The 55,090-nt window shown below is 45.0% G+C and overlaps 1 protein-coding gene across 1 annotated transcript; it reads left to right on the top strand.

Moving 5' to 3' along the window:
* Positions 1–32,177: 32,177 nt before the first annotated feature.
* Positions 32,178–39,612, top strand: VAX1 (ventral anterior homeobox 1; the record flags this gene model as incomplete). Its single annotated transcript, XM_083441147.1, has 3 exons — positions 32,178–32,418; positions 34,358–34,545; positions 38,722–39,612. 3 exons carry the CDS (start codon positions 32,178–32,180, stop codon positions 39,238–39,240), a joined length of 948 nt encoding a protein of 315 aa, XP_083297273.1. The 3' UTR covers positions 39,241–39,612.
* Positions 39,613–55,090: the final 15,478 nt, after the last annotated feature.

Here is a 55,090-nt window from a genome sequence, read left to right as displayed (position 1 = left end):
GAGAGTGAAGCTCACATTCCAGAAACTATCACAATTAACATCACTTGGAATTAGCAGCATTCATTGCTTTCTCTGATCAGTCTAAGATTCCCTAGCTTTAATTTGGTTTTACACAGCTAGTGTGTTAAAGGAGCACAATAGCACATAAGGATGTTTGTGTGTAGATTCATCTTACTCTCTGGAGGGGTGTGGGCTTTATTAAAAAAAGAATGGGCCCCTTTGCTTGTGCCATATGCGTAACAAACCAATTCAACTGCCCTGTAATATTTCCAGTCTATGGCAATAATGGATGTATTATTCAAAAGCCTATTCCATCCCATTGCTGCATAAATAAATAAATCCATACGCAAATTCATATTTAAATGCATATTTGTCTCCTGGATATATGCATTTCTGAATATATTTGATCCTAAAATGCACATGCTTAAGATGTTTTGGCATGTTTCTCGAGCTGAAAAGCAAATTGCAAAATCCAAGGAAGTACAAAATCTTATGGGCTGTATTCGAAGCCATGTATTAGTCCAGGAGGTATGAATTCAATTACAGTGGTACCTCGGGTTACATACACTTCAGGTTACAGACTCTGCTAACCCAGAAATATTACCTCGGGTTAAGAACTTTGCTTCAGGATGAGAACAGAAATTGTGTGGCAGCGGCGCAGCAGCAGCGGGAGGCCCCATTAGCTAAAGTGGTGCTTCAGGTTAAGAACAGTTTCAGGTTAAGAACGGACCTCCAGAATGAATTAAGTACGTAATCAGAGGTACCACTGTAGTTTGCTTCTGGGTAGACAAATATAGGATTTACTATAACTGTGTTTAGGATACAAAAGAAGACACTTTTAGAAAAGGGAATTTCAGCCATTATAGTGCACCATGCAGTCTACAGTTGTATGTCCATTCAGAAGTAAACACCACAGTATTCAATTGGGCTTACTCTCAAGAAAGGGTGCACAGAATTGTTGCTCCCCACATCACCACCATTGTCCATTAGGGCAAATGGGGCACTGCCCTCAACCAGCCCCTGCCTGCCTACCTTCTTAAAGGTAAAGGGTAAAGGTAAAGGGACCCCTGGCCATTAAGTCTAGTCGTAAACGACTCTGGGGTTGCTGCGCTCCTCTCACTCTACTGGCCGAGGGAGCCGACATTTGTCTGCAGACAGTTTTTCCGGGTCATGTGGGCAGCATGACAAAGCCGCTTCTGGCAAACCAGAGCAGCGCACAAAAATGCCATTTACCTTCCCACTGGAGCGGTACCTATTTATCTACTTGCACTTTGACGTGCTTTTGAACTGCTAGGTTGACAGGAGCAGGGACTGAGCAATGGGAGCTCACCCCGTCGTGAGGATTCGAACCACCAACCTTCTGATCGGCAAGCCCTAGGCTCTTTGGTTTAGACCACAGCGCCACCCGCATCCCAACCTACCTTCTTACAACCAGCCCAAAGGGAGGCACTGCCTGTCAGTTTCCTCCTCCTCATTCTCAATGCTGTCCCTTGTAGAACTCAGCAGGGGATGGAGACACATGAGTTGGCTCCACCTGTTGTTCACTCTGGCCCCACCCATCATTGACTGTGGCCCCACCCACTGGCAGCCACCCTGCCTTGCTCTCTACCAGCTCAAATGGGCACCATCCACCACTGCTGCTATGCATTGCTTACAGAATATCACTGCCACCCTTTGCTTAAGTGAATACGTTATAAATAAATAAATGACTAGACTGAATCTAATGTTTATGATCATGGGCAAGGCCTATAAGGAAAGGATCCCTCTGAAGTCTGGGAATCCAGTTTTCTGCCTCCCCAAGCTAACCAGTTGTGCAGATTCCATCAGGACTAGCTAGAGGTGTTTCAATTAGTCCCTTTGTTTATGGTGTTTAAAGCTAGAGTGTTGCTGATCTCATTGTTCTTATTTGTATCACGTTTGTCTCAGCTGGAGGGATATTGTGCAAGGCAAGTTGGAGTCCAATCTAGGAAGGAAAATGTTCAGAAGTGTTGAGAAAAAGCTCCAATTTTTCAAACAGCATGCAGATCACTCCTCCACTCATATTATTAAATTCTAATTATAGCCTGTTGATCCCCAAGACGGTGCTTGTTGGTAAATCCATATATACTGTTTCTCAAAGCTTGCATGTTCCATTTCTTAACCTGTTGACGCTTAGTTAAAAGAAAAAGAAAAAAGCAAGCATTGCATATATATGTGAAGACAGGCTCAGGTTAGATATATGACTTTATTGTAATGTGTACTGAGTTAGTGAGAAATTCTGGTACTAGAATATATAGATCATTGCAGGCAGTACCAGTCCCCGACTTTGGGAAGCCTCTTGGACAAGATGCTCTTAGTGGAGCACCTGTCTGGCTGCTTCCACTATCCACTGAGTTGCCCTCTCCCTTTGGGCTCAATTCACACAACTGCCTAGAGAAGAAAAGGCAAGACAAGTGGAGGGTGCTTGGGGAAGGGCCATAGCTCAGTAGTAAAGCATCTGCTCCCCCAGGTTCAATCTCCATCATCTCCAGATAGGGCTGGGAATGTCCCCAGTCTGAAACCCTGGAGAACTGCAGCCACACATTGTGGACAACCTTGGTGGCGTAGGGCAGCTCCCTGTGTTCCTGTGCTGCCCTGTCTCCTCGTTCTTGTCCCTGCTTGGTTGCCCACACAGAGACGGCAGGTCAAAAGCCAATGACAACGAGGAGGAGAACAGAGTCAGGAGGTCCCAGGGCTTGGCAGTGGGCCCCCTGTGGGGCTGTGGACCTCATCAGAAGCCCAGGGATGCCACTGTCAGGAGCTCCTCCTACACTCGAGTAGGACCCTGGTAGAGACACATGCCCGACTGGCATGTTCTCTCCCTCCTGATCATTCGTTTGGGAGCTTCAAAAGCTTTCTTCAACCCAAACATCACAACGATGGATGCCAACAGCCATCAGCACACTTAGGGATCCACAGAGTCTTTGCAGCTTGTATAACAGACCTCAGCAACTCAGCATTTTGGCTAATCTGCTTTATTTACATATAAACACACACGGAGCACTGCAATATGGCTCCCTCGCTAGCATCAGACAGCAAAGAGAAAAAGAACAAAGGACAATAGTCCCACTTCATGGAACACAGTAACACAAACACCCTGTCTCAGTCACTTTCCACTCTGTGGAGTCAAAACATAGACCGTCATGTGATAGACAACAATCCCATGACTGCAATCATGGAGCAGGAATTCTAACAGCCACCATTCCTCATAGGCTTATGGAAATGATGTTTTAATCACCTGTGAGGGTGGAAGTGTCTCCTCATTACTTTCCTCTCCCCTCCAAAGCTGGTGATGCAAGGGTAGTAGAGGAAATCAAGGCACTTCTGCTCCTATTGCAGCTGGTTAAAGGAGATAGCCAAGACATCTCTGCTTTCACAACCTCCTTCCTTGTACCCTGAGTCCACAGTCAAGTTGCAGCAGCCAGACAAAATCATCTTGTGCTGCCCATCAGGATGCTGCGTTGCATAATAACTGAAGAGATGGTAATTGTTGTAAATTTAAGACCTGGTGCTTGAGCTCACTTTTATCCTCCCCCCTCATTCCTTATTCCTTGTGTGTCATGTCCTTTCTTGTGTGAACACTCTACAACCAGGACATCAAAAACAAAACAGCAACAACATAGTCATGCAAACCACACCTTCTGAAAATCCCACCTTGACACAACTGCTAAAAGTGCAGAGGAGCCCTGTCCACTTTTCCTACCTGGGAACCCTCCACCCCAGTTAAGAACTTTACTCTGCATCTCAAAAAAAAAACGGGACAGTAACAGGAAACTCCTGATTCCATCCAGAAACAATTAGGTGCAGTGCCAACCTTAGTACACTCTCCACTCAATTGCTGAACTCTTTTTTATCTGAAAGAAAGGCATTGTGGTGGGTAGGTGGATTCTCCAAGCAAAATCCCACATCTGTAAGAAAGCAGCTCTTTTGAGCCTCATGGACCTAGCTCAGTCAGTAAAGCATGAGACACTTAATCTCAGGGTTCTGGGTTCTAGCCCCACATTGGATGAAAGATTCCTGTATTGTAGGGGGTTGGACTAGATGACCCTGGTGGTCCTTTGCAACTCTATAATTATATGATTCTATGATGAAAGCCGTGAAAATTTATGCCACAATAAATCTTGTAAGATTTTAAGGTCCACAGGCTTCTTTGCTGTTGACCCTGGTATAAATTAGCTCTTAGCCATACAGTTCAATGAGTAGTTTTGACGAAGTCCTTATCTCTTCTTTAGCAAATCTGTAGTGGATCTTTGTTGTGATTAATTATAGAAACTTTGTGCCCTTTGAAAGTACATACTGTATCGCAGAAATAATTAATTGTGCCACAAGAGGGCGCCTGATCACTTTGAAGATTGTCAGGATGGAAAGAACTTGGTCCTCCTAGTTGACCATGTCAAGCGGGATGCGTAGAAAGTGCAATCAATACAGCAGTTACGATTTCATTTAGGCCATGTTAATTATATAATCTAAATTGTTAATTAGATAGTTAACATCTAAGAGATAGACTAGTTGCATTTAATGAACCATATTTCTATCTTAGTCCTGTACCTGAAAAAAGAGAGGACAAGAAGCAGAACATGGCAGCATATCTCCACTCTGGAACAAAGGGTCAGGGATGCTGGTGCCCTGCAGATGCTGCTGCCCCAGGCGACAGCTCCCATCAGCCTAACAATTTTTATACTGGCTTGGCCTGATAGGAGTTGGAACTCCTCAACATCTGGAAGGCCACAGCCTCCTCATCACTGTCTTAACAGGAACACTCCTGTTCAGGGTTCAAGTCATCAACATTCATGTCTTCCTCCAGAATATAAACTGCAGGGGACTCCATTCGCTTTCCTCCCTCTCTTTCCCGATTCTTCCTTTTCGAAGCTCAGTGCTGATAACACCAAGGTCACAGGTTGGATCCCCATATTCCTGCATTGCAAGGTTGGATCCCTGCATATTCCTGCATTGCAAGGGGTTGGACTAGGTGACCCTAAGGGTCCCCTTCCAGCTCTGCCATTCTATGATTCTATGAAATGGTTACTCCACATACACCAAGGATGCCAATTCTCTTGTTTAGCACTGACTCTGTTTTGGCTCTATTTCTTTCAGCACCAGGGCACTAGGAAACTGAGTGATCTGATTTGCCCACCTTCTAGGGTTGTTGTAAAGATCCCTGAGATAAGATATGTGGAGGGTTATGAACATTTTAAATGTGTGGTATAAAATGTTATTGTTGTTATACGAAATGGCTAACTATTGTTAAGTTAAAGAGGTCTGCAACCCTAAGCGTTCTTACTTGAGTGTTAGTCCCATTGAAATCAGGATTGGACTTAGTGTAAAGCCACAATCCAATAAAGAGTTAAGTGCACTTAAGCCCATTGATGTCGATGGACATAAGTGCACTTGGCTATCATTTGGATTATGACCTAAATGTATTTTGCCAGAGAGAGAAACAGTGGAAAGACTCTGTATGAAACACTGAGCTTTTGGCTATTTCATATTCATGAACCAAGTCAAGCATTCACGCATTTCAATAAAGCCAGATTCCAAATGGACACCCTTTTGCAGAGCTTATTAAATTTGTTTCTTTCATCAATTCATACCTTGAAAGTCTGAACTGAATGCATCATCAATTTATACTTTGAAAGTAGGTTAAAGCAACAGACATTTTAGAAACAATAGCCAGTAACGGTCTTTTAAAAATTGTGTGGCTGAATACTGAACGAGCCCAGGTTATCTGTGTTTAAAAGGAAAGCTTAAAGAAATGATCATTCACATTGAACTTGAAATTTTGAATGGAGCTGATGGATGCATCACATTCTTGAACTGCAACCCTCAAATATGCTGTAGTTGCTCTCTTTCATTGCAGTTCATTAAGAAATTTCAATAAAGGGTGGCACAAACTATGACAAAAGTTATTACCTCGTACTTCATTTGGTGCAAAAACATGTACAATTTCAGAACTCATAAGGGATTTCCAAGTCCCTATTTACAGAAGAGTGAACTCAGCCCCACCTACATGGCAATCCCAGTTCTCAAGGAGGTCATAAAATTGTGTGGTGCCAACAAAGGGAATTTTGCAAAAGACACCAAGAATAGCTCGAGGTCCAGCCAATGTGTCAGTTCGGAGACAGTTTTCATTTGTGAACCCTATCAGCCTCTGATATATTATGTGTTCTTTGTATCATTTTTAAAACCGTAGAATAGAAAGCAATCCTAAAACAGATTGTACAGTGTGCTCTAGCAACCGTAGATTTTACATTTGTAGTATTAGATAGGGTGAAACGTTTAGTCAAGGGCTGGGGAAACTGTGGCCCTTCAGATGCCGGACTCCAGCTTCCATCAGGACCACCTGACATAGCCAATGTTCATGGGTGGTGGGAGCTGCAGTTTCACAGCTCGAAGATAGCAGGTCTCACTTCCCTGGTTTACCTAAGACTGCAATCCTATACCCATTGAACTCAGTGAAACTCCCTTCTGAGGATTGCACTGCCAGCAACACTATACATATAAACAATGGGTGGGACTACATGCGGCTCCTTATTCACTGCCTATTTATGTAAAATGCCCGGGAAATTCGCCCCATAGCAATTCTTTAACACCAGCATGTTTGCAGCCAGGAGGGCTGTTCTTTTCCCTGACCCGAAAGACAGGCCTCTGCTGCAGCTGCCGATGACCCTCGAGGCAGCTTCTTTCTCGCGCTTCTGCTCTCCCTCAGTCGGTGCAGACGCTCGAGCGTTGCTGCGGAGAGATGCGGGGACGGAGCGTGCGCCGGTGTGTCCTGTGGGTTGAAGAAGCGGCGTCCTGGACTATCTTTCCGTGGGGGGGAGAGACTTCGCAGAGGCCCACCACGTGCGTGGCGATGCTGGCTCCGGCGCTTCAAAAGGGCAGAGAGCGAATTTCATTTTTGCAACTGTTCTTTTTCGAGCTGGTGTTTCGACCCTAGACGAGAAGGGTGGGCGCCAGGGGGGGAGTATAACCAGCAGAAATGGGGTTCGGTGTTTATTTCCCCCTTGGCGATTATTAAGATCCTGCTAGGGTTTCGGAACTGAAGACAGCAGTGACCCGGGCTTGATGCCCCCACAACTTTTTAAAAATACCACCTTAGTCACTAGTTCTGACAGCTACCGGGGAGGGGCACGTTTGGACTAAAATTGGTGGCGACAGCGGGTAGGGCTGAATTCAGTCGACGCCCCCCACCCCCCAGCTAGTTCTGGGAAGTGCGGGGAAGCAGAACTGGTTAATGCAGAATCGCGCAGGTATCTGCGTGTGGGACTTGGTTTGTCGGTACAGTATATTATATCAGAATCGTAGAGTTGGTAGGGGTCCCAGGGACATCTAGTCCAACCCCTACAATGTAGGAATCTTTGCCCAACGTGGGTCTCGAACCCACAACCCTAAGATTAAGAGTCTCATGCCGACTAAGTATGATACCTGATTCGGAGGCTTTGAGATGGATGGATTTATCCCGCCAGCCAATTAAACTTTACCAGGAAGGCTTACATTTATTTATAGTGCATTGGCGAACCCATTCTGTATGAGGCGATCGGAAAGCTGCTTCCGGGCTGTTTTAGCATCTGATCGTTCATTCACACGTGCAAATTCCTGCGTTTGTCATGAATTGTCCGTATGCGAAACCTGCGTGCACGCACCGAGGCCAACGCGGTCGACTAGATTTCTAGCCAAAGGTGAGCTTTTCTCCATGCTGGCCCCATACAATGTTTCTTAATTTTCTTCCACCGGCGACAGACGAAAGTGGAGCCAGCCTTGATGAGTTTACACCAGAAGAGAGGTCGAGAAAACAATACAAAATTCACAGAGCAGGAAGTTTTATATCTTGGGGGCGGGGGCGGGTTAGGCGCTCTGTCTCCAAGTTCCTTACAAAGTTCCTTGTTTCCTGTGCTAACTTGGAAGTGGAAGGGGAGTTTCTTAGTTACTCAAGTGAGACAAAGATCGTCTGCACATGCTCAGTGGCTCACCTCATCTTTCTTTAGATGGGTGTCGGTGGTGAGAGCTGGCTCTGGGCGCTGAGTCCCGTGGAACCGAGCCAAGTTTAGGAATTCCGTCTGAGCTGGAGGAGGAATCCCCACTTAGGGCAAAAGGAACTGGGGCCCGGAAGAGTGTCTGCTGAGCAGAAGAGCTGCTAAGCCGGGTGACTCCTGGGCGCCTAAGCAGCGCCGCCCTCGCCCAAATTCGACGGAGGCGTTTCTCTCTCAGCGCAGATAAGGAGATGCTACGCCTCTTCAGCGGGGGATACGGGGGTGGAATAGGGGCTAGCAATAATAATACTTTGCTATGTGTATGCCGCCCATCTGACTGGGTTGTCCAAGCCACTCTGGGCGGCTTCCAAGAAATTATAAAAAACCACAGTAAAAACAAAGATTAATTTATTTGACTTTGCCAAAGCGGGCATTTTTGACTGCTTTGCAGTTCCTTATTTCGTAAAAATAATATTCATGGTGGAGCAGGCCTGCTAGCCCAGGCAGCTAACCAAAGCCTCCATGGGCAGAGGCAGTGTATCTCTGCATGGCGGTGGCGCTGCATTGCAGGAGAAGGCCCATCCTCATGCTTGGGAGCCCTGCCTGGTCGCTGCTGAGTGCTGAGCCAGGCAGACCTGCTCAGCCTGAGGAAGTAGGTGGAAAGAGTCTTCTTGTTGGGTTTGCGGGTTGCGATGGGATTCTGAAAAAAGACACAAGCAACGGTCTCGTAAGGCTTTTGGAAAGGTGTGTGTGAAAGAGAAGGGGGGAGGGATTCCCGGGGTTGTGTTTCCTAACCAATATTTTATTAAAGGTCATAGTTTCTTCGACGGCGAGCCTCCTGCGCCCATAGTTCCAGGAATAACGTAGCTGCGCGGGGAAAAGGCGAGATGCGAAAGGAAAGGAGTGGATCATTTCAAAGACAACTTGCTCAAAAGAGAAAGCGTGTACAGAAGTCACCATCGCCCTTAGCATCATGGCACACGGTACGAAGGTAGGGCATTCATTTGCTAAGGCTGCAGTCCTAACCCAATTCACCTGCGAGGAAGCTCCCTTGAATTCAATAGGACTCTCTTCTGAGTAGAGCTAGTTTGGATACAGTGGCTCCGTTTTATCCTACGCTGTTAGCAGTTAGATGTTTATATAATAATCATTCAAAATAATCCACCCGAGATTAGCGCCTGTATTATAGTAGATATTGAATGCTGCAACAGATATAAAATTCAGAAACGGTGTATATCAGAAAGGTGTGGAAGGAACACTCAAAACGTTTAGCACGGATTTATTTTTTATTTTTTAAAAAACAAACTTTTCATAACTTTCCTTGTGTCCACACAGAGATACAAAAATCCCATATGGGGACCTTATTCTTCTCCCAAAATAGACCCCCCCAAAAAAAGTGGGGCGTAGATACTAATAAGGAATGATCCTGCAATTTTTTCATTCCTCGATTCAAAGACATACAGGACAATAGACGAACAAAAAAATACCACTTGCGGTTAAAAATAAATATAGAGGCTATCTTAATTTTTTAAAAAACAAAACCTGAGGGCCTGTGTAAAAAATATGAAGGAGCTGTCAAGGAAGTGGGTGCAAAGGCAGAGGACAAGTGTTGCAACAAACGCTTCCGACCAAGTCCCATTAAAATAAAAATCAATACCTCCTACTTCCGAGTAAACATGGTTAGGACTGCGCTGTGGGAAACGGAAGGAAACACTGCCTTGATGCAATGTACGGGGAAAGTAAGGAGCTAAAACAGTAGAAAACCAGGATAATGCGACACTGATAGAAATAAAAACCTGAAAATGGGTCTATAGCTCTGAAGATGGGTGGAGAGACAGCACGAAAGAGCGGTGGGCGACTACCAAAGCGCCGCGCGTGAGCCACAGTTATGCGTGAACTCGGAGGGTGCGAAAGCAGACGTGGCGGCGTGGGGTGGAAGGAAGAGAGCGCGTTTGCTGCCTTTCTCCGACGTGGGTGGTGCCGCCGCCCCCTTCCACCTGGGGGAAAGTGTGGCTTGGGGGCATCCAGTACCCCGGAGCAGGTCTCTATGTGGCTGACTCTATGTACCTGCCCATGATCCCTTCCCTCGCACCCGCGCGCAATCCGGTTCGCTCCAGTTCGCGCAACGCGTCGCCTTTCCGTCGAACAGTCCTCTCGGGCGGGAGGGCTCCGTCTAGTGCTCATTCCCGCGGCCCAGCAACGCTGCCTGCGGCGAGGAAGGCGCTCGGACCTCTAAACCAGGATATTGACGACTGAAGAAGAGGAAGGTGATTCGCGACGGGGTGGGCTGCGACCGATCGAGCCCCCCTTCCCCCAATAGTTACACGCACCCCGCTCTCCTGGGAGAAACTGACCGAAGGCTTGCAATCCTATCCGCTTACCTGGGAGTAAGCCCCACTGAATTCAGTTGGGTTTACTTCTGAGTAGTGATGTATAAGATTGCCTTGGAAGAAACAGACGCCCGACCTCGTCAAGTTCCACAGCTACTCCCACCAGGCGATTAAAGAAAAATGCCACACTTTGGGACAGGAGCCTAGGCGACTGGTGCCTGCCTGCCTGCCTGCCCCCCTCCCCAGACACGAGGCATGGAAAAACACCCGGGAGGAACAATCCGGAGAAGGCCAGGGGTCAGTGGATAATGGACAGCATGCCGAAGATCCCGGGCACTTCCAGACTTGAACCCTAGAGAGCTGGTCTCAGTGTAGACAAAACTGCGCTGGGTGGAACAGTGTTTCTACTCAGCAGAAGGCTGAGGCTCTATGTAGCTCTGTGGTCTGTCTCTGGATTCGTTGAAGTCTGTAGTATCTTGGGTTTCCAAGCATCCGAGGACTCGCCACGGGGGGAGGAAGAAGAGAGGTGGCGGGGGGAGGAGTGGGATGGGGGAAGTTTGATTTCTTATTAAAGTGAGATTTCATTTCAAAGGCTTGTTCTTTTTTTCCACTACTCTCTGTGTGTGTGTTTTAAACTTTTCTTTCCAAGGCAACGTGCTGTCGAAAGAGAAGGGAAGAGACGCTGCTTTTGACAACTCCAGCTCTGTGCCCTTTACGCCCTAAAGTTTATGGTATCTCCCAGTTGTTGTTTTTTTATTAAAAAATGTTTGACTCAAGAAAATCACCATTTTATAGTTCAAATCGAGAAAAATAAATACAGTAAATGGACAAAAGTACAAAGAGTCACAAAATGTTTAGGGGTATGTGTACCCCTGCGTACCCCCAGAAAAAGCACCGGTATCGCCTACAGTTAATGCAAATAGGCGTGGGAGACTGAAGGAATTCTTCTTCTTTGGCGATCACTCGTAGCCGAGTAAGGTTGTCTTCCATGAACACAGACTTAACAGTGAGTCCATTATATTAAGCTCCTGAGCCATACAAATCTGTTGGGAATTTTATTTTATTTTTTAAGAGGACTATGTAAGGGAATAACACAACACACACGTAACTCCCAAGTCCCATTGAACTTGATATGGCTTACTTCTGAAAAGACACGTTCACGCTGTGAACCCAACATTTTATTTAAAAATCAAGGTAGAGTGAGGTTTGGGACTGTACTAGGTGAAGGATCACGGGCTCCCATATAAGCCAGCCCGAGATCGACCCTCAAAGCCTGTGGTTTGACTCGCAGTTCAGAACCATCCGATTGGCGCTGAGACCAGAGATAGGATCTTATCGGTGTTGGCCCCTTATCTTCGGAATTGCCAGAGGTGAAGATCCCTAGGATCTCCTCAGTGCTGGCTTTCAAGCAGATTACAAAATTTATTATTATTCCACTCAACATTTTATAGATGGCTGTATTCGGTTTCGTGTATTAGTTGCAAATTGGTGGGTTTTGTTTGCTTGATCTGTGCTATTCATTCATTAAGCTCTGCAAGCTTCCTTGTGAGAATTTTGCTGTAAAAGGAGGGATATAAACGGACAAACAAATTAAGATGGATGTAGGCTTCTAGAAGGGCAGTTTTCAAGCCCAAGCCCGCCCTGATTTTCCCATAAGTAAGTCGCACTGATTTCAATGGGACTTACTTCTCGGTAAATAGAATGCTCGCTAAGTAGAACACAGCCGGATCCTGATCCAGATTTGTACAACCATGAAGTGTGGCTTGAGATTGCGGAGACGAAAGCGCAGTCCTGATTTGATCCACAAGTGAATTTGATTTTCCGGAATTTCTTCCCATCGGTTTGTATCCTGCCTGTGACTCAGGTCACCTTTTGACCGTTCTGAAACCTTGGGCAGAAATCCCAGACCCCAGTAGAATATAGATACATATACTTCTAGGGTCTGACTCTGCTGCACTTGTTATGGGAGCTAAAACTAATTTTTATGTGACAAAAGTTGTGCTTCAAGACCCGGGGTCCTAATCCCCGCCCCCCAACAATTCTGTCTTCTTGTTGGTATTCTGTAAACATTTAGGAGACCAGAACAGCAACGACGCCAAGCGCAGAGGTGTCTGTACAAAGCCTTGTGGAGGGTAAGAGATTTGAGCGAACAAGGCGGAGAGCTAGCAGAAGCGCGCGCCTCACTTGACGGCAGTTCGCAGCCGCGATAGCAATAATGGCTGCTTACAGCCTACTTCTGAAAGTTCAGATAACGGTTCAAACACGGAAGTTTACACGCACAGGCACACACACACACAGGCAGCTTGTTCTCTTTCACAGAGAAATAGAAAAGTATCTGGGTGTGTTTCTCAATACCATATGTTGTTCGCTAAAAACAGGGAATAGTTCCGCTGAAACCTTTAAAGATTAACACATTTATGATGGCCAAGAGTGCCAACTTGAATAAAATATTGGGGGGGGGGGGTAAGCTCTGTTCCGCATAATTGATTACATGATGTGGTGTGCACACACCATTTGAATGACAATGCCCATCAACTGGGGGGGCAGCCCCTTCAAATGTTTTATTGGGGGGAGCAAAGACCCCTCTGTCCATAGGAGTTGGCTCCTATGATGATGGTAGAAGTTCTTCTGAGAACTTCGTCAATGGTCCACTTTATTGTGTGCAAGAACAGCGTTAGAATTTGATTCCAGTTGCTTACATCAGCATTGTCCTTCCATCTCTCCCTCTCTCTCTCTCTCTCTCTCTCTCTCTCTCTCTCTCTTTGTATGTGTAGCCTTCTTCACCCTCTTTTTATGTCTGGGCTCAGCCTTACCCTGTCTGTTTGGGTCAGTTTCAGTTTGTAGTATTAACTGATGGGACCTCAGATTTTGGGAAGCCCACCTTCCCTGGATAAAGGCAGCTGGAAGAAGCTGAGTCTAGTGGGGGGATGGGGAAGCTGTGGTCATGCAGAAGTTGTTGGACTTTAAGGCTACGTACGCATTACTACTTAAAATCCAGTGAGGTCATTTCCTCTGCTGCATTTCAGGTTGCTTTCTTATGTTGCTGTACAGACCGGGGGGCAGGGATCTCTTCACTCAATGCACAGCACCCGTTTTGTTTCCCTTTGCCAAACTCCAGTTCACTGAAACTGTCATTTGGGCATGCACTGTTTTCTGGGCATGTGCAACAGCTGTCTTCAGTGTACACACCTCACCTTAACTGCAGCTTCTGCTTTGGATGGAAGCTGAGGGACAGAGCATCCAGCAGAAGCATTTCTCAAGATGCTACAGGACACAGGTGGCTTGTGGTTGACATCGTGTGTACTTGACTTCAAATACCTTTGGTGTGAGCACACTGGAGTCAGAGTTTGACAGCCAGGAAGTGCCATGTGCAGCCTGCTTCCACTTAGTTGTGGCTGTTTTACACATAGAATCCAGAGAGTCTTTACCTCAAATAACTTGGTCACCATTAAATCAATTTAACAAATGTTTGGACACTTAGAGGGAGAAGTAAACTGAAAAGCAAAAAAGTAGTAAAAACATCTTTTGTTTGTTCATGCTACTCAAGCATTTGCATGCATGCATATAATGATTTATATGGTAGATATATTTTGTTTGTTCTTGAGTATCCATACCTGAATACCTGAATGTCTTATTAATGTAAGACATGGTCCCAAGGGTGGGTTTCTGTTTATCACTGGAGAACTGTGATACAGTCAGCAATGACTCACAGACCAAGAGAGAGAAAAGGCATTCCAAATATAACATTATTTCCAGAGCTTATGTTTCACCTAACATCCCTTTTAGCATAGCCATTAAATGGAGGCAGTTCGTGTAATTGGTCAGCTGCAAGCCACTGAGTAATGGAACACAAAGCCATAAATTGTCCAGTGATGTACATGCATGAATCATCACAAGGTCTGCTCAGAGTTATAACTGAGATAAGCTGCCTTCCTAGGGATGTCAGGCCAATCATTCAATCAGTCATGTAACTGATGTGCATGTGTGGCAGAAACATCTACATTATTTTAGGTGCTCAGGGGCTTAGTAAGGTATGGCAAGGATATCACTGTTGCAGCTTCTCATTGCCCCAGTGTCTGTAATGTAACAAATAAAGTGAAGTCAGCAACTGAATACTGCTGGTGTGGAAGGAGCAAAGTGGGGGCCTGTGATTCCAGCCATTTATTCCTGTCAGAACTGGAACAGCTGGCTGAGCTCAGTCCAGGAGGAGACTAAGAGTGAGTGATCTTGACTGCTTTGAAAGAAGCGGTTGTGAGCCCCCCCCCCCCCACTGCAAAGGGAGCCTTCTACTGCTTGGAACCAGAAAACCTTCTACTGCTTAAGATTCAGCATCTCCCATTTTAACCTGCCTGAGTACTGAGATATATTCAGAGAGGTCCTTCTCCAAATGCCTTTGCCTTCTGAGGTATTATGGTGATGGCCAAGGAAAGTGCCTGTTCAGTAGTGATGCTGTTTTTGTGCAACTCTCTCCCCAGAGAGGCGCACCTGGCATGGAGCCTTTTCTCCTTCCAGCATCAGGAAAAGACCTTTTTGTCTACTTTTGTACAGCATATGAATACTGGTGATCCCTTTTCTGAGTCTGCTGCTGTATAAGTTATTGTACTGTCCTTTGGTGGCTCATTACTATGTTAGGCTATCTTATATACTGCAAGTGTAAGTCACCCTAGGAATTCTATTCCATCAGGAGGGTAGGACATCCAGTTTTAATTAATGCACAAATCATGTATATTATAATCCAAAACTTTACATTAAAAATAATGGTCTAAAACTCTCCTGAATGAGCTACTTCCATTTGTGTGGTTTTAGTTGCTGGAGGGACATAGAACTGGCTAGTTTAAAACAGTGTTTTAAGCTCATCACCTAGATGGAACAACTTCATCAAACAGCACCTAGAAATCACAATGGTAGTAGTAGAAAAGCAATAACTTTGTCATATTGTTTCTGAAAGCTATTCCTAACCCTCATATATATGATATGGATAAAAACTTCATCTATGACTCCAAGGCACTGCATCACGATAGCAATGTCAGACTAGAAGTCCACCTTCTCCTGTCTGGTTGGCAGGCAGAAGAAACATTTAATTTGCTGCTGCTGCTGTTATTGTTTCTGTTTTTAATTTACCAAATTGAAGAGTACACATACCACATGGTGACCGTTTTTATGGCTCAGTCGCTGAACAGCTTTGCATGCCATGCCTGATTCCACCCTGGGGTATTTAGAGTGGTGTGAGAATGAATGTTAAAGCCAATGGGGCCATGCAACCCGCTTGCTGTTAGCTGAGCCCCCAGAGCTGGTGCTTGTTGTCTCACAGGTGAAGATGTAGAAGCAAGTGGATGTTAACATTGTGTGGAATGGCCCGTGAGTTTCAAAGACATTCTCCTAGGCAAGGAAGCAGGAAGGCCCAAAGGTGCAGAGGAGCAAATAGGAAAGAGCAACAAAGGATGCAAGACAGCATCATGCTAGTTAAAAGTGTGAGGCAGAGTAGTGCAGTTGGCAGCATATTGAGTTTCCAATCCTTGTTCATACAGGAAGCATAATAGTCAGCCTTGGGTAAGTATCTCTCAGGACTGTTGAGAAAATATGATGGGAAACCTATGTAGACTGAATAGTGCTATTTAAAATGGTGTTAAATAATAGCCTGCATCAAGGTGGGCGATTTACCTTTCATTACCTTTGGACTTGGTGACAAAGTATCTGCTAGTTGACTGTGTTGCACATTATTGTCCTACACTTTCTTTCATTTTGTTCAATACAGTTCACTTTGTATGCAAAGTGTGGTGGTAAATAATACCCTACATTAGAGGAACTGATTGTATATACAATTTATGTATACAAATAACTTTCATTTAAACTCTCCGTCAGTTTTTTTATATTGCTTTTCAATATATATCTAGAGAGAGATGCTTCATCTTTGACCTTATATTTTTTAATGCATTGACTTCACATTTATTTTATACAGCAGCTGGGGGCCATTATGAAGGTGACAATATACCACCACTCTTGCTTGCTGGCTTCTATTGGATGAAGTGCTTCTATTATATATGATACTGCGTACAACAGCACATGGTAACGGGCTTATTTGGCAAAATAACAGCATCTTAGTAATTTTAAGGGTCATGTTGATATCTCCCTTTTCTTCTATGTAATGGAGTGTGTTTAGGATTGCTGATTTTGTCCCTCTATTTCTAGAGTAAGTTAAAGCACTAGTCACAAGTGGAAAGAGTTTGAGTATGCCATCTTGGTCAGATTTCTTAGAGAGCTCTTTGACTGAGTGGCTTATAATCTTTCTAAGTAAGTAAATAAAATTAAAAATTAAAAAAATCCCAAATAGTATGTTCAAGTTACTGGGGGTTTTTTGCTTCTTTGTTTGTTTTGTTTGTTTTTTTGCTAATGTGTACATACTTGGTTTTCAAACAATTATGACCTCCAGCTATGGAATGATCTCCCCTTGTGTGCCTGCCTCTCACATTATTGAGTTTCAGGCACCAATTAGAAACGACAAGTATCCCACAGTAATCCAGTATTGTACCACATCAACTCATCTGTATCCTATACTATTTAAATCTTAAATTCCTATCCAGCTCTTCCAAGGGAGCCCAGGGCAGCAAACAACAAGGCAGCAGAACAGAACAATTGGATCTGGGAGAAAGGAAACACCCTCCATTAAGGATGGAAAAACAAAGCATGGAAATGACAAATGATGCCTCCTCTCACTCTCTAACCTAACTCCACCTCTTAATTAGCATTGCCATAATAAAAGAAGAGTGTATCTGCAATAGCTGCGAGTACAGATTCAGCCTTGATCTCTATGAGAACAAATGGTTTCATTATTTTTAAACCAACACAGTCAACTCCACTCATTTGTTTGCCATTGTACAAATGTTAGATAATCCTTTTATGGATGTTAACAACTGCCTCTCATTTAGAGCACAGCCAATCTAATAGTTCAGGTGCGTTACATGGCCACATTTGACGAGCCTTCCTTTTAATTTGCTCAACAAGATTACTTTGTTACGGCATCAAGGCCTTCGTGCTCTTCTAATTCATCTCCCTTTTTTAAAATAATTGAATCATTATTTTCGCTGAGGACCAAATTCCTTTGGTAAGTAATTTATAGACACATGTCAGGTATACTGCACCGAAAACAAGCTGCATGTCATGCAATGGTTAAATGTATGTTGTCTGCTTTCTCAAGGAGAGCGGCCTTCACCAGTCTGGTGCTGTCCAGATATTTTGGACTACAAGCCAGGTATGCTGGCTGGGGCTGATGGGAGGACACCAGGTCAGGGAAGACTGAAGTGGAGCAATGCCTCTCTCTGGAAGCCCATAATCAGGAGGTCCCAGTCTATGAGGATGCTAAGATATACGCTTAAATTAAGTGACTATTTAAGGACACCCTATGATTTCTCACTCTGACTGCCTCATATTCCATTCCTCTTTTTTAGATGTTGCAGTAGTAACCAACTGCTATGAGAGAAAAAGAGCATAGATTTTTTTTCTTGTGGTGAGAAGGTTCACACGCTGAATAACCTGGCAAATAGAAGTATATATATATATTACCTGCTTTACTGATTTGAGTAAGCTCTTCTATTCTAGCCTGATCAAGTGGTTCAACCCTAGCTAGGTCACAAGAAACAGATATCCTTGGAGTTGGTGGCAAAGCATAGACTATACTGGGACGGAAAGCCCCTTAAGGCCTGATGTCTCACTGAATCACTAGGCTTACTGGCTATGGGGTATGGCTGTGCTGCCAGATTTTCTTTGGCACAGCTCAAGGTGTGTGGGCACAGGAGAGGTTGTACATGCCATTGTTCTGAGGCTTTGAGGCAGGTTAATGTTGCCTGGAAAAGGGAAGGCAATATCTTACATACATATCTGATACTATGTGTGCCCCCTCAAGCAATTACATAAAAGATAGATTTGCATGAAAGAAAGGTGTGACACCATCACCCAGGAAGTTTTTAAAGGTTTATGGAATATCATACAATCCATTCCTGCCATCTTCCTGCCGTTGTGGTAGATTAAGCCCTGTCTGAGAGTTTCCTAATTTACACTCACTTGTTTAGAGTCATAAATACGTAGATCTCATTTTACTTAAATGCATTAGTTCCCCAATCCAGCAACCTTATTTAGCTAAGTGTATCTCCTATCTAAGGCACGCAGGGATATTTATAAAGCTGAAATTCTATGGAAAAGCTGGTGGAAGATTATTTTATTTCACAGAACAGGGATTCATTTGAAGTACAAAATACAAGATGAAATAAGTAGGTGCAATAAGGTACGGTATATTTTCTGATCATTATAGCATCTCTTTCATGTTCTAGCTCAATTACAATTTATGCAGTAAATAAGCTCTACATTTTAATCATCTACTGGAAATAGATCAAATACAAACAAATGCTGTTTTAAATACTGTATCAGAATAGACATCACCTAGGCATGTCATTAAAATCTTGGGGCAGCACGAGGGGACCAGGATTAGATTTTTGTGCAACAAGACTGTGAACTGAGCTCTGATACTAAAACAAATTAGGAATTATTTGTTCCAGTCAGCTGTACAACACAGGTTCTGTTATTTACACTTTCCTGGGCTGAGCATATGCAGAGAAGCATGCTGTTCCTTAATTTTATAATACCTCCACCCAGTCACTATTTTGCACCCAGCTCTGGTTGCTGGACTTTGAGGTTCTAGTAAAAAGATGATGAAGATCCGCCAATCCTGACATCTGCTCACCTCTGAAATAGATCACCTTAGAGCTATGATTCTGTATTTATTGAAGAAGGCCCCTTCGGACAAATTCACCAATACTACACTATTATTGAGTCAAGAACATGTTGCAAAATACACTTGCAATGAAGCAACAGTCTGGAAGGGCCTGATATTTTATTTTGAGATGTGCAGGGGCTCAACATTACCACGCCTATTCAGTTTGGCACATTTTCATTATGACCTTTTCAGCCAGCTACACTAAAGCAGCATATATATTTTTTTAATATTTTAAACAATATTTTGCACACTTCAATAAATTATTAAAACTTGCAAAAGCCTGGAAACAGCAGATTCCCCTATCCAGAAACTGTTTCCGTCATTTTGCAAAGAAATTAAGCAAGCCTATAATCAATTATAATGAAGTGCTATTGCATGGAAACGTTAATATAAGCAAAAATAGCATGTTACCATACTATTTGTTTTTAAGATAAGCATGTTGCTGAAATGACTTGCTCAGGTGAATTTTCTCTCTCCCGTCTATGTGGCACTTATGCCCAATAGCACTGATGAAACACAGCAAAAGTATACACCTACACACAGAAAACGCTAGATTCACTGAAGTTCTAAAGTCTTTTACAGTTTTACATAGAGGTTACAGCAATGGCTGGTTCATGCTAAAAGTCCCTAGTCTGGAAGAGAAACTTCAATGAGTATGCAGCAAAAGCAGCCATCTCTCTCTCAAACCATCTTCAGCTATCTAAAATGGGTAACCAACACGATGCCCTCCAGACGTTTGAGGACTACAGCTGCCATAACTCCAGATCACTGGTGGTGCTAGCTGGGGCTGATGAGAGCCATAGTCCAAAACATCTGGAAAGCACTACCTCAGCTACCCCTGCTCTAAAACAAGGGTGGATAATTTGTACTTCTCCATGGATATTTGGTTGGGGACTAATTTTAGTATAATTGTACTGTTCTTTTGTTGTTGTTGTTGTTTTATTGGTTCTGTATAGTTTGTGTTTTGTTTTAAGGGGCGGGATCAGGGCTGCCTGGGAGTGGGGCCCCAGCCAACACGATGGCTGGGACAAGTTCCACTGGGACATCCGATCTCGGTGATCATGGGCAGGAGGTGGAGTTACACTAAGACCAGACCATGTCATTACCGAGGAGGCAGGTTTAGTCGTTGTTTGAAGACTATCCCTGCCTCCGGGTCTGGCCTTGACCGGATGGATACTGGAATCAACAGGGGAAACCCACATGACCTGAAGGTGTTGCTGTGTAATGCCAGGTCAACGATGAATAAAACCACTGCCATCCACGACTTGATTGTGGATGGAGGATTTGACCTGGCATGTGTGACAGAGACCTGGTTGGAGGAAGCAGATGGGCCTGTCCTTGCCGCTGCTTGCCCACCAGGTTTCTCTTACGCACAGCAACCCAGGTCATGTGGGCGAGGAGGGGGGGTTGCAGTGATTTTTAGGAAGTCACTAGCTTGCACCGGGCGTCCTACTGGGAAGATCCAGTTTTCTGAGTCCATGTTCTGGAAGTTGGGCAATAGGGGTGGTACAGGACCTCCTCGCTGCACCAAGGATTCCCTGTCCAAGCTGCTTCAGGTCGTGGCGGATTTTCTCCTGGAGACACCTAGTTTGGTTGTCCTAAGGGATTTTAACATCCATGCCGACACGACCTTACAAGGGGCTGCTCGGGACTTCGTGGAAAGCATGGCCTCCATGGGGCTGTCCCTGAATAAGTTTGGCCCAACTCATAGTCATGGACATGCCTTAGACCTGGTGTTCACCTCTAGTGACGTGGGTGATCTGACACTAAGTAAAAGTGAAACAAAAGAAGTGCCATGGTCAGATCACTTCCTGGTGCAACTGGACTTCTCCGCGACCCTTCCCCTCTGCAGGGAGGTGGGACCAATTCGGATGGTCCGCTCCCACCACTTAATGGATCCAAATGGTTTCCAGAGAGTGGTAGGGGATGCTTTATCCCATGTTGATGGCCTTTCAGCTGATTCCCTGGTGGCCCACTGGAATGCGGAGTTAACCAGGGCTATCGACTGTCTGGCTCCAAAGCGCCCTCTCTGATTGCATGGAGCCCGGACAGCCCCGTGGTTTTCTTCGGAGCTGAGGGCGATGAAACAATCGCTGAGATGGCTAGAGCGTCGGTGGCAGAAAACTCACTCCGAATCTGACCGGACACAGGTTAGAGCTCAACGTCGAGCCTACCAAGTGGTGATAGCGACAGCGAAGAAGACTTTCTTCACCGCCTCTATTGCATCTGCAGAAAATAGTAGCAGGAGACTCTTTCAGGTGGTTCACAATTTAACGGAACCACCTTTACCACCGGGGCCTTGTAAAGACCCCAAGATCTCCTGCAACGATTTTGCAAAGTTTTTTGCAAATAAAATCACTCATATTCGGAAGGAGCTAGACACCACCGTGGGAGCAGGGCTGGGGCAGGAAAGTGCTGGAGCTCTGTCTGGTCAAGTTGCATGGAATCAATTTCAATCCGTTACCCCCGAGGATGTGGACAGGCTGCTTGGACGCATGAAACCAACCACTTGTTTCCTTGATCCTTGCCCATCCTGGCTAATAAAAGCCAGCCAGGAAGGGCTGGGCGATGGGCTCTGCGGGGTGGTGAATGCTTCCCTCTGTGAGGGAACATTCCCAGATCCGCTGAAAGAGGTGGTCATTAGGTCCAGCGCCGAGGGCCTTCTGGCGGTTCCCTCATTGCGAGAAGCAAAGCTGCAGGGAACCAGGCAGAGGGCCTTCTCGGTAGTGGCGCCCGCCCTGTGGAATGCCCTCCCACCAGATGTCAAAGCGATAAATAACTACCTGACATTCAGAAGACATCTTAAGGCAGCCCTGTTCAGGGAAGTTTTAAATCTGTGATATTTTAGTGTATTTTTGGTTTCTATGGAAGCCGCCCAGACTGGCTGGGGAAACCCAGCCAGATGGGCGGGCTACAAATAATAAATTATTGTTGTTGTTGTTGTTGTTGTTGTTGTTTCATGCTTCCTTTCAGAGACAGTTAATGCAGCAGAAAACTAGAAATTAGCATCCAAAAGGAGATATTCCCGTACTTCCTGTAGTGCCATTACTATATATATTTCAGTGTTTTCTTAGCCTCAGGCAGGTTTCTACACTGTGTTATGGTGGAAAATCTTTTGGTTGTCTGGAGTGAGTGAGGAATGCATATTTCTTTCCCATTAAGGGATCAGTGAAGATGGAGTATATGGTTCAAAGGCTGGCAGCCGGGCTCCGTAAGTTCCATAGCCGCAGGATCCGCAGGATCCGCAAGGGGTCAGTGCTTGGAGAGGCCATTCCATGGTTGCACAAAGTAGGCATGGGAAAATGGGGGTTGGGGAAGAAGAGTTAGAGAATGGCTCAAAGTCACTTTGAGTCACTGGCTCAAAGACTGCAGTGGAACTGACTTGACCAAGGATTATATAACTTCCCCCAAAAAATGCCAAAGCTAGGCCAGAGATGAGTCAGGGCCTAGAAGATCATGCAATGGACTAAGGCAGGCCTTTCATGGTGGATGAATTTGTTGAAGTTTCTTGATTTTCCTGGTTCTGCGGCAGTCAGCACCTGACAATAGGTGGCCTCTAAGTTATGGGGTGGAGCTGATGAGACTGTCTCACATTTTCCAAAAACAAACCATCTGATGTTGAAAAATTGTGCACATACTTTGAACAGAAGATGCCTTGTGCTGCATAATGTGTGGCGTTATGAATAGTTTCCAACCTACAGCAGTGTCTTGCCTGATTAAACAGCCATTCCATTATGCAACTCATTTTAAAAATTGCAACAGTTGCGGTAGAATCGCATCACAGCAAATCCTATAATATATTATGGGAGAGTGCACCTCTCTTTCCAACGTATAGTTTACTCCCTTTTAATTCAGCCTGGAATTTATTCACATATTATGTTGAGGAGATGTGGTGGGGGGCGGGGCAGGGGGAGGGAGAGAAGTGTTCGCTGTCCAATATACATTTTACTAGCCTGATTGCCACCATCAGGCCTTCTCTCATTCACTCATACCAAGCAAAATAATTCTAGACTTCACAGTCTTTCTTTGTACATATATCCTACCACACCTATAATCAGTCATTTCTATTCCTGCTTCCAGGAGCTTTACAGACTGCCAATAAATATAACTTATGAGGCAAGTGACCCAAATGGAATGTGGCATTAATGGGGGGTCGGGAGGGGGGGTCCCTGCCATAATTATATTTCAGGGATATGCTTTACATTTCTTTAGACCCCCTTTTTAAATAAAGTATCCAAATGATTCCTTTTGTGGCTGTTTTAAAACTGCAGCCACAAATTCAGAAGAAAGTGATGCTGATGATACATGCAGCGGTTTTCTGGTCCTCTGAGAGTTCTGAATGTTCAGAGGCCATCAGATTATTTCACAAACGTAGCATGTTGCAAGTGCTGTGTGTTGCCTTGCATTTATCCCTGATCAGTGTCGCTTCTTGACGTGCTGCCCAGTTTCCCAGTGTGCTTATGTCCCCCTGTCATACAGCAGAATAACCCCAAACTGCCCTGAAAATCCTCCACAGATTTTAATAAATAGTGCCATGGGCAATTCCCTTCCTAACCCTGCCTTCACGCTCTCTTACAAGTCATTAGGAAGTATATTGAACTATATGAAGTGCCCATTTGAAGGATGAGTCAATTAAAGATAATGAAATTCTCACAGCTCCAGAGCCAGAGGTCAAAGCCAAGAATTTATCGTAAATGTAGACTTCTCTCCTCCTCTGCCGCAACAACAAATAAAGTTTCCTTGCCTTGTCTCCCATTATGAAGCGAAATGAAGAGATGGTGTGATAAAATGACTTTGTTGCAGATGTCCAGATACTGAGTCTCCTATTTCTGAATTCTTACACAGAATACCTCTGAGTTCCTAAGGTGGCACATACTGTATGTTCTTCAGAGAGCTTGCTCAATGGATTCACTAGAAGAGTAACTGTATGGAACACAAGGTGATGACTCCCACTCTTATACAGTCCTTGTCAAGAGCAGCCCAGGCACAGGAACGGCTGAGACTTGATGAGAGAAAAATTAGGAGCCCAGTGTGGTCCAGCACTTACTGGGGCCCTGGAGAATCAACATAGTTGAAGCCTTATTTATCAACATGTTGAACTTGAAATATAAGTGGGGCTCAAGACAGTTCATTCCCAGATGAAGTGGGTGAATGAATGTAAGGGTTTCAACTAATGAATCAGATTGGATGGTCTCCTTACCACCAGTTCAGATATACAAAAATTGTCTGCACATGATACATTCATGTGGAGAGCTTAGTGAAAAGATGTAACCCATCCACACTATCCATAGATAGAGCCATAGGTGTATTATTGGATATGATGCTATGTATTCTTTTCCACTTGTGACACTATTCTGCCACTAGTATATGGGGCATGTGTGTGTGCGTACACAATGTGACACTTATTGTGGAGTATGGTTAATGTAATAAATAAACCCATTTCCCTAAATACTTCTTTAAAGCATTTGTTCCAGTTTTCATTGGCGTTCTTAACAGCTTGTTCTGCAGTTTGGGGCTAGTAAAGAACACTGAGCTAATATTTTCAACTATCTACACTGATATGGCACTCTCTTTTATGTTGTAAATAGTTATGAGCTGGAGAGAGGCCAGCCTTATCTGTCTTCATTAAAATTGAAGATGTTTAGCACATGCCGGCTAAACAGAATCTAGAGGTTTGGGCTCAGATTAAATCTCATTAGATTGTTTACCTTACAAGAGCTTCACCTTTTATACTGGGCTAAATATATGTAGCTCTGAGTCTGCAAGTAGATAAACACCTGTTCAAACACTGTTGTAAAAATGCTGAAACCTACTGGATTTTTCGTGAAAAACTGGTCATTAGGAAAATGGAACATTTCTGATAGGGTGCATTCAGATGTGGGGAATAATGCATTCGTTTTCCTGATTATAATGCTAGGCCTTCCGTCCCATTCAACAATGTTCCTTTCACATTGCAGTACCTGTTGTGTTACGGAACTTTGGCTTTTGACTGATATGGAGGCTTGCTGCGCTAAATTTAATTCACACCACTGGGCATGGTGTGATACAGCCACGGACTTCACTGGACAACATGGCTACTCCTCTACTCTTTTCCACACATGCCTGCTTCTGTTCCCCCATGAAAACTGAAGGAAAGAATGGTATAATGCCCCAAAGTTTGTCACTTTACTCCCATGCTTTTCTGGTGTTGTTGTTGACATCTGTCTGTCTCAAGAGACAATGGAGTACTCCTCCAGGGGTGAAGTCAAACCACTGTATTAGCAGCACCAAAGTGTCCTCATCTGGGCTCATGCCTGAGCAGTGTGTAAGGAGATCTTGGGTTGCCCAGATGACAAGGCCCTCCTCTTGGTCTCGCTGATGTGATCCAAAGGAAAGCAGAGCAATATGTCTGGCACCAGCTTGGCTGCAGGAGTTTCCTGAAGGAGACGTACAAGGCGCCATCCAACCGTCTTAGGAACTCCACTCTGAATTTGTGTAGAGCTTTACACCTTTGCCTTTTCTTCTCCCAAAGATATCCCACAAGGCAGCAGAGCTTAAGGGGGCTGTAAAGGAAAGTAAATTAACCATCAGTTATGGGTGCTTTTGTTGAGATTCCTGCTTTGAGGAGGTTGGACTAGATGACCCTTGAGATCCCTTCCACCTCTATGATTCTATTATTTCTGGAACCAAACAATATGGAAATGAGTGTTAAACATGAACTTCTATCCATTAGTTTTATTGGAAGTGGTTTATTACATTGTTCAAAAACTCAAATACGATGCAGACTTTGAAAGTGAGGGAAATGTCGGGGAAATGGAATCAACTGCTGTGTGAATGTAGCCATAGCCATAGTCAATTTATTTATATACCATTTTTAAAAAAATATTTGTGCTCAAAACAGTCCTCAAAAAATAAATAGGCTACAATAGAAATACATAATACATAGCAGAAGCTATAATATCACTACAACATAACACCAACAATTCCACTGGTAACAATTCTCATTTACAAAACATTATAAAGTGAGCATGAGCTTACTATTGTCAATTAACAATAGTCAGTATTTAGCACACGGTCACTGATAAAGCGAGGAAAAATATTTGGAGGTGATTATTATGTAAAAGAGTATATTTTTGTGATTTTCCTAAAACAAACACTGCATGATTTATAAGGTTGGTGTGTTTTTAGGTATGCAACTCAAGTCAAAGAGACAAATTGAGTGCCACCCAGTGACTTGACTGGGTTTTGTGTTAAGCCCATAGTACTAGAGCATAATGATCAAATTCAAAATATTTTGATTTAAAATGCATAATTGAGCCAAACAACTCCATCTTTTTATTATGCCATACATGTGGATAGGAGCATAACTGAAAGCATGGGGGGAATGTCATAAAGACACCCACACACTATTTTACAAATATAATTATAATTTCTCCTTCAGGTTTATAATAGAACAGGTTGCCAGGTTTTCTTTTAAAACGCTTGTGGCATTTTTTACAAGTATAAAATGCAATTTTCTCCTATTTGCCATTATAAAAACATATTGCTTCCCCGCAGACCACTAATACAGGGATAGCCTCCAATCTTACCTATTGGAGGTAAGATTTTGCAAAGACTAGAAGCACCAAGAACAAGACTGTGAGATGCAAGGACCACATTCATGGAAGGCACACAACTTGCCTGTACAAAATGCAGTGCTCAAATTATGGGGGAGGGGATCAGCCTCTTACCTCTTGTCACAGCTGCCTGAGCTGCTGTTTTTAGAACAGCATGGGAGAGTCATAGGTAAAGGTAAAGGGACCCATGACTGTTAGGTCCAGTTGCGGACGACACTGGGGTTGCGGCGCTCATCTCGCTTTACTGGCCAAGGGAGCCAGTGTATAGCTTTCGGGTCATGTGGCCAGCATGACTAAGCTGCTTCTAGTGAACCAGAGCAGCGCACAGAAATGCCATTTACCTTCCTGCCAGAGCGGTACCTATTTATCTACTTGCACTTCGTGCTTTCGAACTGCTAGGTTGGCAGGAGCAGGGAGCTCACCCCGTCACGGGGATTCGAACCGCCAACCTTCTGATCGGCAAGTCCTAGGCTCTGTGGTTTAATCCACAGTGCCACCTGCATGGGAGAGTCATACTTTGGCTAAAACTGGGGAAGTCATGGGGTGGGGCTTATGGGTTTTATTAAGGGCCCCCTTGTCCCCATAATTCAAACATGAATAAAAAGTTTCATGGAACCATAGAATTGTAGAGTTTGAAGGGACCCCAAGGGCCATCTAGTCCCACCCCCTGCAATACAGGAATCTCAGCTAAAGCATCCATGACAGGTGGCCATCCAACCTCTGCTTCATATGATCATCTTTTCTCTTGGCTTATACCAAGCCAGATAAATGGTCCATCTAGCTCAGGATTGACTAAACTGGCTAGCAGTGGCTCTTCCATATTTCACTCAGAGTTCTCTCTCAGCCCTGCCTGAATATGTTGGAGATCTAACCCGGAGGTCCTTCTGCGTGCAAAGCAGATGCCCGACTGCTTAGCTCCAGCCCTTCCCCTTCCTGCTCTCACTTTATTTGACAACAACTATCAGACTTTTAGAAGACATCTGAAGGAAGCCCTGTATAAGGAAGCTTTTAATGTTTGATGTTTTATTGTGTTTTTATCATTGTTGTGCTGGGGCAATCTAGTCAGATGGGCAGCATGTTTGTTTGTTTGTGAATGACATCTTTGGCCATTATGCTTCCTTGTTCACAGGTTAAAGACTTTGCTCCACCACAGCCAAAGGTCAGAGTGGTCCATCACAATTGTTTGCAGGAAAGCATATATAGGGATGCTACCTGCTGTAGTGAAGGGATACATTTTGATGTTCATCATGATAGCTTCTATAGCTACACTGCCAAGGAGAGTAGAAAAATGCAAGGAGCTTTATTTATGCATTTGATATAAGGACCAGCTGACAGTCATAAAATGTTAAGTTGATCTCATTCGCTCACTTCCTTTGTGCAAATATGTCAATAATGATGATGATGTATTATTTGTACCTCGCCCATCTGACTGGGTTGCCTCAGCCACTCTGGGTGGCTTCCAGCATATATAAAAACATAGTAAAATATTATACCTTAAAAAGCTTCCCTATACAGGGCTGCCTTCAGATGCTTCCTAAAAGATATATAACTACTCATCTCCTTGACATCTGGTGGGAGGGCATTCCACAGGATGGGTGCCACTACTGAGAAGGCCCTCTGCTTGGTGTTCCCCATAGTAGAACTTGAAAGCCTTGTTATCACCACATTTACTTGCCAGAGCAAGAAGAATCCGTAATCAATTACTCTGGCACTCCAGCAGATGACACCACCGCTGCTGCTGCAGTGGCCGCCACCACCACTGCTCTAAAAAGCATTATGGAGCAGAACTACCCAGAATTCCTCTTCCAGTGCACCCCTGGCTGTTGGGTATGTGGGCCAGATAAGCAATGCCTGCAGTCCTGGTCATATGAATTGGCTCTTCCATATGGGGCCTATGTATGCAACTGCTGCACTTTGTGTGAGTGCAACTCAAATGAGGGCCACAGGAATTCTAAATATCATAAGCACACACATGCACATGTCCAATTAATCGGGGGCAAATTATTACTCAGCTAAAATGTTTAATTTATTGATCTAACAACTGATCAGTCCATTGAAAATGCATCTCCCCTTTCCCACATAAAACTGCAGTGCCTGTAGAACATTTTGTATTGCCCTCCATTAGAGACTCAAAATTGCATTTTTGAATTTTCATTTCTTTATGCCATTTATGAACTCATCTCATCCTGAGGGATCAAGATGCACATTTAAAATAACAACTGAATAAAAATAATATGAAAATGTATTAACATATAAAATACTGCATATCATAAGAAACTGAATGTATGTCTAATGTCAGTTACAGTCTCAAGAAAATATTGCAATGTTTGCAGGATTACTGGAAATGCATCAGGCCCTTTCACATGGCCATTTGCAAGTGGTTGCTTGCATGGACTCAAACTCCTATCAGCACCACCCAGCATGGCCAATGGGAGTTGTAGTCCAACAGTATCTGGAAGGGCACAGGCTCCAACCCCTGCCCAAGGCAGATGGCTCTCCTCATATACAGGCAATCACATCTCACCTACATATACATGCTGAAATCCAATTTCTTCTTGTGTTGACTCCCCAAAAAGTCTGGGGCTGGTATGTACAGTCATGTGAAAAGGTGACATGTCCAGCTCAACCTTGAATTAGTTTCCAGGAGAAGTAAACCTTAGTGCTGTTCAAACCTTAGTGTGGATGGAGCTTAGGGAGCTGTCCCATATATATATATGTATTATTGAGTTTCCATTTTATAGTATTTAAATACATCTTTGTTATCTTAACTTTTAGTTCATATGAGCTAATTGACTTCCCTCCCGCCCGCCTCATGGTTTTCGTAATTCATTTTCATGTCATAGCATTTGTACCTCTTCCAATTTAAATTTCGCTTATTCCAATTATCACAAATTTTAAATAAGTATAAAAAGGTATTAATCATTAACATTACAAGTCTTTTTATATCAACCCTGCTAGTGTTGTTAATTGTTTACAGTATAAATTTACTCCAGTCTTTTTGGAAAGCTTGATCACGCTGGTTTCAGATTTTCCCAGGGAGCTGTCTCATCCTGAGTCAGTCGATTGGTCCAACTAGCTCTTGACTGACTGACTGACTGACTGACTGACTGACTGCAACTCTCCAAGGTCCCAGCCAGGGTTTCTCTCAGCCCTGCCTGGATATCCTATCAGGGACTGAACCTGGGACCTTCTTCATGCAGCGCAGATGCTCCACCACTGAGTTTTGGTCTTTCCTTCTACAAGGATTAGAGAAATTAATGGAATATGGTATATCAATGGCTACTAGCAACAATGGCTATACTCTGCCATCATGGTCGAGGCAGTGTGCTTCCAGTTGGTGCAAACCACAGGAATGGAGATTGCTGATGTGCCTAGGTTTTGTTTTTGGGTTTCCCATGGCTGGCCACTATGAGACAGGATGCTGGACTAACTGGACCACTGACCTGATCCAGCAGGTCTCTTATTATGTTCTTATGTTCTTTGCTTTTGCTGCTCAAACCTGGCACACAAAAAGCCCAGCCGAGAGGATCTATGCCTTGCTTTCCTTTTTTTCAGGTTCATTTTCCTTCAAGTGTATGTCCATATGTTTCCTGCTTTGACCTGCAAAGCTCAAATATACAACTTGGGTGTAGCTGGTTTCTCCCCCTCTCCCCCCCCCCACCAAGTACTGCTGCCCCCTCTGTACTGTTTCTTGTTTTGCCGTTGTAGTGTCATTTTTAGCTAGAGAAAGTTAAAAGCCTTCCTTCTCCAGTCCCCCCTTAGAAGACACAAGCAAGGAGCCTAAGAGGGTGGGGAAGGATGTCTAACTAAAATGCCTGGATTTGTGTGAAAAGTTCCCTCGCTTTCTTTCTCTAGCCTGGCCCCTGGAACTCTTTTGTGAATGGGGCCAGTGCAACATGTGGCCTTTCACCCCGCCCAAGAACCAATGCCAGACAGCCACACTCAGAGGATTGTTTGTTAATAGTCCAATTAGATAATTGCCATCTTTCACTCCTTTCGCTCTACATTTCCCATAAAGGCATGAATAAGGAGAGCAGCATGAAGAGGGCTTCTGCCCTGCAAGGTGACAAGAAAGGCTGAAGCATGCTCTCTGCACAAAGCCATGCGCTTGAATTGAATCATTGTAGCCTAATCAATGGTCTTATTGGATTACTGGCTGTTGCGGTTCTCAAAGATATTGTAGCAGAGACAATGAAATAGCTGGGAGGGGGACTTCTCCCCTCCCTTTAGTAGATCACGCAGTTGAGATCTCACTTGCTCGCTCGCTCTCTCTCTCTCTCTCTGTGTGTGTGTGTGCTCTCTTTCTTTCTCCCTCTCTCCCTCTCTTTCCTGGATCTCTCTAAATACAAAGGAGGCTTTTTGAACACACACACACACCAGTCTAGGCGTATGCTCTGCAAATGTTGTTCACTGTGAAGGTGCAGAGAATTAGAAGGGAGGAAGGGAGGGAGTGGACCCAAGCCAAGTCTCTGAATTAAGGAGAGGTAGGAGTTTTAAGATGGCTGGCTGTGGAGATAAGTGTTAAGTAGGATTTCTGCTATTTGGCTGGCGATGGGTGGGGGTGGGGGCTGAAGGGGCACCAAGGCACATCTGCTTTCTTGGATCACTATAATCCCCCACCAAGGAAAATGGCTACTTTTTAGTTGTTGGTGGTGTTCCTTTAGTGGGGTGACTTGGCGGTGGCTGTTTGTTGAGGACCCGAGACTCCTTTCCCACAGCTTCCAGGGACTCCGCATCTATATTTGTTTCCTTGGCCGTTTAATTCAGACGTATTAGGCGTGCCTCCTCGGATAAAACCACTCTGTAATCTGGAAGGGTCAAAGGCAAACTGAAGAAAGTTAATAATGGCCGCTAATGGCTCCTAACAATTCAGGCTGAATCTTGTCAAAAGTTTTTTTTTTCCCCTCCCCTCTCCTCTCCCCCCTCTTCTTCTGGAAAGTCTCAGTCGTTTGATTGTGTGTTTCCTGAAAGCAAGGCCAATCATTTCAGTTTATTCACTGGCTAAACTCGACTTGATTGGGGACAAGCATACAAACCACCCATTACGATGTGATATATTATCCAAACAATTTAGTGTATTCATGAGGTAACCTAAATGTGGAGGCTGCAAAATTACCCGTAATCAATTGAAACAGCGAGTGCGCGTCCCTCTGGGTGTCTAACAACCACATCCCCTTCTCTGTAATAAGGGAGGCATTAAATCATTTTAGAGTTGCACTGTTGAGTACCTGATCATTGGGGCGCAGGGAAGCTGGACACTCGCACTAGGACGCTGGGACGGAGGAAGCTGCTGATTGCCTGCCTCTCGATCAGAAGAACCGACCTCTCGCCTTCGAGGGACTTGGCTGTTTACTCGCCGGTCTGACCACGAACCGTGCAATACCCAACGCAGACTTTTCTTCCCTTGCTTCCGACCCCCCCACCCCTTCCAACCTACCCTCCCTCCCTCCCCCCCTCCTCTTTTTTTTTTTTTTTTACTTTTTAAAAAACCATATTGCACTACATGTTTGGGAAACAAGACAAAATGGACGTTAGATGCAATTCTGAGATCGAAGCCAACCGGGTCTCCAAGAACGGGCACAATAAAGAGGGCAAGGAAAGCAAAGGATGCGAAGGAAATATTTCGACTTCTTTTTTGAAGGATCCACAAGGGACTTTCTCGTCTTCTGGCGGCTCGGAAGACTGCAGCAAAAACAAATCGAGTTCCGCTGACCCGGATTATTGCAGAAGAATACTAGTCCGAGGTAGGGGGGAGTTTGCTTGTATTTTATTTTTTTCCCCTTTTTATGTTGTGTCTGCGACTGGAAAATCCCCGCTAGAGGATTCTTGCTTTTGTTTTGTTTTTGTTTCAAGCCAAGATTTTGCAATGTTTCCTTTTTATCTATTTATTCTGTAGAGCTATTTCTTTCTCCACAATTCCAGGGGCATTTGGGGGCATCCAGTTTTGCGGGGATCTGGGAGACTTCCTATTTTGCCATAGCTCAGCATTCCAAGCCTTGCAGCTCAGCTGGGGGGGGGGGTCGTGTCTTTCCTCCCCACGTACTTCTCGCGGTCGCTTCGCTTAATTGTTTGGCTGCTGCTTCTCTGCCCTGGCTTCTACCCTGCAGGCATTTCTTTCTTAGTTTATTTTTGCGTTGCAATGCTGAACAAACAGGCAGATAGATAGATACCTGGGAGTAAGCTCTACCCGACCTAATGGGACTTGCATCTATACTCAGAAGTATAGGATTGCGCTGCCCGCTACCTTTGGGGAAGGCTGCTAGTTTGACGTGTCAAAAAAGGAAAAAGCGGGGCGGAGGAAGCGCCCTTGTTCCGACAGGGGCTGAAAGGTAGACGGGTGGTAAAGCTTCGTATCAAGCAAGGGTGCTTCGGTTTTTGCAAGCCTTATGCTTGTTAAATTTTGGCGAGGGACTGGGAGATTTTGCTTTGGAGCCCGCTATACGTAGCCACACCGGAAAGCAGTGTTTATTTAGGTTGGATCCGTTCCGACGGCTGGGTCGAGTATTTTGGAGGGTCTTTAAAAAAAAAAACAAAAAAAAACGGTGTAAAGTTTCCTTTCCAACTGTGATCATTTTCACAGAGTTTGCATTAACTAAAAAACAAGCAAACCCATATAAACTCCTTCCTTTGATTCAGTGTTTAAACCTTCCCCTTAACTCTACTGTTTGGGGGTTGTTTGTTATTTTATTCCTTTGTGGAGTATTCTCCTCCCCTCCCTCTAAGTCCGCCAATGCAATAATTTCACAACATTCTTTTTAAGTGTCTGATTTAAATTCCCAAAGTTTGTTTGCGTGTGATAAACGTAAAGAGAAACTTCTCCTAGAACAAAGGGCCCGGTAAACAATAATTAATCCTGGCGCGATCGGTGGACCCCCTGGAAAGCGATCACTTTAAAACAAAACAAAACTGGAGTACCTTAGGCTTCGAGACTAAAGATGGGAAGGTAAAATTGTGGGAAAGCAAGGCTGGATGAGCGGGCAGGGAAAACGGGACCAGGCTTTTTACATGGAAAAAGAGTTCTTGGGTCCTACAGAGAGGCGGCGGGGGGGGGGGGAGCCTGCCAGTTTCCAAACAGGAAGGGGGAGCCGGAAGCCGGCCTTCAAGGCGGCCTTATATGGTTAACCTGTGTCCTCGCCTTGTGGTTAAAATGCCAGGCCAAGCAAATATGATCATATCATTGCAAAGACAAAAAATGCTAAGAAGGAGTTGCTGTTGTTAGGCCTCTGCTGATTGGACGAAGCTGGTTCTTACACTAAACCAGCCTATGTTGTTGTCGTCGTCGTCGTTGTTGTTGTATCTTTCTATCCCAGTTCCCTGTCTTGTGATGAAAGTTGGTTTTTATTTATAGGCGACGCGCTGCTATTTTAAGGGCCTCCGGATAGAAATCAGGGTTGTGGAGCCTGTGGCCTCCCAGGTGTGCTTGGATTTTCACCTCCCATCGCCCCCCCCCGGCAGTCCAGGCCAATGGTCAGGGGCGATGGGGGTTGTAGTCGTGCAATATCTGGCGGGCCACAGGTTCCCCCATCTCTGGTTTGAAAGGAGAGTCGCCTCGGCTAAACCAGGAGATGAGGCTTCGCTCTGTCGATATGCATTTGCCTCTCGGTGCAGGTCCTGAAAATGGGTTCTTGTTCTCCTCCTCTTCCTCCTCCTGGGTCTAAACGTGCCTCTGTCTCTCTTTGCCAGATGCCAAAGGTTCAATAAGAGAGATTATCCTCCCGAAGGGGCTTGATCTGGACCGACCCAAAAGGACCCGCACGTCTTTCACGGCGGAGCAACTTTACCGGCTGGAGATGGAGTTCCAGAGGTGCCAATACGTGGTTGGACGGGAAAGGACCGAGCTGGCCAGGCAGCTCAACCTCTCAGAAACTCAGGTACAAAATGGGCCAGAGAAACCAATGGAGAGAGCGGCACCTCCCCTCCCCCCGCCGCGTCCCAAACATCCCGGGTGTGTTGCGCTCAGAGGTAGGTGACGCAGTGACTCCAACGCCGTTGCGCTGGAACGGGAGAGAGCAAGGATCGATCCCCCCACCCCCCCACCCCAGGTTATGAAGCTGCAGGGGGGAGTCTACTGACTTGCTACAACATAATAAACCCTGGCGCTGGGGTGGCTCCCTGCATGGCTGTGACCAATCAATAGAACCAGCCCTAGTTCAGGCAGGTAGACGCCTTTCCCAGAGCTTCCCAGATCCGGACTCCAAATGACTTTTCCGGACACTTTCACTTCCCTGCTAGGTTCCTGAATCATAATTTGGTACCATGCGGGACCAGCACAGTTGAGACCCCTCGCTTTCCGCTCTCGCACCCACAAACATACGTCTATCATCACGTTTAAAAAAAGGGGGTAGGTAGATTCAAGGTCGGAGGCATTTCACAGTCGAGGCCTGAGCTGCCTGGAGTGTGTGGACGCTGCAATTCTAAGCAAGCCTAAATGCTTAGACGGAAAGACAGATACGCAAAAACAAGAGAGTTGCGTGGAATGAAGGGTGATTTATGGGAGTTGTTTCCGAGTGAACGTGGCGTGTGCTGTAAATCGTTGGCAGGCCCCTGCAAGTGAGTTAAAGGTTGCTGTGCGCGTGTTGTTAAAGAAATACTTTTCAAAATTTCTAGACGTAGCTGCACTCTTAGGTGCTGACGTCCAGTTACCTGCACACCGGTTGCCCTGAACTCATTTGCAGTGGGTCGGAAAATGGGAATTGATTTCAGCCTCCCGTGGTGTAAAGTTCGGGTTCTGAAGAACAGGCGAAAAGTGTGTGGAGTGGCAAAAGTACAAAAAAAGCGGGAATAGGATCGGAATAAGTCAGAAAAGTAACTTTTCCAAAACAGAAAAGGGATGCAAAATAGATAGGAGAAGGTACAGCGCTTAAGGAGCTACCTTTATCCTCCAGGACCGCTTTGACAGCACAGCAATTGTGCATGTTTACTCTGGAGTAAGTCCCGCTGTGTTCATTGGGACTTATTCTTTTGGGTGCCTTAGAACTGGAAGGAAAAGTCTTTCCAACCAGAGAAGGGAGAGGGAAGGGGTTGTTTTAATTTGACCACATTTAATGTCAGTGGTCAGTAGTGATATGAGCAATAGAGCTCCATTGATTCAACCAGGGTCAGGATCCAATCTTGTTTCTTTTACGAGAATCGCGGGAAAAGATACAAGCGGAGTATCTTTTCAGCAGGCCACCGCCTTTGTTGTTCCAAAGAGCTTTCTCTCGGGAGAGGTCGCGGTGACTGAACCTGCGCCGGTTTACTTGGAAGTAAGTCCCACACTGACTTCGATGAGACTTGCTCCCAAGGAAATGCGTTAACGCTGAAGGAGGGCGCAGGGTTGCAACCCAAGTGCCACCGATCGTCCCTGGATTTGAGTGTGTGCGTTGCTAAAATAAAATCTGCCTGAAGGTACCTTTATGCGGAGTTAAGCCTCTCGGTGACCATTTACTTCCCAGTAGATTCAGACCGGAGGCTCCGCAGGACGATTCTCTTGCAAAAAGTGCGCAGGCCACGCAGGCCCCTTTGTAGGAGACACCACTGCAATGCTTCTTCGCTGCACTTACTCCCCTGCCCTTTCCACCATGTTCTTCTATTATGGCGGGGTTCATTCATTTATTTATTTGGGCAGGCTGCATTTGGTCGCAAGTAGCTTCCACGTGGGCTTCTGCAGCGCCATCCTCTCGCGCATGTTTACTTGGAAGTAAAGTTCCATTCGGTTTCCACGGGGCTTGTTCTCAGGCAAGCACGGGGAAGATTGCACAGCGCAATCCTTACCCAGAAGAAGTTCAACGGCATATGTGCATAAAGATCTGGTTGTAGGTCGGTTTAGCTTGAAATGAGCTTTCACCAGACTCCTGCAATCCGGCAGTGAAGGAAACTGACTAACAGAAACATTTGTTGTAATTTATAAAACAAAACAAAAAACAAACAAAATGGTGGGGGGCAGAGCTGGAGATTTGAAAAGAGTATTTTAAAAAAAATAATCACGTAAAACATTGCTTTTTTCAAATTAATTAATTAACGTACACTATGAATCTGACATGCATGAGGCCCGCTTCAACGAGCCTGTTACAACTTTTAAACCCAAATCCCCCCCTCTATTTCCTTCAGCCTTAGAACCACTTGCTACAAAATGGGTATAAGTGGGGGAGTTTTAAGGGCGGGTCCCATTCGCCTTGGGGTTGTATAGAGAGTCCCTGTGTATAGCGCAGGAGGCGAGAAGGCGTTTCTGCACAGGAAGGAAATACTGTATGGAAGACTTACTGAATAAAAGAAGAGCCCGAGGAAAAGAGAATAGGATGAGGCCGGGGGGTGGGGAGGGAATAATTATATGCTTATAGGGGAATGCTTGCGGGGGAACCTTCAGATTTCCCAGCGCCTCAAAAACCATCCCAAGCCGGAAAAAGGGGTGTCCGGGCCCTGCTTATTTCTGCGTCCACCTTGAAAATGCGCTTAAGTCTTGTTGCTACTTGATTAACTAGTGCAAAAGATGTGATGGAAGATGCGCAGGTCCCTTTATGGATCCCGGGGCAGGAAGAAAGAGGAGAAAGTGCGAAAATGTGGAGAAAGGGAGGTGTGATTTTATTCTTCCTAACTGAAGCGTCTGATACAAGTATTATGGAGGGAGGGAAGAAAGGAGAAGAGGGAGAAAGAAAGAAAGAAAGAAAGAAAGAAAGAAAGAAAGAAAGAAAGAAAGAATCAGTGCCAACCCCCCCCCCCCCAAAAAAACCAAGTGTCGTAGGGAGTGGTTTCTTAATTCGTGAAAAGATCCTACAACTGTAATGAATCCTTCTGACAAGCCAATTAGCATTTCTTTGGCTGTCAGATTTGGCCGTGTTGGTATGACAAACGAAACAACCTCCGAGGCTAGAGCGTGGCATGTGATATTAATTTGAGTGAAATAATATTTGAAATGGTGGAAAGCAGACCTAAAGTCGTTGGGGGGGCGGGCGGGGAGAGATTGAAGGTGTCTCTTTATAAGGCTGGGGGCGAAAAATGGGGAATAGAGCTGGCAGTCGCTTGCCCAGAACACTCTCCCAGCTCCCTCCGGCACGCAAAAGATGTTGACGGGAAAATCCAACGCAAACTATGTACGTCTGTCTATCCATACATACAGCCTGCATGCGCTTCCACAGGCGCTAGGAAAACCTCATGGTCCCAGAGATAAAGAAAGTGGAAGGGAAGTTGCAAATTCGGATGACGTCCCGCACAAATCTTGTGTTCACGGCCTAAGAGGGAGGCTTTAAAAGGATAAAACCTTAAATCTGTACTACAGAGTTTCAAGAGTGTAGGATCTGAGGCATTACTGAAGTATCACTCACTGGGGATTTTCTTCTTCTCTAAGCAAAGCTTCCTTCCTGGAAAAGATCCTGGTGGATTCCCGGCTCTGGAAGGTTTATTATTGACAACCAGGTGCTCTTTCTTCTCCATGGAAGCTTCTACTTAATTCTTTAAACACACACACACACCTCGCGTTGTCAAAGCGATTCCTTCCCATTCCGCCCCACGCCCACGCCGCATCCTTCTGTGTATAAGCTTCCAATGCCTTTCCTGACCACTTCACGCACCTGATGAAATGGTAGGCGCTCTCGCCTTATGGAAAGGCGACTCCGCAATAGTAAATGTGTTAGTCTTTTAAGGTGCTCGAGAGTTCTTTGTTATTTCAGCAATTCTCCGCCACTTCAGCAACACTTTTAAGTGCCCAAGATTGCTTGGCGATTCTTATCACGTTTCAAATGGCCACACACGGTCGCTATATTGCGCGCGCGCGCGCTCACACACACAGAGGCGCGCGCTCTTCTCCCACGTACACGCGCGCCCAACCCCCCCCGGAAATTTCTCTCTCTCCCCCCCCCCCCATTTTTGCCCAAGTGCCAAGCAAACAGGATGAGCTCAGGGCCCAGTCACATGGGGAAAGAGGTGAAGGGAGCTTGGAGAGCTTTTTCATGGTGGTCTTGGGGGGGGGGTTAGCTTTCCCAACCCCGATCCTAAAGTTGCCCGTGGTTTTCCCTCGCTGACCTTGTCTCTCTCCCTCCCTCGCCCCAACCCCCGATTGCTTCTCATTGCAGGTCAAAGTCTGGTTCCAGAACCGACGCACCAAGCAGAAGAAGGACCAAGGCAAAGACTCGGAGCTGAAATCCGTGGTGTCGGAGACGGCGGCGACGTGCAGCGTGCTGAGGCTGCTGGAGCAAGGGCGGCTCCTCTCGCCTCCGGGCCTGCCGGGCCTCTTGCCGCCGTGCGCCACCAGCGCCTTGGGCTCAGCCTTGCGCGCGCCCAGCCTCGCCAGCGGCACCGGCGGCTCGGGATCCGCGACGGCGGGCGGCTCCCCGCACCAGCCGGCCGTCAGCAGCAGCGCCGCCGCCGGCCCGGCGCACCCGTCCCCTCCCGGGGGCCACAACCTCTTCAGCCTGCCCGTGCCCACCCTGCTGGGCTCGGTGGCCAGCCGCCTTTCCAACCCTTTAGCGATGGCCGGCTCCCTGGCCGGGAACTTGCAAGAACTGTCCGCTAGATACCTGAGCTCCTCGGCCTTCGAGCCCTACTCCAGGACGGCCAATAAAGAAGGCGTCGAGAAAAAGGCCCTGGACTGACGCGCGGCGACGCGCGCTGTATTTATATTTATAGTATCTATTTGTGACGGTTATTTATGGAAGATCCTCCACACCATAGGGGCCCCTTCCCCACCTTCCTCTTCCCATCGTACCCCACAGACTCTTCTACCGTCCTCCTCTTCTTCCTCTCTCTGCCGGCTTCCCCAGCCACCAATCCCAGGCACAACTTTGCCTCCTGGGGGACCCCCGACTTTTACCTTGCCAGCCCGTCAGTTCCCAACCGGAGGGGCTCACAGATTTGACTGGAGGCCTCCAATCGGTGGAACAAATCGATCGGCGGCAACGAGGGTGGAACCCTCCCCGAGCTAGACATTTGTCGCATTGGTGGCTCACGTTAATGTTAGATATGGGGTTGGGCAAAGAGGGGCGAATAGTGGAAGGAGACACTGTTGACATCAGTCTGGCTGCCCCTATGATAAGCACCAACTTTTTACATTTTAAAGGGAGTGTATAGGAAAAAGAGGTGCTTTTTTTTTTTAAGGCGGAAGGCTTGATAGGAGCTTAAAAGTGCGTGTGTCCTACACATGCAGAGAAGCTTCATAAATCCAACTGGGAGGCCATGTTTTTGGCTGCTCCACATTGTGTTGGTTCTTCAAACACACCTCTTATTTCAAAGGCGTCTCCCTTTTGCGAGTCCGAGACGAAAACAAGTCCAGGGGTTGCTCTCATGCATCGTCCTGAAGGTGCATGCCTCCTCCGCCCCCTCCTCTTCCAGTTCCCTATTCTAAACAAACAAAAAAATATTAAGCTCACCGGAACAAGGGGGTTGAGCTGCGCAATGCGATCCTAAGCATGCTTACTTAAGAAGTCCCTCTTCACTGGGACTCCCGGTAAGTGCGTAAAGGATTGCACTTTAATTTTAAATTGTACATGTCTGTGTTGGGGAATTACCCTTATTTCAGGCACCACAGCGATGAAGTGACATACTCTTGGAATATTACCCCAGCGATGTTTATGACAGATGAATTTAAGAGAGCACAAAAACTGTGCAATCTGGTGGATTTCAAAGCGGATGCGTTGCCAAGGCTTGTGGTCTTCCAAACAATTGTGTCTGGCTCCTAGCCTTTATTTCGTCATGAAGCCCAGAGGCAGGATAATATAAAACACTTTGATTTGGTTAAATCCCGAATGTTTGTACTATAATATATACGCATTAACTATGATTGGCTACAGAAAACTGAGGGGGTGTTTTTTAAGGGGGGGACCGATCTTGTGAAAATCCTCACAATACCCTTTCCTCCAAAATCTAACTCCAATCTCTAAAATAAAATAAAAAAGATTATGAAGTGCAGGTAAAAGAGAGAGAGGGAGTCTTAGATGCGATGGCGTCTAAGGCCAACGTTATTATTTGCCTGTTCCCCATATAAACGACCTAAACTGGAAGTCTCGAGTTTTCACCACCTTCCAATTTATTTTCTTACAAAATGCTTACCTTTAAATTCCAATCAACACGTCTTCTCCGGTTTGGTTTTGTACTGGAAAGAAACCAAAACTATTCTGTAACAATCGTTATTTTACTGTTATTTGCTCCCCCCCCCCCCATCCTTCACACAATGTATGTATTCCTGGATTATTATTATTATTATTTTACATTAAATCCCAGGACTTGAAATTTGTCAGGAAAAACAAAACAAAACTACATAGCTAGTTGGTTTTTTTAATTTTTAAGCAATCATTTGATACGTTGCGTTTACAGACTGTATAAAATATGTGCCACCAAACTTTTTAACCAAAAAAAAAATTTAAAAAGGAAAGCGGGGGGCAAAAAAAGTGGAATGGTTGATGTAGTGCATAGAATTAATTCTAGGACAGAAAGAGTAAGGAGAGAACGGGAGAAAACGCGCGGGGGGGGGGCAAAACGGAAAACCCTCCTATTAATATTATTGTAAATTATTTACGTCTGAAGTTTCTAGGCAACTAGTGATGAAAATAATGAATGAATCCGCGGGTGAAGATGAGCTCCCCCTGCTACTAATAGCCCTTGTTCTGAATGTTTTGGGTATTTGGCTGTTTTGTATTTATGTGGTGAGAGTGAAATATATTATATCTATGCTATGACAGAGTTAGCTGTTATTTTCGTCTTCTGTTTAGAAAGCCCCTCCACCCACCCAGTATCAACTCCTGCGCAAAAGGCAAAAGAGATATAGTCTTGCCTAGAGGCGGTCCTGCAGTCAACTCTCATTTTGAAACTATTTCTGCCCAGTGTGTGCATCGAAATATGTACTGGAGATGGGAAGGGAGGGGTTCTGTTTTGCATTTTTCTCTTCCTGTTTTCTTTTTCTTTCTGACTAAAAAAAAATATTTCGACTCCATAATAACCACAGGAATGGCTCATCACCCAATACGTTGTATTTACTGGTCAATATGCAAGTTGTCTTGTGATCAATTTCCCCATGTGTGCTGGCGGGGGGATTCCACCAAGGAACGATTCCAGCGTCTGTTATCTACTATAAATAACAAAGAAAGGCATCTAGTGGATTGGGGGCTGCGGGAACCGGGAGGGGCGGGCGGGATGCGGAGATTATTTACATGGAAATCGCCAATAAGGGTATGATCCTAACCTCATTTTCTCTGAGGAAATCGCGTCGACCGGCTTCCTTCTGAGATCGCTGGTGGCCATGTGCGTAGCTAAGTGGGGTGGGAGGGAGGAGCAGCTGCCCCCCCAAACAATAAAAATACATAGTTAACTGAGGTTCGGTCCCCCCCAACAAAAGACCTGCCTCTCCTAACAAAAGGCCCACCCCCTCCAGTAACAAAAAGCCCATGGCTGGTGCCACAGAGCCCTAGAAACCATAATGATAAGGTGTGCGTAGAGATATATAAACAGTGTACAATTTCAGTTTAGCTTTCCTTAAGGACTCCGAGGAAATTGACTGGTCCTTATGTCGCGGCTCTCCACAGTCCTTAGAAACTCCATTAGACCAAAGTGCGCAATCCGCACCTGATCAGTGAAAAGAGGATCGGTTCGATTTTCAGTTCTTAAAGAGGAGTAACTTCCCAGCTGAACCACTAAACAGGGTGGGACCTTAAAAAAAGAAGAAGTATATTTAATAAATTGTTTATTTCTTTTCTTTCTGGCCAAGAGAAAAACATTGTTTTCTTCCCAGTAGGAACTGGGTGCATGACTCCAGCTACTTGTATGAATGCAGTTTGTGAATATGTTTCTGGATAATATGGTGTTTAAGAGAAATCAATGGATCCGAAGGATATGTAAGCTAAGGGCCAGTTTCTTGTGGAAAGGTCAATCGCTCCTGTTTTAGCCCCATGTTTTTCCAAAAAGAAAGAAAAAAACCCAGCCCAATATACACACAGGGGTCAGTACCACCTAACCATAGCATGGAAGGATCAGAACCTCAGGCTGCAATCCTGTTCACAGCCTTTGCTTTAGAACAAAGTCCATTGCCTCAGTGGGACTTCTGAGAAAACATGTGGCTCAGCCTGCATGGTTATTTGTGGATTAGTATTTACAGTAAGTACCTGTGCCGTTGTAGATCAGAAAAATTCCTTGTCTTAAGAGAAAGGTATGTGTGACAAAGCAATGAGATTGTGCTTTAAGTTAGACTTTTGCCAGCAGGAATCAGACTAAAACTGCTTCTAGTTAAGAAGCAAGTTCCTTGAAAATAAATGGGCTGTTTGCAAGCCCATAGTCTTCTTGAAATGAGAGGTGAGGCTTGAGATACTTTAAGGGGATGTTAACAATTAAGGAAAACCCTACTGCCACCAGAATTCACAGTTTCCAATGCTTACACCACTCTCTACTTCCTTATTCTGAAATTATAAAATTGCATGGAATTACTGGTACCGTAGTTTAAAGGAGCATTTTGTTCTGGGGTTTTTTGCCATTTTAGTTTAGAAAAATTAAGACAGACAGGCACACCCACACCCACCCACAACTTCTACAGTAACACAGGTCTAAATTACAAATTTACATGTGCAAAAAACAAACAAACCCTTCACTCCTCTGTAACCAGGCTTCTACATCGCAACGTTGCTAATGTGTAAAAGTGCCAATCACATTGACTGCCTAGATGACATGCTTCCATCTAAGTGTCGGTGAGCAACTATTTCCCCTAGATCATGTAGACAAGGATTGGGGAGTAGGAAAAGCTCTTGCGCCATGCTACATTAATTAACATATACTTTCAACATAAAAATAATCACCATGTAGAAAAAATGAACCGGGTCACCCTCAAGGTAGTATTAACTGAGTGACTGACAGCACAACCCCATATATGCCTGCTCAAAAGAAAGTCACACTGAGTTTTGTGGCAGTTACTTCTTCCCACGCAAAATGATTGCAGCCTCAGTATATTTTGGATATGGCCTTTCTTTTAACTGACCTTTTCAGGGCAATGTTTTATTAGAAGCAGAAAACTCATTTATAGCAAAAAGAGAGCTAGTTGAGAGGTCAGGGGGAAAGCATGTTTTCAGAAGTTTGGTAAAGTTCTAGTGTAAAGGTAAAGGGACACCTGGCCATGAGGTCCAGTCGTGACTGACTCTGGGGTTGCGGCACTCATCTCGCTTTATTGGCCGAGGGAGCCAGCGTACAGCTTCCGGGTCATGTGGCCGGCATCACGAAGCCACTTCTGGCGAACCAGAGCAGCACATGGAAACGCCGTTTACCTTCCCGCCAGAGCGGTACCTATTTATCTACTTGCACTTTGACGTGCTTTCGAACTGCTAGGTTGGCAGGAGCAGGGACTGAGCAACAGGAGCTCACCCTGTTGCGGGGATTCGAACTGCCAACCTTCTGATTGGCAAGTTAAACCACAGAGCCACCCGCGTCCCAAAGTTCCAATGTATTCAGGAACTATTCAGGTATAGACAGCTGAGCATCAGTGGACTATCTGAGTTCCAAGTAGGCATAGGAGCTTTGTTGCTGCTGTTGTTTAAATGTCAGAAATGCTGAAACAATTGTGTCCAACACTCTCAAACTGCACATATGGAGACAGCACATATCACAGTATCACCCCATCATTCAAATTAAAGATTAGAGAGAAGTAGGATTGATTGATTGATTTATGATATTTATATACTGTCATTCAATGGGAAATGTTCAGGGGGTTAACAATGCCATTAAATGCAATAACAAATAAGGCAACATATAGCAAAACAATAATTAATGGCAGCATCAAACATGGAAAACAGCCTAAAACTGTAAGTCAACACCAGAGATCTATAACAAACCAAGGAAACAAAACAAAAGTCCTCTTCTGATACTGTAAAGGTAGCAACACAGGTGCCAGGTGAGCATCGCTGGGGATAGAATTTCATGTATAGGATGCTACAGCAAAAGCCCTCTGTCTAGTCGCAATCTACCTTCACCTACAGTGGGTGTCCATAGGTGAGCTTGACATTGATCTTATTGCCCAGGCAGGCTGATATGGGAGTCTTCTCCCCCAGGTCCCAGTATGTGTATAGCTTTAAAGCACAAGTGGGAAAACCTTTACAGCCCAAGGGCCACATTTCCCTTCAGACAACCTTCCAAGGGCCACATGCCAGTGGTGGGTGCGGCCAGAGGCAAAGGTGGGTGGATCAATGAAGGTAAATTTTACCTCTGTACAGTAGGCTAGTTTCTACACTCTCTCACGTGCCCCTCTTTGTCCTGCGTGGGGCATTACTAGAGTCCTAGAACACATTCCAGTCAGGCAAAACTCTCAAGGATAGCAGAAACAGAGGCAGTGAGGTATGTGGCTTGGCGAGAGTTCCAGGGGCCAGATAGAGAAGCCTAGAGGGCCACATACAGCTCCCAGGCCTGCGTTTCCTTGTCCCTGCTTTAAAGGTAAAGGAGAACAGCCAACAGTCAGTAGCCCAGACCTGTAACATCATCTGTTTTTCTTGGTTTTGCTGTGAATGAATAAGCAGTTGATCAACATTTGAACAATACTTGGTTCATTCCAAGTTATTACCCAACTTGGTCTTCCTTTATTCACAGGTGGGACATGCAACAAAATGGTGTGGTGTTTCCTCATCCTGTGCTAGATGTGCTCTTGTTCAGGATTCCAACCAGGCTGAGGCATTGCCTCCTCCAGAAGACCATTCCATCACCCTTCCCAGTTTTCTGTCTTTCTTCTCCAGCTGCTACCTTAAAGTCACAAAATATTAAGGCATAATATTTCCTGGACCAGAGCCCACTTTACCAGATGCATGAAGTTGAATCCTAAATTGGCAGGCATATATATGCACAGTGGAGTATGGGGAATGGAGAGCAGTCAAGTCAGAGGGAAACAAAACGCAAAAATAATAGTGATAAATGTGCAAAAGCAACATAGTCACAATGAGAATTGATGAGGCACTGTCGGTGATATTGCCAGCATCCTGGCATTTCACCAGCTTGTCAATTTGATACATTAAATCTTATAACCGATAATATAAATTTGTTAGTCTTCGGAGTGCCACAAGACTGCTTGCTTTTGTTTCAACAAACTATAATGGCGACCCCTCTAGAAGTTCTCAATGTTCTATGACTACTAAGCATGCTCAGTCTCAAAGAGCTGTTCTGTTTTTGTTTTTTGCCCCCTTAGTTTTTAAAATATATATTTATATTGTAGAGTTTCCTCAAACATGCTGATACACGCCTCATTTTTAAATGACTACAGTCACTTGTTGGCACTCACTACCTGAGTTCACAATGAAGTGCTATTATTCATAGGATCATAGAATTGAAGAGTTGGAAGGGTATCAAAGGCCATTAGCCCAACCCCCTGCAATGCAGGAATCTCAACTAAAGCAGCCATGACAGTTGGCCATATTCTTTCCCAGTGATTCCAGGCTTCTTGCCTATGTTGATAATCTGCTGGTACTTTCAAGGATATATTACAGATTCAGGAGTCACATAATTGCAAGAGCTTATACAAGAGATTGCTACTAACTATGTTTTTTCATAGTTTTAATCTTCCTCGGGGATAGAGATCAGTACCTAGGACAGCGCCTTCATCCCTGAGTATTGATGGTTTGTTGTTAGTCTTCCCATGGAGTGGTGGGTGATGCTTTCTCTCCCAAATCATCTTGTTTGAAGTGTCTGATTCTTGTTTTTGTTTTCAAAAGTGATAACCAAGGACTTCACATTTATTGAAGTCCTTGGATCCATTTGGATCCCTTCCAGTCGGGATTCAGGCCTCATCATGGGACTGAAACTGCCTTGGTCGCACTGGTCGATGATCTTCGGTGGGCTAGAGACAAAGGTGAGAGCTGTATCCTAGTTCTGCTGGATCTCTCAGCGGCGTTTGATACAATCGACCAAAGCATCCTTCTGGACCGTCTAGAGGGACTGGGAGCTGGGGGCACTGTCATACAGTCATTCCGCTCCTTCCTCCTGGGCCGTGTTCAGAAAGTGGGGGGGGGTGAGTGTTCAGACCCCTGGGTTCTCACTTGTGGGGTGTCTCAGTGTTCTGTCCTTTCCCCCGTGCTTTTCAACATCTACATGCAGCTGCTGGGAGGGATCATCAGGGGGTTTGGGCTGGGTGTTCATCAATATGCGGATGATACCCAGCTCTACCTCTCTTTCAAATCAGAACCAGTGAAGGCAGTGAAGTTCCTGTGTGAGTGTCTGGAGGCTGTTGGAGGATGGAATGTGGCTAACAGATTGAGGTTGAATCCTGACAAGACAGAAGTACTGTTCTTGGGAGACAGGAGGCAGGCAGGTGTGGTCCTGAATGAAGTAACTGTGCCCCTGGGAGTCATTTTGGACTCACAGCTGTCCATGGAGGCGCACGTCAATTCTGTGTCCAGGGCAGCGGTTTACCAGCTCCATATGGTATGCAGGCTGAGACCCTATCTGCCTGCGAACTTTCTCACCAGAGTGGTGCATGCTCTGGTTATCTCTCGCTTGGACTACTGCAATGTGCTCTATGTGGGGCTACCTTTGAAGGTGACCCGGAAACTACAACTAATCCAGAATGCAGCAGCTAAACTGGTGACTGGGAGCGGCTGCCGAGACCACATAACACCACTCTTGAAAGACCTACATTGGCTCCCAGTATGTTTCTGAGCACAATTCAAAGTGTTGGTGCTGACCTTTAAAGCCCTAAATGGACTCGGTCCAGTATACCTGAAGGAGCGTCTCCACACTCATCATTCTACCCAGATACTGAGGTCCAGTGCCGAGGACCTTCTGGCAGTTCCCTCACTGCAAAAAGCCAAGTTACAGGGAACCAGGCAGAGGGCCTTCTCAGTGGTGGCACCCGCCCTGTGGAACGCCCTCCCACCAGATGTCAAAGAGAAAAACAAGTACCAGACTTTTAGAAGACATCTGAAGGCAGCCCTGTTTAGGGAAACCTTTAATGTTTGATGGGTTACTGTATTTTAATATTTTGTTGGAAGCTGCCCAGAGTGGCTGGGGAAGTCCAGCCAGATGGGTGGGGTATAAATAATAAATTATTGTTATTATTGGCTTCAGTCATTTGGCTGGGATCTGCAGCATAAATAACCTCAATTCAAGCTGTCCACACTTGAAGCTAACTTAACATTATGTTGAAATAGAATACTAAATTGTAAGAGTCCACATTAAACCACAAGGTACCGTGTGGTGTAGTGGTTAAGAGTGGTAGACTCATAATCTGGTGAACTGGGTTCACATCTCTGCTCCTCCACATTCAGCTGCTGGGTGACCTTGGGCTAGTCACTCTTCTTTGAAGTCTCTCAGCCTCACTCACCTCACAGAGTGTTTGTTGTTGGGGAGGAGGGGAAAGGAGATTGTTAGCCGCTTTGAGACTCCTTAGGGTAGTGATAAAGCGGGATATCAAATCCAAACTCTTCTTCTTCTTCTCTTCCTTGTGAAAAAAGTGCGGGATAAGAATGTTTCCTACTTAGGGTGGGCAAAAGGTAACATTTGGTTTCCAAATACATAAGGCAATAACCAACATTAGTCATACTCAGTGGAAATCCATTTAAATCAGTAGACTTTATTTGCTTAAGTCTATTGATTTCAATGGGCCAATTCTGAGTGAGACCAATGACAGTGACGAATATTCCCTAGCTGTGTTTTGCACAACAAAAATATAGTGAATGGAATTCAAGGCACATACTGTAGTTTTGTCTAGCTCCAGGTTATTGTTTAAAAAAACCAAACTCTAAATAAAAGGCATGGGTACATGTTTATAGGAATAAAGGGCTGTGACAGGCTGTCCCAAGGACACAACAGTATCCAGAAATGTAGAATGTTAGGCCAGGATAAGTTCAGGCCTGTTCTAGCTGGGCAAAACACATCTGGGATGTTTTGCTACTATTTGGGAAAGGTAGCAAATAGTGTGTCTCCGAGAAGCCTCTACAGAGGGTTGCAGGACCTTCAGAAAAGTTATTTTGTCCATGACACACCTTCTTTTCACCAGTTTCTCCTCTCTCTGCAATCCTTGTCTGCAAGGGTAACATTGATACCCAGGAGAAGGAAGCTGATAGGCAGTACCACAAACCTAGACTGTAAGGACGATGGCAGGCAGGTGGGGGCTGGCTGGGGGCAAAATGACATTGGTGGGGCAGCGCTCTGTTTGCTATAGGGAACCAACCTCCATTTCCTTAGCCATATCCCAGACAGTTCCATGACACTCATTGGAGCTTTTGGGGGCTGCACTGGGCAAGAGAAAGGGAAGGAAATTCCCACTGACTCAGAAGAGGTGGGAATTGCTAAACCGATCTTTGTTACAATATTTGTTAAAAGGCAGATAAAGGTAAAGGGACCCCTGACCATTAGGTCCAGTCACGGACGACTCTGGGGTTGCGGCACTCATCTCGCTTTATTGGCCGAGGGAGCCGGCGTACAGCTTCCGGGTCATGTGGCCAGCATGACTAAGCCGCTTCTGGCGAACCAGAGCAGCACACAGAAACGCCATTTACCTTCCCGCCGGAGCGGTACCTATTTATCTACTTGCACTTTGACGTGCTTTCGAACTGCTAGGTTGGCAGGAGCTGGGACCGAGCAACAGGAGCTCACCCTGTCACGGGGATTTGAACCACTGACCTTCTGATCAGCAAGCCCTAGGCTCTGTGGTTTAACCCACAGTGCCACCCACTGTAAGAAAATCTTGCTAGATCAGGCCAAAAGCCCATCTAGTTCAACATCTTGCTTTCACAATGGCCAGCCAGATACCTGTGGGATACTCACAAGTAGGATCTGAGCACAAGAGCAGTCTCCCCTCCTCTGGTTTTCAGTAATTGGTATTCCAAAGCATTGTTGTTTAGTTGTTTAGTCGTGTCTGACTCTTCATGACCCCATGGACCAGAGCATGCCAGGCACTCCTGTCTTCCACTGCCTCCCACAGTTTGGTCAAACTCATCTCATTTCAGCCTTTCCAAACCACGATGATAAATTTGTGAATGAGGGTTTGGGTGTGGGGAAGGGAGGCTTGTTGTTTTATGGGGGGGGGGGTTGCTCTTGTATTCTGTATTTTGTGTTTTTATTTAGATTTCATTTTTATGATGTGAAATGCTCTGAGATCTACGGATGAAGGGAACTATACAAATTTTAACAACAACACATAGTCCTTATGGAATAAGCATACGGTGCTTCCACAGATAGGTGTGGGTTGAAACATAACATGCTTCAGAATCACTTAATGCTTTCCAATTTACAAAAGTAAGGGCAAAACAGTTCACCCATGTATGCATTTACTTCAGGGTGTGATATCCCTTCAAGTGATGACTTAAAGTTGCAAATAAGCCCTAAAAGCACAAATTAATCAAATCCATTAGAAATGTAGAATTATTGCGATCACCTCCAAAGCATGTTATTCTTCAAAATAATCAGTTCACATCTGTGAGTCATTGGGGCCTGAGTAATCAGTTGGTGAGTAACCATCAAGCTATGCAAGTTGCAAGTGTGAAAAAGTCCCAGGTTTGCCTGGACCCGTGTTATTCTGGGCACAACAGCTGTCATATGCCACCCCCTCACCTCCACAACAATTAGATATTTGTGTTTTGTCTTCCTGATGATGTTGTTGTTGTTGTATAGTTGTTTAGTCATGTCCGACTCTTCATGACCCCATGGACCAGAGCACGCCAGGCACTCCTGTCTTCCACTGCCTCCCGCAGTTTGGTCAAACTCATGCTGGTAGGTTCGAGAACACTGTCCAACCATCTTGTCCTCTGTCGTCCCCTTCTCCTTGTGCCCTCCATCTTTCCCAACATCAGGGTCTGTTCCAGAGAGTCTTCTCTTCTCATGAGGTGGCCAAAGTATTGGAGCCTCAGCTTCCTTCCAGTGAGCACTCAGGGCTGATTTCCTTCAGAATGGATAGGTTTGATCTTCTTGCAGTCCATGGGACTCTCAAGAGTCTCCTCCAGCACCATAATTCAAAAGCATCAATTCTTTGGCGACCAGCCTTCTTTATGGTCTAGCTCTCACTCCCACACATCACTACTGGGAAAACCATAGCCTTAACTATACAAACCTTTGTTGGCTAGGTGATGTCTCTGCTTTTTAAGATGCTGTCTAGGTTTGGCTGATGTAACAAGTTTCAAAGCATGACATGTAGGTAACATTCCTGCTGGTGCAGGCTAATCTTTTTTTCTTTCTTTTTAATCAATGCAGAAGTAAGCCAGCTTTCAAATGAACTGGAAATATTGCATGGAGACAGGTTCAGTGAGTGACTAGGTCTCCAGCAGTGCAGAAATATTTCATAAAGCAGTCTCCTTTTAGCATGAAACTGGCCTAATTCATGTGCTTTTATTCAGCTGAACCTTGACAACATTGTACATTTTTGTTAGAAAAACAAACCAGACTGGCTTTATTTTGCAGAGCAATGGAATGCTTAATGTGTACTTGTATACATGTAATAAAACTCTCAGCCTTTTCCACCTGCATAGTAGTGGTAAGATTTATTATAAAATGTTTTTGTTAATCAAGGTCACTACTTTGCTAAGGGGTAGCAGCAATGGAATTACTTAGAAGGAGTTAAAGGTGGTGGCTGTTAATGCTATTTGGTGCATGTTATTTTTACTGAATGCCATAGTCATGAACAGTGTGAAACCCTTGGCCCCAGCCAAAGTGAGAAAGCAATATTATGCCAAGGACTTGGTTTAAATGCCATGCAGGAAGGAGGGAGAGGGCGGCACCCCTACTATGGAATGCCCAGTCAAGGCACCAATTTTTCTGTTTTTTAGGCATCAGGCAAACAATTGTTTTCTTTTTTCTTTTTTTCTTTATTTTTAATCTCTCTTCAGAGGTTTAATCTGAAATCAAGCTAGATTTAAGCTGTTGGTGTCTCTAGTATCTTCTCTCCCTTACATTATGGATGCTGGCTTATATCATAGATGCGTGTTCTGTATTATTTAACCACTACTATTGCTACAAGTTTGTTATGGCCTTTGGATAGAACAATAAACTTATGAACTAGAAAACTGGGTATAAACCTTTTAATCAAAGCAAGGAAAGCAAACCCAGTTGTTTGCATCGACCGCTGCCCCCAAAGAATTTGTGCAACCAAACTTCTATCAGCACAGCAGAACTCTGAAGACCAGACACACACTGGTCACTGGTCAACAGTGCTTTCTCTCTGCCGCAGTATTATTTATTTTAACAAAGCTACTCATGAGTAAATGTGGTGTTGCTTGCGCCACCTGCTCTGAAAGAAAAACTGCACGTCTTCAAGAAACAGCACCATCTGGTGACTTGCTAGCACAGTGTTAAGTCCAGGCAGATGTGTCCTGAACCGAGGGCTCTTCAGGCAGTTATATGCAGGTTAGTGGAAAGGTTTACAGATGGTACATTGTTGAAGCTTCTGGGACAAATTTCAAAGGAGAAGAAAAAGCAGTATCTAGCTTTTGATAATACGTCAACAGGAGTTAGGCTTCTTTGTACCATTTTCACCTTTGGAAACCCAGCTCCCCTGTGTCGCTTCATCCAATTGTACAGGATTTGGCAGAGCTGTGCAAATCAACAGCATAGAACACAGACACACACACACCACTGTCAAGGCAAGGAGTAGTAGCTGACTCACCAGGAGCAACTCGTAACAAGCAAGTCTGTAGTTTACCTCTTCCACCAAATTTGATCCTGGGGAAAGAAGATCAGGGAAGCAGACGTGCCCATCCTAGGCATAAAAAGGAATGAAGAAGGTTTATGAAGTCAAATAATTTCATTTCTACATTGGGATCAGATTTCCTCCCTGAAGCCTGAATACTGGTTTTGGAATTAGTGCTTGAACCCCAAACCCAAGAGTGGTCTCTACTAGGTAACACAGGTACACTAGTCCAATTCAAATATAACTGAGATGCCTGAAGTGTCATGGAAGCTGCTGAAACACTGCTTTCCTGTTATCATCTCCATCCATATAGTGGTACCTCGTTCTGGAGGTCCGTTCTTAACCCGAAACTGTTCTTAACCTAAAGCACCACTTTAGCTAATGGGGCCTCCTGCTGCTGCTGCGCCGCCGGAGCACGATTTCTGTTCTCATCCTGAAGCAAAGTTCCTAACCCAAGGTATTATTTCTGCGTTAGCAGAGTCTGTAACCTGAAGCGTATGTAACCCAAGGTACCACTGTACTAGAATTTTTTATTTCAAAAAAGTTAGGAACCATACTAACTGGAGGTAAGCAAAGATAAGGTTGTAGACCAATCTATTTCATTGATGGTGTGGCTATGGTGGTGATAGACCCTACCTTACTGTACAAGGCTGGCCTAGCTGATCACTGGTCTTCCATTTAGTTCTATAATTCTGCACTTTTTATATCCTTGACTTAAACAACCTACTCTGTAGCGTAAAAAAGCAAAGACAGCAATGAGTGTTACGGCACTTTAAAGAATAATACAATATGAGATAAGTTTTCATCCCACAATACCTGATTGTTTGACTTCGCTATTTCAAGTTGTAAAAGGTGAGTTCCTGCAAGAGCAACAAAAAGTTGTGTTGCGTAGTGCTTGAAGTGTATATTATATTCAGCTCCACACTTTTTCATTTTGATACTCTATAGAACAAAAGCAAAGACGACAAAAAGGTCTTAGGAAGCGTTCATTCCACAACATATTCTTTGATATTTGAAATGTATATTACATCTCATATCGTAAGAAGTTGGGTCCTGCAACAAAAAAGTTGCAGTATGTAGTTCAAGGTCCTGGGTATAACATTCCTTTCCTCTCCCCCCAGGCTTTTCTTTTCTCTTTCTTTTTCTCCTACAGCCAGTCAGTCCACTTCCCATGCCCAGTGAGCACACTTAGACTTTTTTTTTGGGGGGGGCAGATTTCATTTGTGTTCTTTTTGGGGGGTGGGGGAGACTTGTACCCAATCTAAATTACATTGAAATATTTGATTTCTCCATTTTTATCTGTTGATAGCTTTCACTGGTAACATTTTAAATTAGATTTGCAGTGTAAATTGGGGAATCAATCACATGACATAACGCATGCGCACCATTTTAATGGCAAGTTCTATAAACTTTGTTGGGGCCCCACACCCTCAAATATTTTATTAGGGGATTGAAAGGGACCTTGGTCCCTAGAAGTTGACCTCTATGAAACTCCAGCAGCAAAATATTTTCCCCTATGGATATTTTGAGCACTACATTGAGGTTGAATCCTGACAAGACAGAAGTACTGTTTTTGGGGGACAGGAGGCGGGCTGGTGTGGAGGACTCCCTGGTCCTGAATAGGGTAACTGTGCCCCTGAAGGACCAGGTGCGCAGCCTGGGAGTCATTTTGGACTCACAGCTGTCCATGGAGGCACAGGTCAATTCTGTATCCAGGGCAGCTGTCTACCAACTCCACCTGGTACGCAGGCTGAGACCCTACCTGCCCGCGGACTGTCTCGCCAGAGTGGTGCATGCTCTTGTTATCTCCCGCTTGGACTACTGCAATGCGCTCTACGTGGGGCTACCTTTGAAGGTGACTCGGAAACTACAACTAATCCAGAATGCGGCAGCTAGACTGGTGACTGGGGGCGGCCGCCGAGACCACATAACACCGGTCTTGAAAGACCTACATTGGCTCCCAGTACGTTTCCGAGCACAATTCAAAGTGTTGGTGTTGACCTTTAAAGCCCTAAACGGCCTCGGCCCAGTATACCTGAAGGAGCGTCTCCACCCCCATCGTTCTGCCCGGACACTGAGGTCCAGCTCCGAGGGCCTCCTGGCGGTTCCCTCATTGCGAGAAGCAAAGCTACAGGGAACCAGGCAGAGGGCCTTCTCGGTAGTGGCGCCCGCCCTATGGAACGCCCTCCCAGCAGATGTCAAAGCGATAAATAACTACCTGACATTTAGAAGACATCTTAAGGCAGCCCTGTTCAGGGAAGTTTTTAATCTGTGATATTTTACTGTATTCTTTGTTTCTATGGAAGCCGCCCAGAGTGGCTGGGGAAACCCAGCCAGATGGGCGGGGTACAAATAATAAATTATTATTATTATTATTATTACAAACCTTGGGCTTACCCCAAGTCTGATTCTCTCTCTCTCTCTCTCTCTCTTGTGTACTGGTGCCATTTTTGTTCCATATGCAAAAGTATGGGTATGAGAAGGGAATGTGTCCCATACTGTGGTCTCTTTACTTTGTCCTATATATTTAATGAGAGAAGTACAAAATAAGCTTGTACTCCACAACTGAGGAACATTTTCCTTTGGCCACTCACTATACCAGACCCTCCAAGTGTTCCAATTTCCTAGGGGCACCCCTGATTTAGAGAAGCTGTCCTGGTTTCTGATTTGATCCCAGAATGTCCCACTTTTCCTTAGGATATCCCTATTTTCATTGGAGAAATGTTGGAGGGTATGGGGTTTTCTGACCCCCAAGTCATCTGAAGACCATCCAGTATAGGGATTTTGTTTTTTTAAAAAAACCATTTAATGTTTTGTTATGTTTTTATATATGCTGGACGCTGCTCAGAGTGGCTGGAGCAACCCAGTAGGATGCG

Source organism: Podarcis tiliguerta (genome assembly GCF_965153285.1).
Source record: "Podarcis tiliguerta genome assembly, chromosome: 5".
NCBI classification, from domain to species: domain Eukaryota; kingdom Metazoa; phylum Chordata; class Lepidosauria; order Squamata; family Lacertidae; genus Podarcis; species Podarcis tiliguerta.
Note: the sequence above shows the minus strand (reverse complement) of the source record. Positions and strands in the feature narration are given on the sequence as shown.